This window comes from Vanessa atalanta, chromosome 16 (genome assembly GCF_905147765.1).
Source record: "Vanessa atalanta chromosome 16, ilVanAtal1.2, whole genome shotgun sequence".
NCBI classification, from domain to species: domain Eukaryota; kingdom Metazoa; phylum Arthropoda; class Insecta; order Lepidoptera; family Nymphalidae; genus Vanessa; species Vanessa atalanta.
The window spans coordinates 138,460-210,548 of record NC_061886.1 but is presented as its reverse complement, the minus strand read 5'-3'; the positions used below and the strand labels follow the sequence as shown (position 1 = coordinate 210,548).

Genomic DNA, 72,089 nt, shown 5'->3' with positions numbered 1-72,089 from the left:
AGGTCTTGCATTGTCAAGATTTAGTTCAATGTTGCTTAGTCACAGCCGCATTACCTATTTCCAGATATAATATAGCCGCGCTGGCCCGCGTCTTTACGTATACAAGACGTTTAATTTCAATCATTTTTAATTCGTTGCGGGAAGGCAACTGGACATGTTGAGGGCAACGACATCTGACATTTATACTCTAATAAACTATTCCTCGCTTCTCGTGATCTGTGTATGTTTCTTCTACCTGTGCTCGTCTAATTTTTATCTCCCAGTAGCCAACAATTTCATTCTTAGCGATAGAATTATTTATAAATGGTAATTGTTCTACATACTTGCGAATTGCCCTACCATAAGTGAAATTTGGCTGTGAAGATAAGTGTCTGTGTTCTAAGCTAGTGCGAAGTTAAGAAGTCCCATACAGAGCCTATAGCAATGACAAGTTAGGTATTGCGCCTCTTTCTTCTCTAATCGTGGCTACAAAGGATCATGATAAAACAACTATTTCGTAAAAACACTTGTAGTATAAAATCTTTTGCGCGGTGACTGGCTGACAGCCTGGCTACCGTAGCCTAAGTTCGATCAGAAGGGAATTATTATTACCTATTATTGTGGCCATAAATCTTCTCATAATACTTCAACTTCTTTTCACCTTTACAAAGTCGTTTTTTTCGCTCATTCATACGCCTACGTTCCTATTCAAGACTTACATCATTTAATGTCAAGTTTCGTTGCGATACGTCAGTGGTTCAGTCGTGATGTGTTAAGAAAGATACTTTCACATTTATTTAATACTATAAATCTGATATCCTTCGTAACATTTCCATCACGCAAATAGCTTTGTCGGACAAAGCAGTGTGGTACCGGAAAACACGCACAAATAACTATTCATAACTTTTTATAGATTAGCATTGAATGTTTTATAAAATCGTTTCGTTAAATAAACAAATGGTTTTTATACCTAAAAATATGATCAAGTTAATATTAAACAAGGCGTATTTATGAGGCCGCGTCATTATATATCATATATGTATAAATATAAATGTATATATTGACCTGTATTCGATGAACGTCTTCTTTAGTTTGGGATTCATTCTATTTTAATTGCGACGTTAAAAACGGCCACTTAATTAACTTTATTTTAATTAGTTTATTGATCTACGTTGTTTAATTGGTAGCTGTAAAGGGGCAGACCAGATCTTCTAAGTCATTGAAGAAAATGTTGATCGATCCCACATATATATATGGGACTGATTTTATTTTTGTATCGTCGTCGTAGGATGTACAGTTGCTCACTCGGCCTTTTTTTTTAAAAAAAAAACACTATATTTTTTTTTTCACAATACGAGATAAATTATAAATGAATAGGAGAATTTGCATGAGATTTAGTCATAATTGAGTGTGATGTTTTTATCGTGGGCTCTTAAAAATATGGTAAAAAGTCAAACAGGAAATAGTTGTCATGTTGTCGTATGTCAAACTTCGATAAAACTTCGCAAGTACCGTAAGATTGTAATCAATTAATTTTCGCCTGTGCTATCAATGTCGACGGCCCGATATTATCATCAAATTAATCATTTATTTCCTCTTTCGTGTGTAAAATATATCTGAGATAATTCGAGTACTTGTTTTTTTTTTCATTATTACCAGTTACCACATGTAGACACATGATCCATTCCCATCACGAAACAATTAAATGTGACAGCTCGATTTATTCGCAAACATTAAGCCTGTTCAAAGAATTGTATCCTTTATTATTGAGTATTTAAAGTTCCAAATTCTTTGCACTATTGTTAAAGATATTTATTTGAAAATAATACAGTTCAAACGAATTTGCTCCTTATGTCTTAACGTTAAGATTGTTTATACTGCTATTGGAATAATATTGTTGTTTTAATTTAAGACCACGTGTTGCATATATACATATATTATATTTCTTTTATTTAGTTTTACGAATTTTAAATAACACAGCTCTGTGTTAGTGATTACGTAAGAGACGCTACAGCGATCATAGCTCAGCGGTGAAAAGGTCTGGCTATCATAAAGTCGCAGATTCAAATAAAACCCTTGGACTTATAACCTGAGCCTAAGCATACGCATACCATTTAATATATATAAATAAGGTTTGGGGGTTTGATTCCCGTCCGCAATATATTCAAGTGGGGAGATTCAGGTTCCCTATTTCTACAGAATCATCTAGACCTCGACTCTCGACATTGAACATCCTATTGGTGCAGTTGAGTGTTAGGCATTTATTTATCTGGTACACTCTGCAATGAAAACATTTTATGTTAAAACACATTTGTTTCAAGTGTTAAAAGGCTACGAGTATTTTTCACTAGAAACAGACAGACTCTAGGATTGTTGTTCATAAATATTTCGGAGAGAGTCGTACTTTCGCTCAACACATTCACACTTTTCGTCTAAAATGGCTTACAACAACGATGTACTACGAAATATGGTGTAGTGCTCTCTTGAGACAGCCCTTTACCCGCATACACAGGACAGTGTAGTCCTTTTAAAATCTCCAAAGGTTAAATTCGAGCCCTTGAAAGGGAGCTGAAATGCAGTTGTCGACACAAAGGCCCTCGAGTCGAGAGCTCGCTTGCACCGAGATACGGGCCCTTGAAGGTCGAAAGTCTAGCCCACTCGGGCATTTTTGGATGACTCTACTTTATCCTGCTTTTGAGCCTAGATATTTCAAGGTGATTGATTTACGAGTTTATTTCTTTCTTTTTAAATAGGGATATACGCTTATCAAACAAAACACAAATCTGTTAGTAGATTTTATAAATGAGCGTAAACTGAGGCTGACGGGAGCTGTCTTGTTGTCAAACGTGAAAAGAAGGCTCACATTTTTTTAGGCAAGTTACATAAGATATAATTTGTTCCTGCTTTGGTATAATTTCAATACGACCAAGTCTTATAAAATATGCATTAAATATAATGTTGAACAGAATTATTATTACCGAGTCATAAAACGGTAAAGTACGGTATAATTAAATTACAGAGTTAAACAAAACCGGCAACATTAAACAGATAATTTGTTTGTATGAAAGCCGTGGAAAGTTACCGAATATAATTTGAGCTCTAATCGCAGCAGCGTGATGTAACGTAATCGTTCCACGGAACACCTAATTGGCTTGCGAATAAATCTACCGTGACTGCGCCAGTCTTAGCTGACCCGCTGAAAATGTAAAATGCTCTCTCGCACCACTTGTCTCCTGGCGACCAGCCCCCACTCGCAGGTCAGGCTAAGCTTGCGATGCCGTACGTTGAACCGACGAACTTGACATGCTCACAAGGCCACACAGTGACGTAAATCATTCATTGTGACTGACAGTCCGGTTAATTGAAGCCGACAATAGTTAAGGGAGTGTCTTCCATCATGAAGTCCATTGTTTGATTATCCATAGGCTAATGAACCGTGGAAATTGAAATCATTATGTGAATTCGTCGGCAGAGCTATTGTCTCGGCCTAACCATCGCCGGAATCGAATTAGATGGCAAGTTTTGATGGTATTGTTGCGACATGTACAGCTACTGTTGTAATTGATATTCGAAGTGACACGACGATCGAATTCATCCAATTGCTGTCAGCGAATGAGAAAAGTTTTCGCTCTTTGGATTTTCATCGTGAGTAATAATGACTGGAAATATCATGAATTTTCATTGTTGTTTTAAAGGTCAATGAACTATTTGCGGGCCATCTGTAAGAGGAGTCCGAAACATTTCAGTTTAAAACAGAATATATTTTCCAAGTTTGTCTTTTTATAAAAAACTAATCATTATTCTTCTCGAAATGTCAAAATGCTTCAGTAACCTTCGAGATCGAAACCCGGGTCAGTCACATCAAAAGGAATTGGGATTTTTCCATCGAGAAATTCTCAACAGCCTGGTATCTGGAAGTTATCCTGTGTAGTTGGCTAGTCTCTGTTGAGAATAGCCGTTTTGGCCGAATTTAGTCAGCCAGACAGCATTAGTTGTTCTATAGTGATAAATACCAAGATCGTGAATGAAAAAAATAAATAAAACAAATATTACTAACTGCTTTTTGAAATAATGTTTATAAATATTAATAGGCAGCAAAAATAACTTTAGAACAATCAATTAAAGTAACTAGTTTGATTATGGGAAGAAGGTCTTTGCACATACCCACCTGGACAGCAAAAAGTAATAATCTGTATCGGAGCGAAAGTAATGATAAATACATTTATCTGATGGTGTGACTGCAACAACATTTGATAATTATCTGTATTAGTGTCTCTTAATTCTTATTTCTCATAAAGGAAAACGTGAGGAAACCTATATAAGTTGTATGAAATTCTAAATCATGCGTATCCTCTAATCCAAATTGGAGAAGCGTGGTGAAGTGAAGCACGTGCCGTTTATTCGAGAGGAGAGGTCTTTGCCCAGCAGTGGGGTATAACAGAATGGAATGTTTTAACCACTACTTAAAAATCGCCAACGTAATTTCATAGAACCACACGTGTTACAAATACACTCAACGCTTCGAAGAACTAACAAAATATCGGCGCGTTGAATGTAAATAAATTCCTGCGTCCTAATCTTAAAACTATACGATCTCTTCAAACGAGGTGCCTTATTTGGTGGTTCGACATTAAATCATCGATAGAACGTGTCAGCTTTTTGAAATCATAATTAAAGTAACTATTCATAGGAGCGTGACTTTTTTCTTCTAAGTTTTTGCTTCGAGATGACATCACGGCGAAGCGACCGCTCGCCGGCTCGCTGACAATGGTACCACAAAAAACGCGATCTCTTCGATAGGAGCTTTTATTTTAGAGGCATAATGTAATGATGTTTTGTTGCTTTAAAATTTTAAACAGGTTTCTTAAGGTTTGTGAGAAGAGCTTTGTCGTGGTCAGACTGTAAGGTTTAAAATTACATAAGTGTACCAGCTGTGGCTCGCAGTTTTACCAACTTTATATTAGAATTATTCATGTCTGCTTGAGGTTTATATTGATTTCACTGATATGATTGCCAATAGTCAATTCAATGTAATAAATCGACCACAGCCCAATTTATCAAGTCTAGATTTGTAATTGTCTTTTTGGCACTAAACCAACCAATTATAATGTAAATATGAGTCAATGAAATATACAATTGGTAATAACTTGTAAGAGTGCTATGTGTCGTAATTTAACACAGATATAAATCATCTCAACTCTCTGATTCTCTAGAAAAAAATATATGTGTGATTTGACCTCAACCATTCAAAAAACTCAGAAGCTTCCCGATCATAAAACGGCATGTGATCATCATCAACAGCCCACGAATATAATTTAGAAAATATACTGTTTTTTTTTATTTTGTCACATGAAATAATTTCCAGAAGAAAGATAATATTGACATAAAATATTTTCTCTAAACCAGTTGTAGAAGCAATGCGTCATAAAGAATATGTTACATTCATAAATAAGCTCTCCTACCGGACTTGTCTTCAGATATTTTTGGCCATGACTCCACTTTAATGGTTTTTTAATCGTTCTGATAGTTATGTAATATTTTATTAACGTAGTTAAAAAACTGGCGCCAGCGCAGTCTGTCAAGGTTTTATTCTAACCTTGATATTGTCGGTTAACACCTGTAGCCTATATTTATTTTGCATAGATTTTAATTTGTATTTAAATTAACTATTTGTTTAAGTTTACAGATGAAAACATGTCGGTACGGATGCGACGAAGACGTTAAAATAAAACAGTACACGACCGCGGCGATTAACATTACAAGTTTAAATATGGCTAGAACCTACTGTCCATTATTTTCATATTAAATATCTTTACAAAATATTAAAATACTCTACCAAAAATCATTCAAGGAATCATAATTTGAATTAAAAACATTCAAAGCGAACTAAGAGCCATTTCAATAGTAATGCATTACACGAATTACAGAGTCATGTATCCAGTAAGTGTAAAACAATGAGCTATATATTGTTAGCAAAGTCATTAGTCTAGTTCCAAACAAGATAATTAGTATGATTTATAGGCCTAGGCTAACCTAGGTTCAATACAGGTAGCTAGTGTACACAGCAACTAGCAAACACGAGGCGTCGCTCAGTCTGTTTGTTCATTGTGACTCAACTCAAGGCTCTCTAGAAACTCGACACGCCATACACTTCACACATAACAGCAACAATATAATAATGCGACACCGGATTTTGTATTTTATGCCTAATAATTATAAGCTATAATATCACTCGCGTCCAATATTATTTTTTGCGTATATCGAACGACCAAACGAGGCGTTATGTTACAAATGCACACATACATCGTTTTATGGTTTAATTATGTTTACATGTAATAAAATGCGACATATATAATTTTAAATGTTTTCGTGATTACGTGCGCGTATGAACCACACATACCGACCTGACATAGCAGAGCCTTAGAGGTGCATCGTGCAGTCATCAGACATGCGATTAATGCTGGTCTCGTGTACATTATGGTATGATACTTTTAAGGGACTAAGAAATATTTACACCACCTATTATATTAACGTCCTTCTAAGTGATTTCGCCATGGCAGCGAAGCTCCAGACCTAGCCGAATGTGATACAACCGGAATTAGAACAAGTAACCTCGTGCGAGCTCGTAGGTGGTGGAAATTTAAGGATTGGTATAATTTTTTACAGTTTACGTGGTGAGCAATTACCATCATGGCCCCTTTTGCCCTTGTCGATGTATAATATAAAAAAACGATTCCAATTTCTTGACATGTGAGCCACAGAAGTATAAAACTGGCTGCTAGCTAAATCTGTTCTTGAACTGAAAATTGAGACAGAAAAACTCAATAACAGTTATTGTGTATCTACTGTTAAATAATAATAACTGAGCGTTAGTAAAAATAAATGTGATTTTATTATTTTTATTAATATTATTACAAAAATAATGATTATGATATTTTGTATCTGTCAAACATATAATAAAAATGGAACGAACTCATATTTGTACACAAAGAAGTACCTTAAAATAAAAACATCATTTAATTATTAAGTATCAAATTTCTGACACAATAGTTAAATTTATAATCATCGTCCAAGCGAGCGAGTCCGCGGGCACTAAACACCTATAAATCTAAAGCAATCAATCTACCTATAGAGCGGTTACAATCGTAAAATACAGTTGAAGGCAATTGCTAGTTCATTATCATAACAAGTGCAGCTGTTCAGGTCTCCTAGACGGCTGGGGTTACAGACAATTAACAAATACACAATCACACACCTTGTTCCAAAGTCTTAAGATTTAAAATTGCAAAATACCGCTTAGATTTGTGTTGGTACAACACCGCTGTGACATTATCGGCAATTACTAGTGCTGTTTGACCTTGGCCGGAGCGTTAGTGTGCGTTACGAGGGCTATGTGTGTGCACGTTACAAGCGTTGTTGGTTGTGACTAATGTACATGTAATATTGCTATAACAATATTGTATCGATATTGCCACTGAACGAAATAAAATGAATACAATCAAATCATACAAAAGGCGATTTTGATTATTATTTTATTATACAAATAAAGTAGGTGGTGGACGAATTAGCGGGCAATACGATGGTACGTGGTAAGTTCGCCAATAGGTACTCGAACAGAAAGAAATATAAAACAGCTTTAATCACAGTTCTAATGTTATTTTATTTGTCCTCCTCTCAATAAAAAATAGCCCATATATTTTAGTAGTTCGAATATGAAAGTAAAAACAAGTACACTCCATTTCAACAACAATCGTTGAATTGCTGAACGCCTGGAGAGAGCTTGTGCCTTTTAACTTTTATCGATTTATGGTGTGGAATATTGGGTGACGTAGAATAACTGCTGAGCAACCGATGCCGGGAATTGTAATTATGACAGATATGATATAAAGGAAGGTACAAATGGTCTGCCTAAACCATAAAAGGAAATTAAATTATAAAACAAGGGAACAAATGTTAAAAAACAACGTAACGTGAAAAGGGTAAAAACGAAAATCTGACAACGATATTTGAGTGTTAAGTTTATCGGATATAATTAATAACACTTAGTACGTGCCATTAACGAGGTGTAGCTGTGCGCACCGGCCACGCCCACTCCGTGTGCAAATATTAGACTTGCAAAACTGTTAATTTAAGCATTAGCATGCAACCATCACATTTATTTTTTTCTTCGCGAAACGTGACCGTTGTGAAAGAACATTTTACAAGTTACACTCTATTTAAGGCGCGGAGAAGGACGATGCGCGTGCGCACGCAACAAGACGCGACATGTTAAAATATTAACGTATTTATTTATTTTTGTATATTTGATTAAATATTCCATTAATTAGACTCCTAGTTTTATTACCTTATTTATATTTTAACGATACTTATAAGAATGATTAAAAAAATGAAAAATATAATTATCGTTTTACTTATACATCACAACGACTATACTACATGTACCGATGGTGTAGGTATAAGTATACCTGCTTTGAGCATTCACTAATACAGCCCTTACAGAGATACTTGCCAAGAAATCTTCCCTATAGCCATAACATTGTGTTGTAGAGTCACGCCTGTTATTTGTTTTAACTATAAATATATTATCTTCAAAAACATACTATAATTATAAATGACAGCTATATTATTAAGCATATTTATTGTTTGTATATTTTAAATCTGTTATATATTTGTATCCAGATACGTCTTGTCGTATGTTTGATAAAAATCAGATTTTGTCGTCGTTCGTATGCGCACGACTCGTACGTTTCAAGACAAAGGAAATAAAACATCTATTGACAGACGAGGCTTACAATTTTTATAGCTCTTAATACGAGCTTCGCACGTAATTATGCTGTTCAGTTACGTGCGTCTGGAGCTTAATAGCGCATTAATTCCTCAACACAGCTTTGAATTTAGGACTCATCACAAACGAGGACGCAATCAACAGACTGTTATAACTACACTCGCTCCTTATTGTGTGTGTAAATGTGTCTCGCCCTATATAAAACCCGCGAAGTGCTGTATGCCGTGTTTTGTCATATAAATTTCATTATATTTTTATTTTATTTTATTCAATCTTGAAGCAATACATTGGTTTATTGATATTCAAGGTAAAAACCATCAACGGTTCAGCATGAGGAGAGCCGGTGAAATAGATTCTGCGATCGTTTCGTAGATTAGTTTTGTAATTATTATTTACAATTATTATTTAAAGATAAGATCGTTTCATTCCATAGGTGTGTTATCATCTAAAAACTCACTAATTGTACATAATAGCTTTGTGGATAGGGGAGTGGACTCATGTTATGAGTATCACAATTTATCACAAATTCTTAAATATTTTTTCGAAGTTTCCGAACGTACATCGTATTCGATAATATGTATTGAGAAGCATCAGTCGATATTTTTCTTTATATTCCTTAATTACTTAAGCTCGCAAAAAATATAGATCTGTTTGGGGAGGGCAGTAGAAGTTTGGCACAATCAGTAATAAATCGAATTTATTTTAGTCGACCTGTCGCCTTGCCAACGTTTATCAGCTTTTACACTGTTGTATGTACATAGTGAGATAATTTTTACACTAAAACAATGTATTATATCAGAGATAGTATTGTTAAAATTGTCATACTTCACCTGTTTTCTTTTTATTTTAAAAATTATAGGGTATATATATATAAGCAAACAAACTTGTTTGTTCCCTACAAGATAAGGCAAGTCATTTATGCATATGATAAATAAAAATGGTCCAAAAATTGATTTTTTAGGGATCGCCAACTAACTAACTAAGACCAAATTTTTCCTAACAACTTAACATTCAGTAACTCCTCCCAGGCTCATAGATATTCTCAATGAGCTCTATTACCGCATCGGTTTTCGTCTGACCCATTGCGAATCTAAATTGTTTTCTATGAACTAAATGGTGTTTGGTGAAGTGAGGTAGTAATGACTTCAGGTAAAAAAGGGCTAGTGGTATTTAGACTAATCTAAAATTATTTGAATCTCAACAACCACTAGATTTAAATTTAAAACTACTCCACAGAAATATCCCACAAATCAGCATTAATGTGACCTAATACATACTATACCGACACAGGTACTGTATCAATGTTGCTTACAATGTTCAAATTATACTATGTCCCTGTTTCGTTATATCAAATTCATGTTATTGAAAAAAGCAATTTCGTTCGAGAAGAATCAATGAGAAACTCATTTGTTCACGTAGACACTTCTTTTCATGTAACAAATGGCACAATTAAATCTACGAGTATATACCTACCCTTGATGAAAATAAACGAATGCTTACGATTTTATCCAATTTAACGTTAACAAATGATACAAAAGTTATATCAATAGTACCAATGTTTTTTACTCTTTACGAAGTTTGGGAGCGTCCTAAACAGGTAATTACAATTGACGCAGCAGGCGAAATATGATGACCCTCAAATGGCTTCATTCGATCAGTGCCAGCATACCGAAACTATTCAATTGATTACATGGTGATTATTCTACTCGGTAGTGAGACTTTTAGCAAAACCATCGGGTTAGGTACCACTTAATTATGAGACATACCCGCCCCAAACAGCTCTCGGTAATGTTGTGTTAGTAAAGTACCAGGAGCTAACAGCGTAATAAAAGTAAAGAAATAATCTTTTATAGTAAGACCTCATTTAAAAAACTAATTGTTAAGTGCAGATAAATCAATAGAACGAGCAATTAAAGCCGTTTCAAATCTTAACAGCTCGATCAGCTTCTAATACTTTATTTTTATATTCGAGCACTCCGTGCGCTTCGTACACGTGTCTATATCCGAAACTTGTTTACGCTTAATCTAACATCTCGTTGCCTTGACTCGACCTGTTCTGTCCTGAGCACCACTGCTATAACACACGACTTCAGAGTCTAACTGTATTGCATTAAAGGTTGTTATTCCTTGGATATTACGTTCAGTTACAGCTCTTTGTTAACGGTCGGTGGCGGCAGTGTGTCTGTTTACCATGCCGGGCCGGGCACACCAATGTAACGTCAAGTGCGGCAGTTATGTTTTATTGCTCGCCTGTTTTGTTGGTACAATCAACAACAAAACTATTACAACATAAATATAATATTCCAATTGAAACAGAATCTTATTTCCATCCTATAAGGTTCCACTTTTATCGTATCCACTATCGTTTTGTAGAGCAACGGTGTCAGTGATGTACGTTCCGTGCAAAACAAATGAATAGAAGCTAAACTACATTCGTCTCTGTTCAGCAGATGGAAATAGACAGGGAGATGGCTTTCTAAATTTGTCTTGTAATTTTGTTTTATGGGACGCTAAAGAGTTGCATCCCGGAATGACGTCGCCACATTGTGGTTCCAAGTGACTCGGTTACATAGTACGTTTGCTCAGAACGACTTTGTCATCGTTATTACAGGACAGGTTTAATGTTTGTTCCTGCGGGTATTATATTTAAAAGGGTACACACATCCGTAAATGGATTGCGACAATGACGATTTAAAGACGAATAGAGTTATCGCCGTGTTTGAGGTGTTAAAATACAACCATTTATTTGTTTTGAAAGTTTTAACTGTGAACCCTCTTTTTCAATAATACGTGAACTGGCTCAAATAATTGCTTGAATGGTAACATTCAGCAGCGAATATTATGCCTAATACTATGATCATAAGAATCGAAATCTGCGTGTTTTAAATATGTTTGTGTGAATATTACATTCGATTGCTTAATTTTTCTTCAAGGACAACCTGTATTATATTATAGATGACTCAAAATATAATAAACCTTTATAATAATATAAATATATGTATTGATACTGTTAAACGATAAGTGAACTATTCAGTAACCATATCTATTTAATGGTCGTTTATGGCGTTTGTACTAAATGAGGCGTCAGTACGAATACTAATATTAGTGGTTATTGTGGATTCACTTACGTATCATTATCGTACATTGTGTATGTGATGGCCGACTTGTTCGCGAAAAATGCGGAGAGCTGAATTCTTCGACATAATTGTCGTATCTTTCTGTGTTTATAATATGTAACCACCTTCCATATTGATATAGTTCATACTATGTTTAGATCATTGAAATTTGAATATTAAAATACCAGAGATATGTCGGTTTTTTGTTCAAATCCTACAAATAATAATATACGTAAGCTAAATCAAAATATTTAAATGGTTATAATCTATTCAGTCATGAAGGCGCGCCCCTCTACGCTAAATTTAGCGTGCATGAGTACGACTGATGCTTGTGTTTATTGCTATTAGTACAAGATGTCTTAGTGTGCGTGAGATGATTAATATAAGAATAAAGACAAAATAAATACAAATTAGATTATATTTCTTAAGACACGCCGCGAGTTAACGTAATGGGGCGCGCCATTGTGAATGAACACATCCATAATATTATTTTATAAGTTAGTTTATAGTCGTTTCTATTATCAAAGTCCCAGCTATTATTTACGTGTTTAATTAGCGCGTGTGTCAGATCTAACAACTAAATTTAAACCTGTTTTTTCTCTTTCAATACTGCATATACTATTGTTCTGGTGACAACACAATACACTTTGCTTCAGTCAAGTTTTTATCGAGATGATTTAGCTTGTTTTTATAAATATTTTTCATTTCTTTTACTCTTTATAACGCAACGTAAATGAAGTCAGTATATTTTTTTAGGTTATATCAACTAGTAAACATTAATCGAATCTCTAAGCCTCCCACTAAACCAAGAGTCAGTTTTTTCACCTAACTGTTTACGGTTACAGCAAGTTCAAACCAGTATGATGTAATATTTCCGTCTTATATTTGTAATTTAAATTGCTAATTAAATTTATATTTTTTCCCAAACACTAACACACACACATACACACACAATATTTTGCTAAGTAACACATACTTACATTTTTATTATTTAAGATAAAATGGAACAAACAAGTCGCTAATTTAAATTCATACTCTGTGTTAGAACACGTCATTAAGATCTATTAAAAAATTTACATCCCGAAAAAAACAGCGAGCCACGCGCTTGAGAAAAATCGCTCGAATTTACTTAGCTGTGATATGGAGTTGATATCTAAATCATAATGTTGAGCGGCATAGGCGGCCAGAAAATTGCACATATTCGATGCTATGTCGATAGTTCAATGGTATTCCCGCCGCCCCAATGGGTCGCAGTTTCATTCCTGACACGTTAAGCTTTTGTCGTCGGTTAACTCACGCTCAACTGGAGGGAAAAATAGAAAAGATCGAATATTAGGAATTGTTTGCAATCTGGCATCTGTATTCTTACAGAAAATGTAAGTGAGGATGGATGATAAGATTTTTTCTGGTTCGATAGAATCTTACAAAGTTTAATGTTAGTTATGGCCATTAGGTGAGGAACTCATCTTCAAAATCATCATCAAATTTAATTTACTCTACTTTTAAAGCGCGAACACCTTATAATTTAAGTATTTCTTCTTTTTATGGTTGTTAGGTTGATGTTAAAACGATATCCACGAAGGCATCGCGTCGCTGTTATTGGGCGGTTGACTTATGAGACGCGAGCGTGCGCGGACACGTGAGCTCAAAATGTGCATTTAAATCTGCTTTATAGCCAATTCCACTTTATTCATAATGTATTTAATTATTTATTAATGTATTAAATTATTTTATTTATTCATACTCGTTGTTTTAAGTATTCTTATCTAAATTAACGCAAATATTCTAATAGATTTTTATCAACAGAGAATAGTTATTAAAATTATTTTTTACTAATATATAATGCTGAATATAATTTTGTGTATCTTTTATCTTAGATAGTTTGAACGCGTTAATCTCAGGCCTTGTTGCGTAAGATAGCCCGTTTATTGGAGTTGTAGTAGGAAATAACATCACGTCACCATGAGCGCACCATAACACACTTACCGACGGGTATAGATGGTCAAAATAAAAATTCTAATCGGTTTCGAAATGAAAATAATTGTTCACAAGATGAACGGTGGTAGAATAACTCATTATTTTTTGTATCGTCTTAGAACTGCTTCCAATTTACAATATTGCCATTTTACGTCAAACGTTCTACCTCAGTAGTTGTCCGAAACGACATTTGATTCCTTCACTTTGCGCCCCAACACAACATTATACATGGCGTTATCGTTCTTCAATATTACATTACTCGGTGCCTAATTTTCTCTGTTTTTTCCTGTTCAGATATAGGTATTGTTACATTTACAGCTTATAATATAGAAAACAATATTTTATCATGTCCTTCATCGTCAACGATATTTGATAATAAATCAAGAAAATATTTTTATGGCATAGGCCAACGGGCAAATTGGCCACCGGATGGTAAATGGTCACCACCGCCTTGACTTGGCTCGAGGGGCGCGTTTCTATACTTTAGCGTGGTGAGACGAAGAGGTTACTAGCTCCACCCAAACACTCAATAACATTGGCCTGATGCGGGGCCTTAACAAAGTCATTTACAATGTTGTTTCCATTAGCCAAGATGATCATGCGGTCATAACGGAGATGATTGCTCATTTTTCAGCACCTCATCCGATTGTATATAGCTTACAAAGTCAGAATATCAACAAATATACGTGGTCAATTCAAAATCAAGACCATACTTTCGAGTAGGCTCTTGAAAGCACTTCTGACTCCTCACTTTGTAAATCTACAGAATTTAATTTAATATTAAACATCGATAAGAAACAAAATCAACTGTATTATAAAAACGATTAAAGAACACCTCGTCTTAATGCCTCCGCTGATGACAGGAGGGCTGGTTTATTACTTTCGACTTGCAAATCAGAATCGCGAAGGGGAAATGCTGCTAACATTCTTTCCACAAATGCGGTCATGATTACATATACAACAACTATTTTAATTTTTATTTGTTATATATATTTAAGGCCTCAATGAGTATAGACTGTTTTTCGTGCATGTATTATCATATATTTATCTATGAATAGTTTTTATAATAAGAGTTGAATGTGTAAAGGAAACACTATCTTCCCTCAACAAGGACGTATTCCCTTTGCCGCGCCGGGAACTTGACGTTGGTAGTTTACTATCGGGGACTTCCCGTGTTTATGCAATAATCTCTAAGAGGTGCGAAGGACAGAGTATTATTATAATATTAATTCAAAATTAAATGAATTGTAATTGAGCTTGTTGCTACGCGGAGTTTTTGCGTGTCAAGTCTCACCGCCCGCGCCCGTCTTGCCAAGTTTTTTGCCGCATTATGTCAGACGTTGCTTCAAACCAAACATAATTATTAATAACCCATCTATTATATAAAACAGTTGCATTAAAGTATACTCTATGCTCATAACAATAAGGTCACACCTATCCGAACGATGAGCGTCATTCGACTTTACACTCTATTAAAAAGTTGTAAAATTTCTTTTTACGAGCTTAAGCGAATAAAAACTTAATGACGATCATCTTTAGAATTAGAATTGTATAAAGTAATTAGTCGTTGTAATTAAATCGTAGTATTATAATGGCGATGATTTAATGATCGCGACTTTTTGTCCACTAGCAACATTGTTTTTTATCGTGACATAGACAGTGTGACTACATAATCTGTGCTTAAAATAAAACAGCCGAGATAATAATTTCTTAGAAAGAGGACAGGAAACAACTTTTATGTAATATAAATAGGTACCGCAAATATATTTTTTAAGTTTATTTATCCAAGGCCATCTCCGATTTTACTTTTGAGGAGAAATGAAACTGATTCCCGAAAATCTGCTCCAACGCGGTGTATCATACTGGCTGGTTAATAGTTCAAGAATAGAATAAATATTATCTTCTTGATACCTTCCACCCAAGATGGCAACAGGTTTATTCATGAAAATTGTTACTACCATTAAGGAAAAAAACAAATAAATAATTATAGATTTGAGTATTTTAATAATAATCTGTGGTATTTATTATGAATTCCTAAATAAAAAAAGGCGTTTACAATGTCGGTGAAATATCGGAACTTAGGAAATAACATAAAAGTGAATAGGTATTAGTAGTTAAGTAGAACGACTACATTATAAACAAACACATGAAGCTCAAGCGTTTGCAGTGAATAGTATGGCTCTGCCATTAGCAAATCCCATGGAATATGTTAATCTAAGATTTGTTTACGTCTGTGTCTTCCACGATTGGAGTAGCGTATAAAATATTCATACAGCAAACCGAGCTATTGTTAATTTCGACTGAGCGTATTTTAGTCGAACTAATAATTCTAAGTTTGGGAATACAATACATGCGGTGGTTAAATCAAGTCCAAAACTCGACTAATATGCTAACTACCGAATGTGTAGTTAGTAGTCGCCTTGAACCGAGCGGAATACCAATGAATGTTTACATGTAGCGCTTACCGAGCGCGCATCCTAATGTTTGTTTTCGTACCTTTTATCGAGTTTAAAGTGACGTGACTACACGTGTGATATTTGAATAGCCTGTTGTTGCTCTGTGCGAGGCGACTTGGTGGGCGCCGCACGCTCACTGGAACCGCTGAGCAGCAGTACAAATTGTCATTATAATTATTATAGCGTATATTGATGTGTAGGTCCTGGCTTGAAAGGTAGGCAATGTTACGCAGACACATACCGTCTTAAGTCTCGCGTTGTTAGACGATGTTGGGCGATGGTTGTGACAATGATGAGATGTTACCATCGTGTGACTGATAGGAATGTGCATAGTAATTTTTTATTAGGATAAACAATTGTTTTTTTCCAAAAATCCAAATTAATTTCTCTAAATAACAATGAATTGACATCACAATAGTGTATAAAAATGTACATTCCCATACATTGTTAGATCTACAAATTATCACGTAGAGAGCATATATTTATAACAGACATTTTAAATCTGAGCGGGAGATTAGTAACATCCTGAAATAGAAAACTCTGTACTAAAATTATAAATAGTAAGTAACTCTCTTAGTTAGTTACATCATAACTGCGACCATTAGTAACGACTAAATGAGTAAATGATTGTGTTAAAGTTTCACCTTGATGCAACCAGGGTTCAGGGTGAGGACATAAGATCTTACGGGATCTAAGTGATAACAACAATAGGAGGAGCTGGAGGCGATGACTAGTCTTTTATAAATATATCAGATCAAATTTATATAATATTTACTAGCATAACCGTACGACGACGACAGTCATGTATTATATACTAGCTTCCGTCCGAATAAAGAGTAACTTATGTGCTATTGGAGACTATGATCTATGTTTGTGACCAATTTTATTCGTATCCATTCAACCGTTTTGGCTTGATTGAGTTACAAACATACTTTCATCCACGACACCTTTGTATCTTCCCCGCAAACCGCTTTGACTTCTGGTTAGTTTTATGTATATTGTTTCTGTTGTTTTCATAAGGCGTTTTTATAGGAACGCAATACAAAATATAGAAATAATAATAGGTACCTAATATTTTTTTTCATTAAAATTTTCATTTAATTCTCCGACTATAGTTATAATACACATACTATACTTGCTAAACCAGTGGGTCAACACAGATGTTAGAAATATAAATAAAATAACTACCACTGAAATATCTTTTATCCTTTTGATCCTGTAAGTCTTGTATTCAATAAACGTATCACTTAAGTTATACACACATACATACACAACGTATAACAGTTTTGAGCATTGACGTTGCTAAGATACTTTGTCAAAACCATACATAAAGAAATCTAAAACTTTTGTATTTTCTTTCTTGATATTACTGCCAGACTCATCTATATAGTGTTTTTACGATTATTTTTCAAAATATTTGGATTGTTTTTTTCAGACAAGTAATTTGAAGACCGTTAAGTTTTAATGTCAAAACCAAATCAACTACAAATGACAGTTTTATTGTTAAACAATATCGTTATTTCTTTAAATTTTCGTTACGAGATCATAAATAAAAATAGGTTTCGTAATTCTAAGTAAATCTAAAATAAATAGGTAACTCTTACAACAGTAGTTAATTAGTAACATTGATGATATTTCGTTGACGCAATGACAAAAATTATTCAGTACTTTAATTACAAACAAACAATTAATTTGGAATTAAACTTTAAAACCATTTAATATAAATGCAATTAAAACGAGGTAACGATAACACTCATAACAAATACAATAATCTTTAAATATTTGCCGCGCTATTCTTTAAGAACTCACTTCGTATTTCACTCGTGAAATATCGAAAACCGATGTTGATACTATTATGGTCCTTGAAACGGTACATTAAGCCAATGTCGCATATCACTTACTGACATCTCACGATCGTGTTCCGAATGGAGTTCCGAGGTTGCTCTTACAGAATAGCTGCACAGTGCGTAGTTTTTACGATAGCAAATTGCTATCATTATATTCGATGGATAACGTGATGTGAGATTTGATCAAAGCGTTCAGGCCGTCCGGTAAGAACGCGTCGCATCCCATCAGAAATTGCTCCATCGTTATAAAATTAGAATTGTCTTCCACGACATTCATCTGACTCCGATGGCTATCTTTTGCGTAGTCATTTCTTTGGTCGTTATGATAATAGTGCTGGTTTATAGGGAGCGCTGCCGGCGTTTCTGTTCCGGACACGACATAAAATACTTCATCATCCGTTTGCACGCCCTGGCTGGTGCACACCTGCAACGGTGCATAGTTATAATTCTCGGTTTGTGTGGAGCTGTCGCTGGTCAAAGTGGCGGGGAGGTTCAGCGTGGGTACTGCCGATTTTTTCAAAAGTTGCTTCCCGTACATACGCTGCTCAAAATGCAAGCTGCAAATATGCATGTGGCGAAGCTGTTCAGCGTCTTTACCTTTTAAATCGTCCCTCTTGCATGCTTGAATCCATATTAAGCACCTAAAACAATAATACTTATCTTAGGTATCAATACTTATTAGGAACTGATCGGTTAGTGTATCGGTACGCCTCAGTGTTTGTATTCCTTAATACATAAGTTCGATGCAGTCAGCCGACTGGCTGGGGACAGGTATACATATAATAAATACAAGATCACGTGTATATCTTTATTCGCGCAGAGAAAAACATATAATCAGTTAAAACGACTGCTGCTCGTAGAATACAATTCACGATCGACGTCCATCCCTTCCCTTATATTATATAAATAATACACAACTTTCAACAAAGGACCTACATAAAGCACGCGAGTCGCGACGTAAATTCGCGCTTAAAGCTTTGAAAGCTAGATATCTACACTCGATACATAGCTCGAAGCCACTCAATCGACAAAAACCTTTGATGTGAGGGGAATGCAACCCAATTAAAAGCATAAGGGCTCACCTTTCATCCCTCGGGAATTGATGGAACCTGACTCCTCTGTGCTTGTGCGATGTCGAGCCGCAGCGGAAGACCGCGCAGCTCGTGTTGACCATCGCGGCGCGTGACGCGCGCCGGCGGTCGCTCCCGGCCGACTGAGGCGGCGGCCGGGCGCGCCTCCCCACCCCACGCGCCCTCCCCACCACCCACCCGCTGCATCGCTTTCAGCTTTCAGCTCAAAATACACGTATGCAAATATGGAATAGGCTTTGCGGATTTTATGCACGTGAATTTTTAAATATTGTATATGCATAGAGCATTCGCTTAAAGTAAACCGTCCTTTGCTGAGATTTTTCACGAAACATTTTCCATAGTTTATTTCCTTTGTTTAGCGACGTACCAAATATCAATACATACTTATATAACGAGAGGAATCTCATTAAAGCGCGTTATTTAGCACAATGAGTAACAATGAGCACTTGTGCAGATGTATCTGCTCTTCTGACACCGGTGACCTCTGAACAGAAACGTGCCTATTCTATTGTCCGCTAACGAAGCGACTATCTCGTTTCGATCTCGTTACGTAACATCAGTCACGTGGCCACGTGAGCCGGCGCCGTCGCCCGTCGCCGCTCGGTTACAGGACGAAAACAATTTACTTCATTTGTATCGCGGCACTGATTGTGGCAAGCATTCTATATTTTGCTGTTCCCATTGATCGAATACATTTTCTCCTCTCATATTCAATATTATTAAACTCGATTATCTTTCAAATCTAATCAATGTTCATAACAATACTTTATAGTTCGTATTTATGACATTAAGATAACAGTGCAGTGACCTAATAGAATAAAATAAATAAGTAACCAAGTAGGTAAATTTTTCGCCAAATCCCCCGACGAGTAATGTAAAGTAAGTATTAGTGAAGTAAGTAAGCACATTCGTTCCGATCGAATGCCCAATCACCACTTATCACATTATGTAAGCGTACGTTTGTGAGTTGGCCTCGCTTCGACGAGCAGAAGAAATGCAACGACATCTCCAAGGTTAAGGTCAACGTTGGTGGAGTCAAAGACTAATCACGCCACAGCTACCGATGTAATTTCATATGGTGCCTAACTACCGTCGACCCGTCGAACATCGTTGTATTGACTCAAAAGGTTTAACGTTTCATTTGCGGTCGGAATGTCTGTACATTTGGAGAATATATCTTTTAGGTTAGGTTTCGTTTAAAATTACCATTACTGGAAATTTGTGAAATACCTTGTTGCCCTTGTGAATTTGATATTATATATGCAACAAAATAACTCTGTGACATATATTGCCAATTAGATTGTATGAAATCTAAATATTATTACCACTTTTTAATTCAAATTTAAGAAGCCTACATTCTGGACCAGTGGGGTCCAGAATGTAGGCTCTAATGAAGAAGAAAATTGCAAGAAGTTCATAATCAAAGCAATAGGCATATACTTCCATCATAGCAAACAGTGGAATAGTATATAGATTCCTCTCAAAAGGAGATGAGGCAAAGCCAGTGATGTGAAATTTACAGGTATGGTTTACCTATAGAGGTGATTGACTTGGTGTATACTCAGTGCAGTACTCGCGATGTATATAAAAATTATAAGCACCAATATATGCCACGTCTGTCCCCAAGGTGTGTCTGTGACGCAAACATCGTTGTAACTATGTTGAAGTTTGTTATCAGTAAATCGAATGGCGGGCAATCGATTACCGATGGCGTTGCGTTGTGTACCTAATTTGCGGTTCACATAGAAATTAGTGGAAAACAGTTTTTATAGAAATTTGCTCGGTGATCTCGACTTTATTTATGTTAACTTGTGGAAATTTTATAATGCATGTGTTGTATACATATTATAATGCATATATGTGTGTTCAAACACAACTGCACTGAGAGTGTAAGCACTGCCAAACTAAGGAATACTGGGTTATTAAGCATTTTTTGGGAGAACACTCCAATAACTTGTAGTTGACTCGAACCATAGCCTAATTCTCGGATCTTGGATCTCGGACCTCGGGGTATGCATCGTATAAGTTAGCCACTAAACCAACAACACTGAGATTGACAAATACAAAAATTAACCCTATTAAATGGACAACCGCACATTTTAAGAGTGAAAAATACTGGAAATTAGATATTAGAATAACATCAAGTCCAAAACACAGGCACTGCCAGAAAGACGAGGACGTCTGACAAATAGAAAAAACTAAATTTCATAAATGGCTGGCTTTGAATTTTCAGGTAGTGAGTCCAAAAATACAAGAAAAATCTAAACCAGATATGAAGCTATCAGAAGTAAAATAAACCATTCCACGACCAATAACACGCACCTCGCTTTAAATTATTCGTATAAATATTTTCGAAGAGTCCCTTCGCAGGTTAAATATATGTATATGCAAACAGGCTATTGGGCAATAGTTCAGTCCTGTGGTATCGATTTCGTTCTATTGTGCAATTTAAATCTAGCGAGACAAAGTATCTTGTAACTAAAGTTCCTACGATGCACTTTATAAAAAATTTAATAATATGAGCATAGTCACCTATTTTCATGTATAGAAAAGCTTCATGCTCTGGAAACCGGAGTCAGGATTTCTGTGATACTTTAAATCGTATATACAAAAATGTATGTCGGTGTATCATCGGCATACTGTAAAATTTCCTACATATAGCTGTAACTTTTTTTTATGAAAGAGGTTTTATTGCTATTCATTATGTTGTATCTCGCCGCAAGATGGCGTCGCTGCTCTTCTAATTTTGTACCGTGATCGCATTGATATTTAAGGAAATATATATATAGGCAAAACAAAGTCAACGATTTTGCTAGTAAATAAGGAATATCTAGAATAATTAATTTACAACAAATATCTTCCATTTATATAAATGACATAGAGTTTAACAAACAAAGACATAAATAAAAAACCTTCTCATTTTGCTAATTATTTTCCTGTCATTATACCAGAATCTTGTTTAATGTAAACCTGTTACTGTTAGTTTATATCTAAGCAGAATGATTCTCGTCCGACCTCGCAGCCGGTTAAGGCCGCCACTTGTCGATCGATTAGGACAATTTCAAACAACAATTGACGAGTTGTGATTATTACAGGGACTGATGGTTTGACCTGCGGGGCCTGTAACGAGACCCATAGTTACGCAGGCACAGTACACATGAAATATGGAAAACAATGATAAACAAAAAGACTATTTTTTAAGCATTTAGAACATTAAATGAATGTTACAAATGCAGCCATATCCCAAAAGGGATCTCTTGGGGAATTGGTGACATAAAGTATTAAATCTAATAACTCATAAATATTTTATTTTATATGAAATTACACTAATATGAAATAAGAAACAAATAATAAATATGTCGAAGATAGTCTCTCGTGGCTGATTTAAGAATACCAGGTGAAAGGCATTTCTGGATTCCGTTCGTGATATTACTACGAAGCCTCACCGATTATTTGAAAAAAAAAAATACAAGAAGCGCATTGTTGAAAAATTAAATTTTAAATTTCGATTCTCAGTATTTAGTCGATGATCTCACGTATGGAGCGAGAACTTGGTGATAAGAAGCCGTAGGAGTACAAATATTAAGAAGAAACAGAATATAGAGTGCAGTGATATTAATTTAATCTTTCTTCTTATAGTGACGTCACCTCGTACAATTATCGTAAAACAATAATAAAAGTATCTACTTCACAAATTACTCATCCATTATCTCGAAGGCCCCGGAAAAGGTCAAACTTATACTTTTGATAACAATTACCTTGCGTGTTGTTCGCCGGAAACATCATTATATAAATCTACTTGTACTGTTATCTATTTATAGCTGAGATGTTAGCTAAGATTTTATTAATACAATAAAAAATACTTCAAACCTTTTCTTACGTGTGGGAACTAAAAACTCCAAACATATATTTACAATTATTTATTTTATATCATATGAAGGCGAACTGGCAAATGGGCCACCTCATGGCTAGTGGTCACCACTGCAACACGTTAGTTTTGTACGAAATAATAACCATTCCTTATATCACCGATAGGCAATAAACCCTGGGAGCAAAGAGGTTATATCCCTTGTGCTTACAGTTACACTAACTCACCACCCTTCAAACCGAAACTCAACCGTACTAAGTATTGCTGTTTGGCACTAGAATATATGACGATTGGGTGGTATCCAGACTTGCACAAAGCCCCTCCAACGCGTACAATACCCATCTAATCATATTCCCCTTATCTTGATTTGACTACCAGGCTCGAGACACGACCTATAGAATCGGAAGAGAACCATCAATTAGCGAAACTATCGTACTTACATACAAAAAATCAATCTCAAGTCGAACCAATAATCTCCTTCTTATTTAAATTGGCTAATAAAAGTTATTACACTAATTTCGTTACCGCGCGATAACCATTCACTATCACGTTGCCATTATGATGGTTTCTCTGGTAATTTATTACTGAACCGATTATGATTAAAACATATAATCATTTACACGAGTGGAATAATTGGATGGACTCGATTTTATTTTATTATCCATCGTGAAACTCGACTGCCATAAAAGTGTCTGGTCTTTCTAATATCTCTGGTATTATGGCGGAACAAATGGTCAGTGCTGTTTCGAATGGGAAACGAATCAGACTTCCCACCGGATCAAACGTTACACCAAGAAATCACGTAAGTATTTTTGTAGGTGGAAATAGGGTCATTTGAGGGCAAACATGTGGTTTATTGTACAACTAGATAACTATACAATAGTAAAACGATTGGGTTTTAAAATAAACAATTTTTTTTCGGTGTATGCGGCAGAAACGCGTTCATTCAGCAACAAAAAAAATATCCCTGTATATCAAATTGATAATTATTAAAATCGAATAAATTAAAAAATAATCTATGCACCTCCATTTTGAACACATTAGTAATTGTTAGCATAAGCACATAACATCAATTCCTTAAATACCGTTTCCACAAAACAAAAGTCGATGTAAAAAAACTCCGTGACGTATACCATCGTTTCCAGATAAATATCTGCAACGATTATTATAAATAATAAACTTCATGTCAATAAGTAATCAATCATGCTAACTGCACGAATTAAATGAATCATGAGGTACGAGGAGCAAAAAACTAAAACTTTTCTGTAACTCAGCGGTGACTTGCATTACTGCAATCTATATAATCAAAATGCAATCACGGTACAGTCGCCCACTCGAACACACGTCGCTAAAAATGCACACTATTCTCAATCGTAATCCCAAACTGTAACGAGTGTTATTGCGCCGAACAATAATGTACATTAAAGTAAGCGTTTGTATTGTACACTGAATGGCATAGCGACTAAAAATTATGCGATATTGATCTTTATTTGTAGTCAGATAGAAACGACATCGCTGTGTTTGAATATGTTCAAGGTGACACAACTGTCCGATGGTATATTATGTCAGTTTACAATGAATAATGGTATTAATATTTTTATCACGGAATATTATTCAGCTGTGACTATTTGTCCGCCGATTAGTTGGGACGAACAAACTTACTTGTAATTTTTAATGTATATTTATTTTCTCGTGTACTTTCCTAAATTGAATATTTCGATTTTGATAAAGTAGAATTATAGAGTATGAAAGAGGGTATACTTACTTGTAGACCACTTGTTAAGGTCTGCAATTTTGTTAAGAATAACTATTATTCTATAAAATAATAGATTCCATAACTGAACACGCATACCCACACATTGTATTAACAATAATATTATTAGTAAAGATATGGTAAAGGTTAAACAATTATGAATGATAGCAAATCAGATGGCTTAAAATAATTATGATAACCGTTAGGTATGAGCTTCAGCTTTCAGGCGTTTAGGATTACACAATTCATTCAATCCTATTTTGTAACATAAAACTGTACTGTAGTCCAAATGCACATTGTCAAAAAAATCCATCTCTAGAGATTCAAAATTACAATCGCATTTTTTGGATTTGAACCAACGACTCTCTATTTTCTAAACTAATGTTAACATAAAAAATGTTGGAGAATTTATGTTTCACAAATTCCATTTATTTAATCTTTGATCAACGATTAATTTTAAAACGTCTTAATCTTAGCATGCTCTTGGAAAAAATACTTTTATCTCTAAAGACTTAACTGTGAAACAACTAGAGTGTCGAAACAGACAATATTAATGACTACATTCAATTACAAAAGCAGAGTTAAATACGAGATAGTTTAGAGTGACTAGCTTTTCGGTTCTTGCAAGACTTGTCCTGCTTACGTTATTGAGTTACATAGGAGATACCTTACATTTGCCTACTATCCGGCTCACAGCTGCTCGAATAGGGTTTAAGAATGAGAAATGATTAAATAGTCTCGACACTTTGAGATAATCTGAATTTTGCGTTGTTTTTAATTGATCTGAATAGTGATTTAAATTTGACGATTCTTACGAAAATTGCTGTTTCCAGTTCTTCGCCAACTTATGTTATCAATCGTGTTGTGTTGTTAACAAACGCCCCAGATTGTCTACCATCTTATCCTAGTTTAAACTTAAAGATGGCCACCATTAGCTACTTGCACTGGACGGAAAAAAAATTGATATATAGCGCTTTTTGTACGTGTCTCGTTAACGTCGCTTTGGAAACAAGAGGACAGTTTTAGACAATGTTGCGAGTACATCTCGTTAGTATGTTGTAATTAAGGAATTCGTTTAGTGGATTAATTAATTTTTAATATATACTTCATTCAGATCACTTTGGATAATCTATTGAATTGTTTTGTTTTCAAAAGACGCCATTTATTTTTTTAATAATAACCTAAGCCTGCCGTTGGAATTAATTCAAAAAAATATTACCTGACATAACATATCTGTCTACTCCCTCATCAGATGGGACGAAAAGTCCTATACAAATGTATCTTTGCAGTGCAAATGGCTTTACGTTCTTCTACCATGTTTTAACACCGTAGTGACTCACATTACACGATATGTAATATGCGTTTAATGCAGCGGAGCCGTAAAAAACAACAAAAAAAAGTATTAACATACCATTGGATAGTTACGGAGATATTATCGCCTGTTCTTCTTAGGTCTGAAATGTTTCTTTCCGAACCTGAAGTGGTGGTTGCTTTTGACAATTAATGGGCGTGTAACGCTTCGATGTTGAATAAAGATTTTGAACTTAGAAACAGCAAACAAAAAAGCTAAGCATTTTCGAACGAGCAATTTTTTCTCCAAAGACTGGCAGCAGTTGCCAATCACTAGGTAAACAAAGAATGATTGGATCGTGTTTTGCTTTGTGCAAAAATATTCCAAACCACAAAAGTTATAAAGGATTAAAAGAGAAATATATTGTATTTATGCATAATTTTTATTAGCGTTTGTGAGTGTAACATCTCTGCACATCACATTCAATACAATGTAATATGAGATGAAAGTCACGTGTGTAATCATCCTTAATCTTAAAAATACGTTTCGTAGCTGATTTATTATCATTCCTCTCGGACAGGAGAGATTTGCTCCGCTAGTTGTCAACTCTCTGCGTTATCTCCGACAGATATTAGACAGTGTTTGAGCGTGAGGAATTTCACGAGACACGACTTTAATGATAATTAAAACTACTTTTTAAACGTTTTCATATTTTCGTCTTAAAATGTTGCGATTTATAATTCGTAGTGACGTTGATATATAGAAACCCCAAGATGAACAGTCTCGAACAAAATTAACATTCGGAACTGTCACTTCTACATAAGTAGTTGGTTAGTTACTTATAATATGTATACTTTTATGTGACCATAAATAAGTTTCGGGAAGAACATGGGTAGAATGAATGTATTATGAATATGACTTTAATGACACTATCAGTAACAATATAATGAAATGGCTAAATTTGAATTATATAAGTGTAAATTTAACTAAGACAAAATATGTGCAATTAAATGTAAAAGCACGCAATGAAATAAAAATGAATGTAAATTATTACAATAAAATATCACGATACACACACGTGTAGAAATCAATTAAACAAATATTTACTGATAAAATTATATATTTAACTGCACGTGCACTGTATGCCTAAATTTGAGTCTAATTTTAATCTTTTCTTTAAAATTTTCACCGCATTCTTTAGTGATATGGTCTTTAAAACAAGTCTAGAATTTTTTTTCTTAAGTTGTCAATGACTTTATCTTTCCTAACTAATCTTTTGAAGCATTTGTGAAGTTCGCTTTATAAAATTTGGTTTCAGGTGTATCCAAAATTGAACCTCTACTTAGAGAAGTTCTAGGAGATTTAAATTCTTTTTTATTTTCTAAATCAGTAATCGAACTCGTACGACAAACTTCAGTATTAGCGGCATCATCTGGTGTTTCAATCTATAAGAAACGTCAAAGTTATAAATATATGTTAGCATACCAAATAATACTTTATATTATAATACAGCGGCACTAAGGTTCATCCATCTTCATCGTAGTAACTTACCTTGAGATCCAGTGGTGTGTCACATATTATCACATGCTGTAAAAAATATTGATTTCAATGAAGTTACGATACCGTTTCGAAAAATTTGTTTATCTGGCTTATGAAGGTTACTTACAGTAGGAATAGCTGTTTTAAGAAGACGTTTTATGCCCGTTGCAGAGACATACATATCTTTTTCCAAAAAATGCTCTGAACAAAAGACGCTTGATTTATTTGGATTGAAAAATTCTTTACGCCTTTGTTGGCTGACGATTGATGTCCATTCTCCCCATCGTATTGGGTCACGTGGAAACCTAAAATGTAAACATTTGAAATAAAATATGAAAATTAAGTTATAAAAACAACAAAAACAATTCAATAGACACCTTTACTTACCGTAAATATGATATCCCATCCTTTTTTAACGTTCTTGAAGTCATATTTTTACAATTTCTCAACGAACACTTCGGCATTTTGAGCGAGCATGCAGTGACGCCGACAGAATGAGACTATTTAAAATGCGCGCACAATTCAAAATTGTGCGCTCATTTTATACGGACGTTTTTAAGACGTTGAATTTTGACTTTATTCTTAAAAATATATATATTTTATATGATATAATGATAACAATCATTTATTATAACCATAACATACAATTTCAGCGATTGCGTGATACGGATTATTATCATATAAGTTATAGTACCTATATTATATCATAAAACTACGAGTCCCAATAACATCACTCCAGTCACTGGCAGTATGGCTACTGGCCCCGTAAGACATTCATTTCCCGTAGTGCAAGAAATTGACACTCCGATAGGACTCTAGAGTCGATCGTCATAATATTATTAAGTATAATTTTAATGGATATTATAACACGAGGCTGTCCCAAATACCATTAAAAGTATGGATCAATGCGTGAATATATTCCAGCGCGAGCAAAAAAGAACTGTAGATATATTTATGTGAAAGAGGAACCCAATAAAATGAACTGTTATCAATAATTACTGAAAACTAATAATATCTAGAGCTTGTTCTAGTCAAAGTGACGTCCCCTGAAAAGGCGGAGTGGGTTTTTTAGTAGGTATCGCGGTACCTACAGCGCCGGTGAAACCCAAATACCCCTCAACATCATGTAGGGGATAAACGTAAAGGCGTTTTCTAGCAAAGAAAAAATGTAAAATAATTTACTTTAAGATTTGCAAATTCGAAGCGATTTGATAACAACTACAGGTACCAAAAGATACCCTCAGCAAGAGCGAAGACGGGCACAGAGTCATAAAGTTGATGATGACTTCATTGTATTTAAAACAAGCCTTGTTATCAAAAGCGGAACACTCGTGTGTCAACATCGGCTATCATTGTTGTTGATAACATTCAGTACACTCCGTGATCCATTACAAGGACATCTGTTTGTTAACTGAAATCAATTTAATTTATAAAACCGGTTCAGAGTAATAAACGATAAAAACTTCATTATGATAAATAATAAGAATAAACGTAAATATTCTCGGAATATGATGTTACAAAAACTTACTAAATTTCCAAGTATTATTTTATTATCTAAGGCACACATCTTACACACAGCTCCATCAAGCTGCTTTTACCTCTGCAGAAGCGATAGATTTTTAGTTTCCTCATTTCATCCTTTCTTATTTTTAATCTACCATTTTAAGATCAGTTTTATACCTAATAATAATGTTATACATACTTATTATAAAAACCATTAATTACGACTATACAAGCATACCTTCTATTTATACACACAGACTGTTTTAATTCCATATTTCTTATACTTTTTAATTAATTTTATTTTTTCTGTCAGCTAATTTTATTACTAATATAGCTGCTCGTTTGTTATAAGGTGTGACAATATGCGTCACGGACCGCCGATCGTTGTGTGGCGTCGCACTGTCTAGCAACGCTGTTGTGGGAGCGAGATAGATATTTATGCTTATAAGATGAAGGAACGAGACAAAACATCGACATCCGAGAAAAATTACGTTCTTCTTACTCGCTCCGTTATTGGTGATTAGAACGGGACGAGCTAATTCTCCTCGCTCTAGGTCGTGTCGTCCTTCAAACGACTCTAGAGCCATTTTAAACTGAACAATTAATTAGCATGGAAAATGTAAAAGTTATAAAAGTATAGGATGAGGTCACGAAGCGGAGCTCGCACGTACTAATTAATGGAGTAATAGTCGTGTGTTTTGCAGTTGTTTTTGTTTTGTTGGCTTTTAATAACAAATGTATTGTTATGTGGATTTAAGGACTCATTTTCTATGAACTAGTGTTGGTACTTCACTGGAGTTATTTATTGTTGCGATATATCTACTCTAACTTGAAAACACTGTTTTTTTTCGTATTATTATTCGTAGTTGAAGTCAATTTTTAAAATATTAGATACTAGAACAAGATATTCACGCTTATCATTAAAATTATAAGCGCTCGAAACATTATAGTAAAGCAAAAATGGGAAGAAAAAATTAAAAGCGAATGAGATTTCTTGTGTGAGTAGTAATTAACAATTAGTTAATGCGTCAATAAATTAATTATTTATAAATATGATCCTCGGCTTTAAATGCCTAAATTGAAATTGTCGATTATTGCTATAAAAACTTCCCCGATAACTTAACCGGAAGGTTATTGGTTTAACTAATCGAGTTTGAGTGTAATGACTGTTTCAGAATTATTACTTAATTCATTGGATTAAGGTTATTAGAATTATAAACTAGTTACATGGAGCCGAGATGGCACAGTGGTTAGGATACGTGCGTCTTATTGTGTGTTCAAAACCGAGCAAGCACCACTGAATCCATGTCATTTAGTTCTGCGGTAACATGCATGTGTCTAATTTCAATGAAATTGCAAAACACACACAGCAGCCTGGTGGTATTTACTCCAAACCCAGCCCAGCAGTGGGGCTTTTATAGGATGTTATAGTAGAGGTTATTTTATTGTTATGAGAATACTCGTATTCACAAATAACAAATATTATTAATAATACTAAATATAATAATCAATCTTCTTTTAATAATTTATTCTTCGATGTGAATTTTGAAGTCTATCAGCCCTATTTTTTTTTATTTTCACACATCGAGCAATCAAGAAATATCATATGTGGTAATGTTACTGGTGTTCACTGCAATGTCGCGCTTGTTTCGCAAATAAAATTATAGAATAAATAAAACAAAGTTTCTCATCTTCGACTTTACTTGGCTGAGGTAAATCCATTTGAAAATTTAAATAAAATATTGTACTACTTTATAATCGCAAGAGTATCGTATTAAAAACATAAAATTATAAAAATGGGTAAATAACTTATTTGAAATATTATTTAATTATATTTACGCATAATCCAGGGCTGACATTAGCGATGTTATAAAAATCCCTTTCGATTTACATCTAATAAGTAAAAAAGCCTTTGGCACTAGATACTCTTTAGTCGAGCGAAAGAACAAACCATCTTCTGTCTCATATCTCGTATACTCTGATATGTCTCTTTCTCATCAGTCGCTGTCGCTCCGTCGAGACGCGAGGGAGGGTAAGCCGCTTCGTTACGTAACGCGTTACGGCGCCGTCTGTCCGCCGCCCTTTCTCTTACGCATTCAGTGTTCAGTGTGCGATAGACATACATGTGTTGACAGTGAGCATATAACTTAAAACTATCACCGTTTTTGAAAGTGGTTATAAAAAATATGATGAAACAAGCAGAAGATGATCCTCGAAACATAACAGAATCTCCCAACGAAAGGTAAGTTTCATGATACAATCTGATACGAGTAATCAATGTCAAGCATGCAACAACTCTACCGTCGCAGCGACTACATTTTGAATTCCTATATATCTTTGACGTCACTGCTTTGATATATCTATAGTGTTTATGATTATTATAAAAAATCTACCCAGCAAGCACCTTACTCTCTCTTTCTTACTTCTTTAAACGTAGAATATTTATTCCTAAAATCATTATTTTAGCGCTATTCCAGTAGAAGCCACAGATGTATATCAGCATCAGCAACAGACGCAGCGAGAGTCGCAACAAAATATACAAACACGACAAACACGACCCTATTCAAATGCTGAACGCCAAAAGAGATACAGGGAAAAGCGAAAAGCTGATAAAATGAATGCATGTAGTACAATCAGTCAATCTAGTGACGATCAGCCGCAGCGAGAACAACCACAAGATGGCGATCACACAAATAAACGTCGATCACAATCGAATGCCGAACGTCAAAGGAAATATAGAAAGCTATTGCGTGAAAAACGGCAGCAAAAACATTCCTCTAGTGTCCAGCAAGAGAAAAAGTAAAAATTTTATACTTTCCACATAATTAAATGCATGTTTTAACCGAACTACTAATATATCTTTTGTGATTTGTGTTACAATTTTAGGGTCGACGAAGCTGAGCTTGCACGAAAACGACATTTAAACAAACAACGACAAAGCAGGTTTAGAGCAAGGCAGAGATTTCAATGGCTTAGTACATCTTCGCACCAAGCACAGGCTGAAAGGTTTATTTTGTTTAATAATATAACATTTTTAATGACCTAAACTTCTCTCAAGGTAAACAATTTCAATATGAAATATTTCAACTTAAATTAGTTTTAGTAATCATTTCTGTCGGGTGTCCCGAGACGCAAAAGATTTTATTTTTTATCAAGGAAATCGGCCAAAGTGCTATGCGGGGGTTTTTGCGAACTTATTGATTTCTCGCCTTATTGATTTCGGCTCAAAAATAAATAGCTATTTTTCGTAATACGATTTCCTCGGACCCCGATCTTCGCGTGAACGTTACAATCAATGCTCACCGTGTGACCTTGAATAGTTCAACCATTATTTTATGCCGCAATTTTAATTATTTTATTATAAGATTAACTTTCGAGGTCATACTGATGGGCAATTTGATGACTGTAGGTATTTTTATGAATATGTGACAATGATTCCTAAGAAGCATGGTATAAGCGACGAGTACTAGATTAATCATATACACAAACTTGCTGAACCTGCGGCTTTACCCACGCAAAATTTATAAAACACAAATTTCGAACCCCCGTTTTACCCCCTTAGTGGTGGAGTTTCATAAATTCCGTTCTTAGCGGATATTGACACCCTATAAGGAACCTACCTGCTAAATTTCAACTTTGTATGTATTATTTCGCTTTTATACAAATAGATTAACCACATGTTAATTGCTTGTCCGGGATTGAAACCGCAATCATCATAATATGCACCCTTCCTAATCACTGGGCCCTCTCGACTTTTACAAATCTACATCCTAAAACACAGAATTTCGCCTACGCTTGAAAAAAAATACAAACAGAACTAATAGATTATTTGAGAAAGAATTATGCAAATGACCCTCTGTTTTGTTAGTAAATACCTTTTTACTCCTAAACTATAATTCACAAGATTTAATTATTGACATCAGCTTATTTCATAATACAGCACCAAGGGTACCTTCAGATTATTTTTTAGAAATATATTTCATAATATATCTTAGGTAATTGCTACCGCTAATCGCTATGCCACCCCTGTGTCGCTCAATAAATCAGTGCGGGGCGAGACATAGTGCTGAACAGACCTGTGACACTTTTATCGGAAAAAGTCGCATAGTATTATGTTTTTGCAAAAACCTTGCATATTTTGTAAATATTAGTAGCAGCTGCGTTCATTTGTGTTAGTAATTAGTTCCTCGCCTAAATATACCTTACCCAATATGGGAAATAAAAAAAATCGTCAAAGGTATAATTTGAAAATAAATTACAAGAGAAGAATACAAAGAATAAAATTGTAAGTACCTCCTAATATTCTATTACCAATAATCAATCATGATGGCCTTTTATAGTTAAACTTACACGACGTAGAGCTGGTACATGAGGTACTTAGACAAGTTATTTTAAGTCATTTTAGGCGGTTGTTGAGGTACTGAAGTAGTTATATGTAAACATTACTAATAGGTACTTACCTATAGTTTGTAGCAATTGAAGAAGGAATGAAGATAAACCAACCTTAGAATTACGTTTCAAGACATACGAATCGGCTATATTGCTCGCTAACAGTTCTAGATTAATATGTCTTTATTTTTAATGCAATACTATTGCACTTAACTACTTACATCCACTTTTATTTTACTTCCAAAGTTCCCATAACTCCTTACTGAATATCATAGATTACTCAAGGTCACGGCCAATGATATCGCGAGTTCTATGTTAAATGTTGTTTATTTGACTTTTTTCCTCTTGTGCTTGGAATAGACTATTTATTTGAGGTAAACTACCGTAACATATATATTTAATATCCAGAATATTGAAACTAAGTGAAAATATTTGCTATTATTATTAAGGGACATTCAGAATGAATTACCAAGGGAATAGGCTCGGTATTAGGTTGGAGAAAGTATATGTTTACGCCGCGGCGCGCCCTGGCTCCACTCTCCGATCGACTAATTTATCGACATCACTGAATTACTCACTATTCTCTGATATAACTTTTAAGCACTTCTTGATTTATAAAGGGATTATAATATAATTACGCCGAGTGTCTAATTGTAACAATTATTAAAACAATGTAAATTGTAATGTAATTTGCCAAAGAAGTGATAGGGACTACACGATTTTGTACCTTTTGTCATTTTTTATTAGTTCTCTAGGTCACTTTAGCGTTTGTTGTCCACTGATTGAACATATTTTGAAGATATTCATTTATATCACATTTTGAAGATATTCATCAGCGATAACTTAGACACTAGTTTGTAAATATTTTTATGTATTTTGTTCAGATGTCTTTTATTTAATAGGAAAAGTTCTGATTCAACAACATTGCTCCAACACGAAATGAATTATAAACACAAATAACGTTTCTAAAGTAATACTCGAAGATTCATTGAACCTTTTCCGACGCAGGCAAATAATTCAATATACTTTTACAAATGAAACTGTATGTTAACATGCTAAGCTAAGCGAATATAGCTTTACTGCCAGTGGACAATAAACCTGATAGCGTGATTATAAAATCTGATTTAGATCTGCCGTGGAAGCGGGAAAAACACGAATAATTTTTTTTAACGTTTCCTCTTCGTCGATCAACAAACTGTTGCGAGCTGTCCGTCCGCAGTTCGCACAAAAACATTCGTTTTTATTCGCGATTGTATTGAAATTATTACTCACGTGTTTAGTAAGAAGTTAGCAACAAATTTACATAATTATATATTAATATCTGGTAACCCGTCCGGTTAATTGCCAAATACCTAAAAAAAAGAAAAAAAAATTTTTTGTAAGTACAATGTATTTATTTTTATTGTATATGTACTTGTATATAACAGATTTGTTTCTTGTTAGGTATTTGGCAATTAACCGGACGGCTTACCAGATATTCTTTTGAAACGCTTTTCCAAAAAAAATGTTCACTTCATTTTTTTTTTCATTTATTCATCACCCTATACTCCTAGTCCTCGGGAAGGTTTGTACTTGTTTTTTTTTAAATAAATAAATATTGGACAACATCACATACATTACTCTGATCCCAATGTATGTAGCTAAAGTGTTATGGATAATCAGAAGTAACGACGGTACCACAAACAACCAGACACAAGACAACATAGAAAACTAATGAACTTGTTCTACATCGACTCGACCTCGGAGTGGCTTACCCATGAAAACAGGCGTACACATTACTCGACCATGGAGGTCGTCAAATGAATATTCATCATGAGTTTGGTTTAATATCAATTAAAAGGGCGAAGTATATCTTCCACACTTGCTCCTTAAGAGGACTACAGAAGCGAAACGTAAGTTTTATAATGCCTAAAAGTATATGATCCATTGCAGCAAACAAAATCAGAAAATACATATATGATAATCTTTAGGATATATGATAGTTATATAGTGTTATAAAAACGTGATATCATTGATTTGATGCTATCGAAGAATATCAGAAAGTTTCCACTAAAAAAATCTTTCAACAACTAAAAACTATACTTATACACATGCAATAATTCTGGTTTTTTGTCAGATTATTCTACAAGCAATATATTAACGTAATACTGTTTCAATATTTTAATTCGATCAATAGATTTTTTTTTAAACCAGACATTCTTATTTTCGAACAAAATACGTACGCATGTGTGCGTAAACGCTGTGTACGGACAGCAGTGCCGGCCGAGGCCTGATGCTATATAGACGTATCGATCTTTTCGCCGCATCATTCCGTCGAGATAATAATTGTTTTTGTAGTTTTAATTATAAATTAATTGTTTCATATTTTGTTATCGTTAATATTATTCTTTAATTTAAGTTAAAATAGCGTAGTAGTAATTAAGCACTTGTTTTGTTATTAATTTTCTTGTGTAAATATGGGAAATAAAGTAAAAATCGCGAGGAGGAGTAAAAAACGTGCATATAAAATAAGCGCCGAACATATGAACGCTATTAAAAGGTAAGAGTATTTCGTTAGTAAATATATATATTTTTTAATATACTATGCATATTGGATACGCCTGTTAGAAAAAAGTGCAATCAGTTCGCATACACTCAGATTTTTCGATCCCAAACTAAACGGCGTAACCGTTAAGTAGAGTACTTGGTCAAAATAAGGAATTGCATTGAAGGTGCCTAAATTCGATTCCCAGAATCCGAAGCAGTATTATATTTATCATTGAAAATGAAAATTCTACGGGGCATATTTAGATATATGTATATATTTATTAAATAATTTTATATTGACTAAATTATTAACATATATTATTTTTTTCAGAGCAAAGAAACTCGGAATCTATAAGACGGAAGCTATTTCTATTGCGTAAGAGTTTAATTTTATTGATTTTGTTTATAATTTTATTTATAAATTATAAACAATATATAAATATATATTTTGTTTATAAATATTACTTGGTGGTAGCTTGCACAAAGCAAGCTCGTCTGGGTAAATACCATTCATTCAACACATTCATCAGATAATCTACCGCCAAATAACACTACTCTGTATTGTTGTGTTCTGGTTAGAAGGGTGAGTGAGCCAGTGGAATCACAGGCACAAGGGACATAACAACTTAGTTCCCAAAGTTGGTGGCGCATAGGTAATGTAAGGAATAATAATGTAAGGAACGCCCTTGTCTATGGGCGGTGGTGACCACTTACCATCAGGGGTCCATATGCTCGTCCGCCAACCAATGCCATAAAAAAAATTAAAATTTGTAATTATTGTTATTTATGAATGAATTTTAATACTGAGAAAATTAAGTGCAATCGTTACATAAAATAAAAAATGCAATTACTTCGTGAACCAAAGAACTAGAATATTTAGAATTGTCATTTGTACGTAATTAAAAATTAGATTGGAAATTACGAAAAAGTAGCACTGCGAAAAAATCACGATGATTGTGAAGTTATTGTTAAAAGTACATATTCACATAAGTATGTACATACTAGATGAAGCCTCTAGTGCACAAGTATTATTCTTAACATGAGCCGCACGTCGCTGGGTAATATCACCTTGCCACAAACACACATAGAATTGGTTTTAAAAATAATAATGGAATTTTGTAATTCAAATTTATCATGTATTTGTCTAACTGCGTAATGTATATGAAAATAGAAAGGACTTGTGGTTACAATCAGAATTATTATAATAATAGTTACAATGCCACGCGACAGAGCCACATAAAACTGGCCGTGTGCACTGGAAATTGGACTTGCTTAAAAGTAAACCAAAAGTTTTTGAAATCAGAGGGAAAAACCATAAAATCATCTGCGCCGCACCAAAGCCCATGGAAGAATTGTAGTTTCGGCCTTACGTTCGGAGTATTCTGATGAAACTACTGCAGATACGCATTGAGTTGACGCGAAGTGTATGTAGGTAGTCGCCGTTCATAGAATCAGTATAGGAATAAGATTGTGTTGGGTTCCGGTTTGACAGGTGACTCAAAGTGAGTTTTTCGGTAGTCCACTTTGTCAATGGAATGTCTGTTTCTCGCTTATTCTGTGTTCTGGTTTGAAGGATGGGCCAGTGTCCTTAATAATACAAGACATATTTGATCCTGCTGATATAGTGCCTTAGTTTATAAGTTTTACTGTGTCAGTGTGTGGACACTCTCATAGTCACCGTCGGTTAAATGGTTATTATCAAGTCTAGTCTAGAGCTATATAGCAGGAGCATGAACGCTTTAATAATTACAGTTTTTATCAGTCTCGACTTCAATCATTTGATTGAACGCTTATTTTTTATCAAATGTCCAACTTTATTATCAATAGATATATATATATATCATGGTCCGTATCAAGTTATCATTAAGCTAACACGGCGTCCAAACATAAAGATTCTTAACACCAGTCAGGGTTGGAAGATAAAGGACCACTGAGCAAAGGAGACGAACAATATCCATATTCGTTCGTTAGAGCGGGATGGGGATGAGAGAGAGTGAAGATGCGCGCACGCATGTTTTTTTAGGTCAAAGGTGAGTGGTCGCGAAACGGTGCACATGTGTTGTACGATTCACGCTTGTGGTGAACAATGCCGAGTTTATTTTGTGTTGCTATGCGCGGCCGGTGAACTTGATGTACACCAACACTACAAGGTCATTAAAATCGTTCCCGGGGGCAAGATATACGTTTCTATAATAGAATTCCGCAGATATCTTTAACATTGCTAACTTTAAAGAACATGAAGATCTTATGTCAAAATTCAAGATTGAAAGCAGAGTAAATATTTGTCGATTTTTTTTATTTTATTATTATACCTATGTTATTTAATCAGTGTAATAAATTAGCTACTGAGTCTCTTGCCGGCTCTTCTCAGTAGAATCTACATTCTGAACCGGTGGTAGCTCTACATTTAATATTGTTTCGTGAGCTGACGATTCAAAGGGTATGTAAAAGCCGACTTGAATAAATTATGTTTTAATTTTCATCATTAGAAACTTGAGTACACATAGGTCGGTGCTTTATACGGATTTGAAAATCTTAGTCAACTTGGTCACGTGGGTTTTAGAAATTAAAAGGGTTAGTAGCAGTACATTAATATATAAATACCTGATACGTACATTAATATATAAAAACGATAGCTTCGGTCACAATAAAGAATCTACTTAATACATTTTCAAACGCAAGGACTGGCAGCCTGCTGGATGGACTGATGATTTGAGGTACCGGGATCCGACTGGATATCAAAGAAGAATCGGGAGTTGATTTGAGGAGATACCTTTGTCCAGCCGTGGGTTACGATTGGCTGATATTCGTCATGTAAATGAAATTAGAAGATAATTATAATTATTTTGAGTAATATTTAAAAAAAATGTCAATAAATGTATACAGCTAGCCCGTGTGTACGTCACGGGTTTTATATGTACAGCTGGACAAACGGCCATGGCGCAGCTTAGGGTTCGGGGGTAAAACACATGAAAGTAACATGTTACATTGCAAGATTTTCCCATAGATAAATTTTCGATAGCAACAGTCTACTATAATGAGTTGGTGGCCAACGTTTGTCAACCAACGTGTTTGTTTGAACAGATGTTAGCGCTATCTCGTTATATAAATTATCGAATGTTTGATAACAAATATTTGCTCTATTATTTACTGAAGCTTGACACTGAGATCTAGATACAAGTAAAAAAACAAGACAAGAGAAATAAAACCTTTTTTTATTATTGACAAGAGGCATGCGCTTGACAACAATCACACCCCGTAAGTACTGATACAGTCCCAAGATGGAAGGGCTTGCCTAGAAGCTGGCTATTCACTCTTCCCTTGATTGCTCGAGGACGCTATGTCCGTCTGTTGGAACAGAAATCTTGAGACCGAAGTGAGCTAAGCTAGCGAAAGGTAGAAACTAATAGTGGATTAACGTGAGTAGTACAAATTAAAACAAAAGTATAATATTTATTAGACGCCTTTCGGCCTGTAATGATTTATAAACAAATCTGTTAGTGTTTCATTTTAGAACTATTTTAAATCTCACATCATAAAAATAATTTCATTCTCTTATTGGACAAAAACCAAACGACGGAAGTAATACATTCTACAAAAACGATCAAATGACAGGAACAGGTTCTAGACGCTACCGTCGACCACGAACACGGTCACGAACGATGAAGTCATATAGTAACACTGTCCAAAACATTATTCAGATTAGAAGTGAAAAAAAAACATTTCTTACAACACTTTGAAATATCGTAAATATATAATATATATGTAAATAATATTACAAATAAGATCAATGATTAAATACGTGTTGAATGCGTGTTTCAACTACAGTAAATAGAGTATGGGCTATTAAATAATTCGTTTAGGCAATCATCCAATAGTCCGCCGATATAAGAGTCGGCTTGCAATGCGGAAGTTTTCCTGCCATTTGGATCATTGTAACCGATAACAATTGGATTATAAATACGTATCAAGTAACCCGTGAATGTATCTTTGAAAAAACAAATGCAAGTGCAAAAACTTAGAGGCCAAGGGTAAGACCGGTTGCCGGCTAAGACCCGACAAGCAACTGCAATACCAATACACAATAAAAAAACCTATTCTATTAATAGTACTATACCAAAAATATTCACCAAGTGTCAACCTGTTAGAGACTCCGCCGTTTTCGGTAAATAAATAATGACCAGAGAGGAAAAGCAAAGGACGGGTAAAGTGGTAAGCCTCTAAGCTCGTACCCGGACCGACTGCGCCCACTCACGAAGAGCCCCCACGTACGCAAGTGTCAACAACAGCACGAAGTTTCAACTCAATCGGTTTAGGACAAAACACAAACAAAAGTAACTAGAATTATTTATTACGGTAACAATAAAGAATGGAAGTACCAATTCACCTTTGTAAATACATTATTATTTTTATCTAAACATAACTTAATGTATATATATTTATAAGATATATTTAGACGGCCACAAACACGTTGGCTTCTATTAGTCTACATTAGTAGAAACGCCCTCGTGGAATAACCCGCGCATCAGTCAACACCAGCCCCACTCTATAGCGGTGCTCCTGACGATGTTGCTAGTGTAAATATTGTTAGTTGGATCTCAGAAATAGTATTACGTCTTGGGTAGAGAGAGCTTGGACAAACATTTGCCTTCGTGCTCACCTCAACTGTATTAAATCCAAGTATTTTAGGACACAGTACATATATATACTGTATTTTACATAAGTAAGTGGAGTAACAGCTGTCCCGCTGCTGAATTAACACTTCCACTTATTTGTGATGAGAAGGAAGTGGAGGTTTGAGCTTACACCACCACATTGCTCCGATACGGGTCGGTGAATACACGAACGCAAGAAGCATTTTAAACAAAAATAAGAAAATGAAAAATTAGTGCATGCCCGGTTTTGAACCCGGAATTTTCGTTTCACTTGTTCTACCCGCTGGGTCATCTCAATAAAGATAATTAAATTAAATTTCAATATTTCTGACTTTCCTTTTCAATCTATAATAGATCCAGATTAATTCGCTTTGCAAATTTTCAAAAACAGCACAGAAAAAGGAGCTATTTGTACTCGACTGCGAAACATAAAATGAGGTCAATTGAAAAACACAGAGTTAGAAAGATATCAAATCCTACATATTATTTATTCAATTACACTTTACGAGCAATTTGTAGTATCAATTAACGACCGGCTTCCAGTGTTGAGATATAAAGTTCATTGAGAGAAACCGACAAGCAACTCAATTATGAAATATCGTTCCAACTCACTTTGGCGAGTAGTAATATTAACAAATAACGTAAGTTTCATTAGCACAATTCTCAAAAAATAGGCCCGCATTGTGTTCTTTGAAAAACGTGACTACTAATATAGTATTATATTATTACACCTATTTTAATAAACTTGACTTTTATACACAGTTTATCGACACGATGCCTTACATGAAATGACAATTACATATTAAGAGGACAGTCCTCGCGGAACACCAAAATAGCGCTTATATCTTAAAACTGGAGCATTGATTATGGATAAAAGAATACATTCAGTATCTAAATAGATATATCTCAAGTTTCACGGCATTACATTTATAAATTATGTATCAATAACCCCTAGTAAACTTATCGTCAACATCACTCCAAACACTGAAATCGACCTTTTCTATTAACATTTTTAAGCTATTTATCTGCTACTTTATACATGTAGTTTTGGTTAAATGGGAACATAAAAGTGTAATTAAAAAGTTCACCATGTTCAATTTCTATTATATCACACAATATTGTAGTAATTTTTATTTAAATATTGCATTTAAATTTTGGCATTCGTCGTCCATTCTTTTTAGTATGGAGAAAATAATTTGACGGTTTTGACTTTTTATTCGACATCGCTGTCAATAAATCTTCAGTACCTCCCCAGAGCCCAAGGTGAGAGCACGTCAATTTTTATTTCGAGCTGAATTTTATAATTTAGCGAAACGTCTACGCACACACTGACAAGTTAGTATAAGGGTGGGGCGCGAGTGTCGTGAGACGCAATTGTTAATTTTTATTTTTCAAGAAACCAGGTGAACTAAGTAAGTATGATCACTAACCGATTATTGTTTTCCTTATCTTTACTTCTATCTATTTAATTTCTATCTATTTCAGACTGAAATGGGAAAACGTAAAGAACGTTATCGAACACCTAAAAAAAATAAAGGAAGATTTAAAAAAAAACAGTATGTATGTTTTTAACTCATAAAAGCAATTTTTATTTATTAAACCTGCAAGAGGTAATAAATATAGCAATGTCCCGTAATGGAGTGCAGTTAGCTTAATTAGCATCGGCTTTATTGACAACAACCAGCACAGAAGCCGCGAGCTCGGCCGCTCGGCCGCTCGGCCAATGATGGCTGCATCTGTGTAACCAACAGTTACTGCTGGCAGTACCGTTAAAGGCCGGCAATAGGATATCCTATTATTTGATTACTATTAAGTTTATACGATCATATGAGAAGTAAAATTACAGTCCTGAGAGCCAAGATACACCAAAATTGGCCGCAGTGTAACCATGAAAAAAACGTACGTCTACGAATCGGATTCAAGAAAAACTTTGTGTATACGCGTAAAAATAAAATATTATTAAAAATAGGCTCATTTCCACGGTCCTTTCATAAGCGATGCAAAAAAAAGATCGATTATTAATTTAAGCTTAATTATTGATCTTTCGTAATGATGAATTTTCGTAAAATATTCACAAACTTTCTGGTTTTTTTTGCCCGTAATCTCTATTGTCGTCATCGCCTCTTATCTTTGAAGTCTTTTAACTTTTTTTTCTTTTCTTTTTTTAACTCTGAGCTTATCAACTCAGTCCAACCCACGTCTAGGTACATGGTGAAGGCAGGTCAATTTTAAGATAATGCCTAAATACTTGAAAAGTGAAGGCACTTTGTACCACACACACTTTGTACACGATGGTAGTGAGTAAATACTAAACTTTACTTCTTGGATTGGTGTTCGTGAAGTTGTATAATATGTGCCTTATATAGTAATAACTATTTATGTAATACTTCTAAGTAGTATTCAAAGCGTTGTTTTTATACATAAAAAAGCAATTCGAAACGTAGTCCATATTGCGAGCAAGAAACGCGTGTATTGGGCAAAAAACAAACAAAGGTCACCTCAAATATCACCTAGCTACTCGTACATAGAGGCTGAAACGGTTTGTTTAACTACCAAAATAACTTTACTGCTTTGGATTAACATCGCTATAAAATGTTTGGCTCGTAGTAAGAACGCTTTGTATATTAAATATTAAGGTATTTAATTAAAAAGTAAACATCTATGTTAAACCTACAGTCCTCCCTGAGGTCGGACCGACAAGACGTGTGGGCGAAGTTGCATCTATCCCTCTCATTCCATTACTTTCGCTCTAACCTTAGTCAAGAACTACTGCGTATAGAAAGTTGCTCTACTTTGTTATTTTTTAAACAATGTTTACACGGCAAAATGAAAATTGAAATCAAACGTACCAATAACGAAAAGAAATCAAATTCAAAGGTCAATGCAATTGTATACTCTTGTAATAGTGTTTCTATGTACATAATTTAGAAGTTATTTTATTTGAAATGATGTATCGTATGATTGTATTTAATATAGTTTTAATTAAGATTTTTGTAACAAACTAATGATTCTTTAAAATAAGAAAAATATGTTCACAAATGTATGATGATAACTGCAGCGGCTAGGGAAGCTGTGTCCAAGAAACGTTTGATTTTAGTTTGGCAGAGTACAAGCACCGTGGCCGCCGCTCTGAAAGTAATATCCGTCATCATCAACATTGCTGACATGGCTTTTTAAAATTATAAGTTATTAATGATGTACTTGAGTTGACTGCTACTTTGTTAAAAAGTGGTTTAGAGTTAATTTTAAATATATGCTTATAAACTTTTTTCTCGTTTCCATATCCTAAGTCCAGTCCGTCTTATTTTACGGCTCGACGCCCGCATACAGCAAAGCGTCATTATAATGCTTAGTCGCAGTAGCTGAGCTACGCACGTACAAGAATTAGATTTTACTGAAACTAAAATAAATATATTTTATGGTATAAAAGAAAAAAGTTTGAGCAATTAGTTGCTCAATAGAGCAACTATCCTTTCGTTTAGGATAAGGTAATTTCTTCTTAGAAGATAAGCAGAAATCTCTTTACAAACATTAAAATAATGTACTTTGTATACTTAATATTAAATTTAATACATTTCAATTTTGAAGATTATTGTTACTGACAGTATTTTTTTGTTTTTAAGGAAATCGGAGCTTTCTACAATGCCCGTGCCAACATCATCAGAAACGGATTGCAACGAGTCGAGTAATTCGGAACCGGTCGTCGTGAAGCCGATCATCCACAATTCATGGTTGGCATTAAATATACCATCAAAAGCACTGGACTTGGTGAAAAAAGAGCCGAATGACGACAGCTCCATCTCAACGCTGGACTCAACGTCGGACGAAAACTCATCCTTTTTCCAATTCTTTCGTGGAATCCACAGCGATTACCTAGAATTGCCGGCAAGGAAACAAAGACTATTTAAGCGAAAATGTTTAAATTACTTACACGAGCTGCTGGATGAGGAAGAAAACGATAAGACAATGCCAGAATATACGCACCCAGTCAACGTGTTGAACCTGTCCAACGCAGGTCTTGACGACAGTGACGACGACGAAGACGTTAAACCCTTAGTGGTGGACGGATGCATCCTTCCCAATATCTGATAATGATTTAAGGCAATATATGGATACGATTCGACGGATGTTTCTGATGCTTACTTGTGTGAAACATCCATTAGCATACAAGTTCCAAGATACATGTTAGTCAGTAATTAAATATTATATTGTATGTATAGTACATAAGTTTTGTGTTATTTTTGTACCAGACACAGTTATAAATTGATGTATACTGCTTGCTAAACCTTCAATTATTACTTGACAAATGAGGTTTACTAACTTAACTTTAAACCTGAATTCTCGAACTTACTTTTATAGTTAAAATGTGTATAGGTATGCATTATAATTTAGATTTACGTTTTGTTTACTGGTAGTCGATCACTCAAAGCCAATGCTAATTTTTTCCAATCAGAAGAGAGTATGAGTCGATTTTATAGGCATAAGAGATATGAACTCCGATTTCACAAATTAAATAATTTGACTATATATTTACAACACCACTGACCTCGTATGTGTTAGTATGGTTATACATACAAGTGAACATTTAAGCCATAGAATTAAAAACTGTAAGTTATCTTTAAAATATTTGTTTTTATATTTGTATTTAATTTGATAAATTTTTAGGTATTTTAAATAAATATATACATGTATATGCTGCCCATCCCTACTGTAGGTATATAAGTAACATATAACTGACTCATCACAAGATCTCGAAACTATTGGTCTATTTGACTTGCAATAAAAAAATTTTTTTTATTATTTTTCCTTTCGCGACAAGACTCGTACGTAGTCGGGATGGGCAGCTAGCTCTTTGTTATGCTATTGTTGTATCACTACATATTGATATTTTTTTGTGCTGCTAGGCAGCATCACAATCTAAATTTTTGGATTGCAAATTGAGGACAAATGATGTTCTAGCTGCAAGGGATATACAATAACGTGCAGTTGTAGTTTTTCGTGGCACATTTGATGACCTTGACCGTCTCGTACTCTAGTCTAGGGCAGATAGTTCAATTATAATTGTATCGTTATCATGCTAGTCTCAGTAACATAAAGCAAAACAAACAAATTATTTAGTTAGTAACCTACAGTTCGCTCGCAGTGATTTTTTAGTACGAATAAATACAGAATGTCATAAGGGTTTTAATGGGTTTTATTACAATTGTCCACATTTTGATTGATCTGCCTAATGTTTTGGAGTCACATGTGCTATTTCTATAGTGGATTGATTACAATACAATAAGGACATACGACATTGTTATTTCACTTGAAGTTTAAAGTCTTAGAATTTTCACATTTCATAACTTTGCCAGTGAATATGGTGAATATGGTCAATATGAACTTATGTGTTTATTATATGAATACTTGTGCAATAAAATAACACCAATTTATTTTATCAAAGCGCTTACGTCTGTTCTATAAATAAATAATATATATAAATGTAAATATACATGATTGATAAATAATATTTCACCGTAGAAATACATTTCATAAGCCAATAAAATATCCTTCAATCACCGACATGTCGTCACGCTGCCAAGCAACAATCATAAGTTATTTATCTCAATAAATTGCCTGCACAGCATACATATATAATAGAAAACGTTTCCATCATCAGATCGCGTTCAATAACGTTGTTATTACAACGAAATGCCGCTTCGAGTCGTCAGGTATCGAAATATTTGTCATATCGAATGACCGAGTCTGACAGCGCTGTGAGCGCTCTTATAAAATAAGCACCGCTGTCACTCGAGCGAGGGATTGTGGATATAGAAGGGGTTTAAGCGCAGGCAGCGCTGTAGAGTGTCAGTGTCATTCAAGCGACATGCGACGTTGCTAGCGAGCAGGCGAGCTGCGGCCCGAGCGAGCGAGTTGGCAGCGCCGCGCCCCGCCCGTTCTGCGGCAATGAATTGAAATGTGGAACGGCCGACGTCGTATTTGGATAAAATCACAAATAACAATTCGTAGTTACGATAAATTATAAGTTTCCTGCTTATAGCATTAGCTACGAATTATTCCTATAGTAAACATGTACACTATCTTATTTGAGTATAATGAAAATTGGTCATTTAATTATAATTAAGTACACAATTAAATTATTTTTTAATAAATAAAAATTTTAAACTTTATTTTAAATATATCTTTTCAAGAACATAGTTTGAAGTCATGACTTAAAATCGATAAAGGGGAAAATGAAAAGCGATGCTACCTATATTTATTTGAATCGATAGTCTGAGGTATTTTTAAGATAAATATCTGTATAGATTTATTGTGGCACTTCTATTTATATTCACTCAATGGTAAACCACGCCGTACACCGAGTGCGATGAGCGATACGACCATCTATTACCATTCAAAGCGGCAACGCCGCGCATCGCTTTCCTTAGCGCAGTATAGCTAGCGCCTCGCATGGGGAGGACGCGTTCGCGCTCGAACGCATTTTATATCCGAAAAGGTTCTCTGTTGTGTTAAGATCACGCAATAATGAATGCGAGAGAATACAGAGAGAAATTAATTGATGAAGTGAAAAAGTACCCAGTGTTGTACGACACAAACCACGAGAACCATCGCGATATCGATGTCAGAGACCGTTGTTGGCAGGAAATATCCGAGCGTCTCGGGGCTAACTGTAAGTACCTACTCTATTCTCTTAATAATAAGGTCGATAATTGGATGTCGTAATAAGTTAAGCTATATTCCAGGCCATTATAAGATATAAGCGACTTTATGGCTTTGGTTTAAGTGTTGCGTTCGCGTAGCAAGTTTAATATGGAGTGTCTTCAGTGCCTCTATTCACGCATCACAGATAATAAACTCATGATTGTTTTCATTTTACGTTGATTATTGACGGCAATAGTTATGTTTTCGATCGTTTTGTTGTATAAAGTGTTTTTTGTTGTTGTAAATTCACAATAAATGCTTAAACTTCGTTTTTATATTTTATGAATAATAAATTTCTTTTACAATGAAACGATATTCGAAATTGTTTGAGACGCGTGATTTTAAACAATACTAAATATTTTTTCTGTCGTTTTGGCTTGAGAATATATAGAAGAAATATCTTTTATAATAATAGGGTCACATAAGTTTCAATAAAATCCACCGATAGCTATATTAATTAAAGTATTCTTTGGTATTCATTTTAAAAATATTATCAATTTATATTCGCTTACTCGAGAAGACAACAATCACCAATGTTCCCTTAATACATACATAGAAACAAATATTCGAAACACATACCTCTCTTATGGATATCTGGATCCATATGGATCGTATGGATAAAAATACAATTTAAAAATGTATTAATCACACCTTGAATTACCTTCAGTTAATATCACACATCCCATCAGTCAACTTGTAATTTATCTCTTATTGACCTTTTCTGAATGATAATGATGACGATATAGTTTCTCGATGAACTAAAAACTTATACTTTCGTTTTAAATTATTTCATTTATGATAGAATTACAAATTATCTCAATTTTTATTAATATATAATGAAATTTTTTAGTTAGCTATTAACGATGTGTCTGTACACAAAAAATCATTACCACTCTGACCGGTGCTGGGATTAAATAGTACAATTTTTCTTTATTCTTAACAAACCCAGGCCAACGTAGTCAGGTCTCAGACCGTAGTATGGTCATACAGAAATAGCTGAGCTATAAATAATAAGGTTTTTTATAGGAAATCTCTGAATATAATGTATGTAACATAAATCAACAGGCGAAGTATTAAAACGCGAATGGAAGATCCTCCGCGACTCTCTTCGACAATCCCTCAAGAAAAGCGACAAGGGCGTTACGACTAAAGCAGGACTGCCCTGCAAGAAATGGCGTTTCCAGAATAGGATGTCCTTTGTTCTACCGTACATGACGATGAGGCCGTAAGTATTTTGATTGATAATCGTACACCAGTAATAACAGAATTGTTTTAAATACTATTACTATGCATTTTTTTTTAAATTTATTAGTCATATAATATTTCACATTAGGGTGTAAGAACAGCGTTTATATCAATTAATTAAGGGATGCTTCCAGGAACCGTCGTTCGTTAAGGAGAGATATCAAATTGGACGACACTGAAGCCCAATCCGACCAGGACCAGGAGTCGGAAGTGTGGGACCCGGGCAATAGCGACCAAGACTCCTTGGACTTATACTTCGCCAGCGTCTGCCAAAGCACAAAGAGGCTACCAAAGAAATACCAGAATCTGATCAAGAAGCAAGTACTGGAGGTGTTGCTCAGGGTCGAAGAGCAAGTAGAAGCGGAGTCGGGGGAGTCCAAAATGACAGTGTACAAAAACTCTGAATAAAAAAACAGCCTTTCTTAACTTTAATTACTCCGCCGAGTGGAAATCTGATGAGACTCCCTGTTTATAGAAATTATTCCAATAATAAATGTTTAGTGTAATTTTAAATAGTGATGTGAGTCTTCTGAATAGTGACTGGTTTCTAATGTGCGGTAAAACTCGGTATCGAGGTTTATCAGATGGCATGTAGTTTCTGCGATGAAGGTTTTAGCTATATGACGTAAGTAATTGTATCCGTAATCATCTTAAAATCGGTAAGTAATCTGGAACGTAGAGTTTGTTGTCGAATATCAATATGTGATGGTTTGTTTGTTTCGATAGAATTTTTTAATAAATTATTATTTCCAGTAAAATATATGAACATTTTATTTTCTTTTTCAGATAAAATATATTAAGCTTCATATATATAAACTTATTATATTTTATTGCCTGTAAATAGATATTCGTTAATGGCTTCCCTGAGAATAATGACCATTACGCTGTGTTGAAATGCAAGCAAACAAGCTGATCTGGACAAATCATTCTTAATGTCCATGCTGAACAAGTCAACCCCCAAAAGCTGGAATGACAGCAGCTTATCTACTTTAACTTAAAATCAAACGCGATGATTCCACATTCAATAAAGCTTATCTTCAAACACAACCCATATATTTTTATAATTTCAATTTTCTTTCAGAAAATACTTAATGTTCACTTATCAATAAGCAGCGATCCATCAGCGTTATTACCTCTCAAAATTAGGTGTGAGCACTAAAAATTGTCGTCCTTGGTACTTTTATCAGTTCCAACATTCTCGTCCGCAGCCTACAGGATACACCTACAGCCTACGCGACTCCGCGACCCAATTCGCGCTCCATCGAGCGAGCGAACCAAATTGAAATATTTACAGGGCTAATATTATTTACCGAGATTTATTTACTCCTACCGAATTTTGGTAAGTAAATTGCTATTTCGGGGTAAACGACATACGTAATACGTATTTGTTTTGATATATTAATCTTAATGTCGAGATCTCAATATCCTCGCTGTATGTAGGCTGTTGTTTACCTGATCCATAAATTATATTGTAAAAGTCGTTTTTGCAGATTACGGGGAATCACATGAGTCCAATTATTGTTACTGTCATGTCCTTAATTTTTGTTTAAAGTTCATTTCGTGTTCGGCGGTGAGGGTAAAATTATGTGTTTTCCACACCCCGCAGGATTCTAAAATAATTTCCAAACTTTCTCCTTAACAGAAGACCCGTTAGGCATGGTTTCACTTTTACAGACCGTTACTTATATGTATATCTAATCGTCAGAATGGTTTAAATCAAACAAATGTACGTACACATTATCATGTCTTTCAACTATTTTGGCAACTAAAAAAGAAACGGCACCTTCAGTGAATTAACCTGGAGTTGAAAGTTTATTGTGTAAGACCTGTATGCATATAAAAAGACAGCTGGAGCGAGTGAGGATGTGTAACCTCCACGTATCGCCGGCATCAGGTCGTCTGTAGTCGGCTCGGAGCACATTATGCCGCGTCACGCGCGCTCGGCGCCGATTAACTAGATCCCAGTAATTTGTTCATTTTCCCGTCCCTCCTTGCGTTTCGTTGGTCTTTTACAGATTTGTTCTTTGTTATGTCCGTTTTACGGTCAATATTGTTATTAAATCGCGTTACTTCATGAGTTTTTTTATACTCTTCCAAAATTAAATTTGAAATTCGTGTTTATTAAAATATACGCATAAAGAAAACGTTTGCAAAATATTAGGTTGCTCTAAGTAAAAGATTACTTGAAGTTTTAATAAGTACCTATTTAGTAAAATCTATATTAAGAGCCGAGATAAATCAGTGGTCTGAATATACGAAGCTTAACCGATGATTGCGGGTTCAAGCACGGACATGTCTGGATTTTTCATGTACTTAATTGGTGTTCATGATCGCGTGCTCGGTAAAGAACAACATCGTGAGGAAACTTGCATGTGTCGGTTGAAATTCTTCGATCCGATTAGAGCACCGTGGTAGAATAATCTCCAAATTTTCTCAAGAGGAGAGGAGGCTTCATTGACTTTATTATCGGGTTTAAGAACTTTATTTAAAAGAATTTACATTCACTTAAAAAACAATAATACAATTATAAAAATTTTGTTGGGTAGTTCGACAATTCGTAAGGTACACTCGATGCATAGAAACAAAGAACTGTTGCAACTGGAAGTGTTAACATACCGAAATTTAGGAGTTTGATATAATGTTAAAAAATATTTGATATGTATTGTATTGTACAGTAATTTATTAACATAGGTTCTGTAAATATCTATATTAGTTTAAGGTTCATAAATATAATTTTGGACATATATTTTTATTTATTAAATAAACTTAGAATGTTATGATTACTAATAATGTAGGATATAAGTAATTTTTTGAAATTAGCCATATAAATTAATATATTATACAAATAATATATAATATATTATACAAATAAAATTTGCTGAAGTAAAGTTAACTAATTAGTTTATAAATAAGAGCTTAATTTGTGTTTATAAATTATCTCTTGCTCGGCGGTGGAGGAAAATATATTGAGGAAACTTGCATCTGTCAATTTTCAATGAAATGTTGTATGATGTACAGTATCCACTAACTTCGCATAGGAGCAGCATGGTGGAATAAGCTCCAAACCTTCTCCTTGAAGGGTGAGGAAGCCTTAGCCCAGCTGTGGGAAATTTAGAAGCTGTTACTTTATACAACATATATATCATAATATATATTTTCTTATGTAGTCTATATGAGAAAGATAGTAACAAATGAGTTGCTTGTGGGTTCTTATGGGGACTATATATGTATGTACATCGGTGCGGAGATAGCTTCACACTCAATTTAACGCCGTATCATGACGATTCAAAAAGGGTTTTAAGAGCCTATTCGAAAAAGAATATTATGATTTTTATTCGTTGTATCCGTGACAGGAAAGTAAGTATAAATTTTGCATCAAACATAACTGTTCCCAGAAACATTGACTTGCGTTTGCTAAATATAGGTGCTGAGTCGAGGTGGGTCGTGTTCTATGAGTGCTCATTACATTATATGTACTTATATTCTATGTTCATTTTTTATTTCTCTGCTTGAATGACTTTGTAAAAGTAATCCCAAGACACGTTCGAGGATATGTTAGGCAAATACAGAAGCTAAAGGAGAAACCTTTGTAAGCTATTTCGAGGAAGCGAGTGACGCTGTGGGTTGAACGCCCTGAAAATCGTATTTGCAAATTGACTGCTATTTGCGAAGGCGAGGGATTTCAAGTTACATAATACTCGATTTCCGCCCGGTTTGCCGTTTCCCAAAGCCAGAGTTCTCTGAAATAGGTTTCATTTGTATTGATTTCTGTAACACAAAGCGGGCGGACCCCGAGCTAACAAATTGCAACTGTCACTATGTGGTTATGGCCTCCTTGTACCCAGCCGCACGAAACCTTACGATACTTACCAAACCTGCACGCCATTCTCGCCCCTACGTCACGATCGTTGCGAACATAATCCCGTGTGGTAAATAAGCACCGAGTCAAACACGTTACGCGCGTAACGAACGGCAAAAACAAAGATATAAATATTATCAATCGCCAGTTTATTACTTATATATCGATATCGTAGGGAGACAACAATTGCACGATAAATAATCGGGCCGCGATGTCGTCATTATTGCTCGCTCGTATATCATCGGCAGTTTCCGGCGACGTCCGCGCCCTCTGGCCCGCTCTATCGCGTGGCCACACTACTGGGTTTCCTGAAGGGCGGACGCACACCCCATAAATTATATCGATAAACGCTTTACGAGAAGCACTCTTGCTTTTTGTTTAATGACGTTTAAACTATTGCGTTTCGGTATCGCTCAGGAAATTACACGCTGACATATACTTTTGTTATTTGAGTGAGGCACATATCTACTGTCCTGATTTAAATTTTTAAGTGCTTAATGTTTTTTCAATTATCTACAATAAGTAAAATAAAAATTTATTTCATATTTTTTAATCTTTCCAAAAAAATAACATTGTAAGCATGGACATATTTTTACCCTAAAAGGGTATTTGCTTTAAGTTTAAATTTATACAACATAACTACACAGGCCGGAATAATAAATTGCTTGTACGTTTCCGTGTATCCGTTACAGCGAGCACACGTGTAATAAAAGCACATTACCTCATAAACTTATTCCCGAAATAGTTTTAGTTCGTTCAGCTAGTTTCGATATGCAAAACAGGAAGTTCGATTCGAATCCGAGCCATTATCGTCACTTCGCGGAGAATACACGCGGGCATCAAACCTGTCATACCCACGTCATAACATTTATAGGCAATTAACGGAATATCTCGTTTCATGGGACAATTTGCGAGTTGTAAATCAATTGAAATGACTATCATTTAGGTGTCCGTTACAGAGATAGACGTGTAATTACGGACCAACAATGGTCGCTTCACGGGACTGTCCGCGCATATTTGAAATTGCAATATTGAACGAGCTTGTTTTCAAGTGAGTCTGGGTAGCTCAAACTACACACGGGCTAACTAGCGATGTGAAAATTGCAGTGTCCTGACACTCTTGTATTGTGACCTATAAGACTTGGTTTGCCAAGAAAATAGTAGTTGCTATTTATATTTTATATAATTTTTATTTTATATAATAGATAGGTGGACGGGCAAGTGAGCCGCCTGATTATACATTGACGCTGTAAGAAATAATAACCATTTGTCACCAACCTGTTGTCGTTCAGGGAGCCAAGCTGTTATGTCGCTTGTGCCTGTAGTTCACTGGCTCACTCACCCTACAAACCGGAGCACAACAATATTAAGTATTACTGTTTGGCGGTAGAATATATGATGAGTGGGTGGTACCTACCCAGACGGGCTTGCACAAAGCCCTACAACCAATAATAAAATTTGCTTACCTACTCGGCTCCATGTATGTTTACTCGCAACGATATTAATTCAGATGTAAGTATTGGGCGCTCATAGCCGAGTTGAGCTACATGATGTCGCCTCATTTAAACTAAAAAATCAATTAATTCAGCTACAGTAACTAACGCACACTATACGGACGGTGCGCGAACGGACTTGAACCTAACCTACATTAGATCGATTTTAAAGTATAATCTTCGCTCTACACAAAAGACTTCGTGTAGAGCGAAGTAACATCTATAAGAATTTATTAAATATAGGTTCAATGTTAACAAAACAATGTTAGGTGTGCCGTCACCGACTTTGTGTCGTTTATGGGGTTCGCGTTCTGTGTTATTGTAAATCGCATAAGAATGGACATGGCACACTATGAACAAATTTACATTTTTAACAAAATTCCTTCAAAATTAATAAAAGTTTTATTTAAATAAATAAATAGAAGTCTTTGAATCTTTTGTCCCGTTATCTTTGAATTTGTGTATATTCGTGTAAAGATGTATGAAAGTATATTCGAATGAATTTAGCTGCACACGCGTTTAACAATATTTTGGACAACATTATCAAACAAAGCAGAAATACTGACCACTCTCTAACCGATCTCCCAGCCTCTAGACAAACAAACATCAATCACCAAAACGGAACTTACATTCAGCAGACTTTTCCTTATTGAATTTTGGATGAAAAGTGAGTTTAATGCTTCTACGCATTCTGCCAAGTCAAAATTAATATCCACGAAAGTAGTAAGTAATACAAATCGGAAGTAAAACTAAGAATTAATCAAGAAGAATTCTGGACAGAACTGCAATAATCATTATATGAATAGAAACGAGACAAGGATTTACTCCAAGTTTATTCATGAATTATATTAAAAGATATAAAATTAACTTGCAGCTAGTAGTACCAAAACTTGCGATAGGTATGATACCTACTATGATTCCTATATTAATACAATTATACATAAAGTATTCATAGTGAGTACATTTAGTAGGTAACGTTACCGAGACGAGAGAAAATAAATCTTAATTTCACATTTTCGACTTTCATCCGTATCGTCGCGGATTAACGTCTACATTAGGTTGCCAGTCATGTAATGCATTGTTTACTGTAATTGTGGCATTGTTTTTCTATTAAGGTTATGTATTTGAAACCCAAATCATGTCTGACCTTTCGTATTGTAAAAATAGCCGAGGATAGCAATTTTTCAATCTGTCCTATTGACCTTTGTTTAATAAATAACCTTCGACGGTGCTTCATTTATTTGTACTTTGGACTAAATAAACTCGTTACAATAAAATTTAGTAATTTTAGGAAGATTATAGTTTTTTTTGTAACTCTTTACTGTAACTTATGAATAACTTTGTAGCTAACGTAGAGAAAAAAATGCTCGAATGTTAAATTTCTCTAAAGCTCAAATCCGAAAAGTACGCACTCTTTCACAATTTGATGAGTTTTTTTACAAAAAACTTCTGAATAATAATAAGAATTATCTTACAATATTATATCTAATGTAAAACTCTATCGTAAAGAACCGGCAAGAAACTCGGTAGTTATTCTTTTCCACCATAAAATTATATAATTTAACATAATTATATAATTTAATTATTATTTGTCCTGCATCAAAATCAACGAATAACTATAAACTTTAAGCTATTCGTTGATTTTAATTGATATTCATATTGTTTAATATCGTTAAAGAGCGCTTTATGAAATCAAACCAGAAAACTCATCTTATATAACTATTCTTTTTTAATACGTAAACTGGTGTTGCTAGCACAATACGTGGATATTTATCCCAGGAGTTCTAGATATTTAAAATGCGTATCAATCACATGCTCCACGATGTAGAGCACGTCGAAGAACTTATGGAGGCAGTGTGTGTACCATATCATTTGTTCGTGCACTCGCTTCCAGTAGCGCCTTTTGTAAGCGACGGTGAACACGCGTCTGCTGTCAATGACGATCTGTTCCAACCTATTTAAATATGTACATCCATTATAATAGAATTTTACCTCGATGAGGATACCTAAATAGCCCAGTAACTCGAGCAAGTATAATAAATAAATAACTATATCTTGACATCGGCGATGAAGAAAAACATTGTGAGGAAAAGGCATCATCTTCCGGATGAGATTCTACCAAATGATAAACAGAACGATGGATTAATCTCCAAAAGTTCTACTGAAGAGAAGAGGAGGTCATTGCCCAGCAGCTAGACCTTTAATTAATAATTTGAAAATATGGCAAGTTAATTTTACCTGTCAAATGTAAATGCCATTCTTAACGCGGGATCGTCTTTGTACTTTTTCAGTATTGGGTCCAAAGTTCTGATGTGATCCTGAGCATCATATAACGACTGCCTCATCAAATCTAAAATCTTGAGTTTCAAATCTATCACAGGCGGAGGATAAAATCTGGGTCGGGGAGTCCGAAGAACCTGTTTCTCGTCTTCCTCTCGCCTGAAGCCGTAGTCGTTGATGAAAGTACGTGGATCAACGAAGAGTTCATCGTCAGATATGTTTTTACCATTTTTTATTTTAGTTTCTAAAGATTTTTCTAAATTGGAAATGTCATATGCAGACACAAAATGATATATTTGTAAATCTGAAAAGAAAATGATGACAGCGACTTAAAAATATTTACATTTGGAAAATAATACTTCGACTGCAGTAAGGTGGACCTCGTCGTAATGGGTAAAGTGCTCAGTCTGTTAAGACGACAACTCGAGTGTATTTCGGTACGCTGATCCCCAGCGCGTTGGAGAGTGCAGAGTTTCACCCGATACATGCTGATGAAACTTTGAGCATTAAATTCATTATAAACACAAATTAGGTGATTTGCCTTAACAGATTAAACGCGATAATTGAAAACCGCAGGTCGTGGGTTTATCCTTAGGTACCGCTGGATTTTTAGATGCCTAATTTTTCATTTTCACTCATCGACCTTAAATGGACATTTTCAAGGCATCGTTCTGCAAACATAACCCAATTATGTTTTTAAAATGGTTGAGACGATTAACTGCATAAATGTTTCAATGTTTTATAACTCACAAGCTACGACAGCAAATATCATTTTGCAATGCTCTCCGGCTGCAAAATTTATCGCTTTGCTTAATTACGTGTTTTATGAAGCTATATAATTAACCGGTTGCTTGCGTCTTGCGTAATAGTTTTTATTTAATTCTTACATAATTTATTTACATTGTATATTGCTTTTAAAATATACACAAGATTAGAAGATATTATATTAATTATTTGTAAATAAATTATTTTAATTAAATTAAAGTAAGTGGATACTACCATCCATAAACATTTCGCGCTATAAGAATGATTAACCATTCCTTACATCGCCAATGCGCGGGCTGCCTTGATAACTAACACATTGCGTCCCTGGTGCCGGTACTACACACTACACCGCTTCACTCACCATTCAAACCGGCACACAACACCGTTGAGTTCTGTTGTTGGCGATATAATGTCTGATGTGTGTGTGTGTGTATAATGTGGGTGTGAACTACCACGGGAACTGATGTAAAAATATTAAAAGTCTAGTAAAAGCTTGTTAATGTCTTTGCCTCTCCAGACTCTCGAGAAGGAGTGGTGTATTTCATACGACACACGCTAGCGTTCTCGTGATGTTTTCCTTCATGATTCACAAATACACAAAGCTTATATAAATTCACTGGTGTCCTGGCTAGAACCCGCAATCATCCACTGGGCCAAGTCGATTGAAAAATAATATAATCTAACTTACGTTTAAGGTGTATTAAATATTTTCTTATACAATTTTCATTTCGGAATTTAAACGAAGAATCTCCCAATGTTAATATATTCCGCCGAGAGCCGCGAGGCATATCGGCCTCAATTCGATTTTTCGCAATTTGAGAGCGCCCAAAACTAAATTTCCGGTACTTCAGTATGAGGGCCTTTTTTCCTTTCCCTTTGAGAGATGAAATTACGAACCCTCGCTTGTAGAATAGCCCGCCCTTTCAAGTTCCACGATTTCAATTTTATCCCGGAAATGTGTTCTATTAATACAATAATAGTGCATCATTAAATATTCGCAATCAAAGTCATTATATTTTCAATGTCATTAACTTTACTTCCTATTTATTAAGGTTCTTCGCCATTTTAGATAATTTCTAATATCCCAATAAAGTCGTCGTACCACTCGCTGGTGTTGTATTCGATTGGGCTCTTAATGCAAAGGTCGTACAAATAAAATTAAAAATCAAACCGTTTACTGAATGCCTTTAATGCAATCTCCTTCTTTTTAAGTCAAAATATTAGGATGGCAGTTAATCTTTGAAAATAAGAATTGCTGGAAACAATTTTTCTTAAAAAAAATACCTCATTCAAATTCTGAGTCCTTAGACTCATAATAATAATTTGACAAAGCGGGATAGCGGCAAAGAACTTTAACAACTCAAAGAATTTATATATCAGATATAAATAATGACTGCATACCTAAATGTATACTTTTTTAATACTTATTATTTTAGCCAAGTACAAAATCAACGATTTAATTTGCTACAGCGAAATGGGTATTATAAATTGAAATTCGTTTTAAATAGTCGTGACGAACCTACTTAATGAGGTTAGACCTGGAATAATTAAAGCGCTTTCAGGAAGCAATTTTGACATCTCGCCTCGTTCAAGGGCTTTGTTAATATTCAAACTACATTTCGTAACTATTTATTTAATATTTAATCGTCATTTCGTTTTCATCCCTGTGGATTATTAACGGACACCGAAAGTTTATCATACTAATATTATATTTAAAATCGCTATGTTGTCATGATTAATAAATTATTATCGAAATAATAGAAGCTTTACTGTACTGCTCCATTATTTCTGTAATATGATCATTGTTAATAATTTGAGTGTCACACGGGAATAGTGTAATAATGCCCCCCTTCGCTGAGAAATCGAACCGCCATGCCTCGCTTGACCAATATCTATCACTGATCTGATGAGTTTTATTTATATAACAGATCCTTAATCTCCACTCTTTCCGGTTGCGTCAGATTACGGGTCCGTCGGACCGTGAGCCTCTTGGCGCAAATGGTACACCTACGTTTGCTCGCAGACATGTGCACAGACAATGTCTCATATTTCTGGCTCATGTGCAGCATTCATTCAATTTTCTCGCTATCGCTATCGCTCGCTATAATTCTATCGATGTACAATATATGACGCAAGAGAAGTATCCATTTTTTTTAAGAAAAAATATGTAGTCATTACAAGGCAAGCCGGGTTTTAATATAGTTATCTAGTAATGTCATGCGAGCAGGATGTCGCGTTCAATTAATAGTGAAATATAATCGTAAAACTCGTACTTTATTCATAAAATACTAGTTGAGGTAATTGTATTCGTTCGGCTTATTTATGAGCTGATTAAATAATGAACAATGCTCACAGTTTCCGCATTAACGAGAACATTATTTTTCTAAAGCGACTTGCGACGTGCTAGGATCGATCCGAGTTGGTAACTGACCTCGACAACACAGCGTCTGAAGTCATGCATATTATACACAAACCTTGAAACCGTTTTCTATGTCAAATACTATTATTAACTGTATCGGTAACACTTACGTCATTTAAATAGGAATGTTCGACATGTTCGGGATGTCAAAGGTTATCTCGTCATGGCGAACGCGGGTGTCCCTCGAATAATATAATCGCAACCTAATTAGTTTTTAACAATTATACCTATTCGAACACTGCTAATAGCGTTGAGTAGTTTGTTTATTATTTGGAAAATGGACCACGAGGGTTATGACACGATAATTTCCGGTTAAAAATACATTGCTGCTGTCCGTCGAGACCAAACACTATATCAAATATACTACTAAATATACATGAGAAAAGGTCTCTTTGTCTTCATTAAAAAAATTGATGTGTGAATATGTGTTATACTGGAGATGTATAATATAACTGTAACATATGACCCTCGTCACCGAAATGTTTCAGGATGGACTGCTGCGATGTTCCATGTCTTGTTATAGCGCTTATGCCACTCTTCGTCTATTGTCAAAAAATCGAAGTCAAAGTATTCTTCATGCCCGTATTATTCGTTTTTTTTATGATATAGGTAGACGGACAAAAAAAGTGGGACACCTAATAGTGAGCAGTCACCACTGCCCATAGAAATTAGTGCTGTATGAATAAAATGTGCCGCCAACGTTGGGAACTAAGATGTTATGTCCCTTTCGCCTGTAGTTACAATGGCTAATACTGAGTATCCCGGCTTAGTGGTAGTAAATGTGAGGAATGGGCGGTACGGTAAAATGTAAACCTTGCAAATTAAAAATAAGCAGGTGTGGTTTATCCACCATAGACCACTGTTCTGTCCGCGAACGAAGTCACGGGCACGACTAGTTGAAATAATACATAAAATAATAAAAATCTTCAAGCAGCTGTTTCAAAGGGAGAAAGTAATTAACTACCGAATATACAAGAGGGGCAGCTGGCGATTCCCAAGGTCGAAACTTTGACTACTCAGAGACAAACAGTCGTAACCGCCTAGCTCTCGAGCGCAAAGAAAAATTCATAATGCAATACCCGTATTAAAAAAGCTGTTAAAATTTCAGACGTAAGCGTTTAATTCTTAAAATATTTCCATTGTTATCCCAAAAATATCAACAATCTCGTAGTAATCACGAGAACACGTCGAGGAAGGGTGCTTTACACCCCTTACTTGTACCGAACAAACACCACATCACTACTTGCCTTAGACGGACCTAAATAGGGGCGAAAATGCAGTAACAGATATGCCGCGAGCCTCCTAAAATAAAACAGCTAGCACAAAGCCACTGCGACCCATTCTTGTAATGGGCTTTTATTATTATTTGTCAACTCTGCTCAAAAAGGCTTAATTTTCAAACGGAAATATCTTTGAACATTACTTTGCTTGAAATAATGTGTGTACGAGTATAAATAAATAGTTGTTAGATTGGTAATCAAATAAAATATGATCATAATTAATGACATGGAACGGGAATCATCAACCCAACTGGATAATTTGAAACATTCGTACGCAATTTTCGACAATTGATAGAAAGAACCGATAAACGAAAACATACAAAGAAAAATCACTTGACAACGGAAAAATCTATATTCTCCGTTTTAACAAAGCGCTATACCATTTATGGAATCACCTCGTCACATAAAGAAAATTAAAAAAAGAATCATTCGCGTCACATTCACACCCAGCTCACCCGCCCAGCTCCAGGTGGCGGGGCGGCGGGGCGGCGGAGCGGCGGGGCGGCGGGCCCGGGGGCGGACGATGAGGCGGCATCGATTCGCCCGCCTAGCAACTAACCGCTCTATCTGCGGGTACGGCCGTACGGCTTTCTGTAATACACCTTTGTCGATGTCGTACTCCGTACTACACACACTTCGATACTTACATAAAAGACATAATTATGACATTTATCATGAAATGTAATTAACAGCCGGTCAAAATACAATTAGCTTGAAGTTCGCCCGTTAAGCGAGATACTAAAAGTCTTGCAGCCCATGAGCAGACAGCTGTCACTATAAAAAACAATGTTTTTACCAATTTCGATGCTCCAACAGAGGGTTCTTTGTCACCAAACGTTCGTTATTAATTTTCTTTTTATGTATTATTGACTTTACAGCAATATGTGAACGAAAAAGTATTTCTTTGTTTAATTACTTGCCTTTCAACGTCATCTGATATTATAATGTCGTTATACGAACGGTTTGAGACGCGAAGACAAATTATTTTATGCTAGAATGAAGTGTCACCTAAAACGAACCTTTTTCCCCCAATTTCCCAACGCCCCGGTAACGTAATAATGTAAGTTAAACAATGCAAGCTGTCATGTTACATCACTAGTACTCCAACATATACATGTACGAGCACATCACGCAACTATCAATATGTAGACGGGTCGTATGTTCACAGTTATCTAATTATCTCGGCCGTGCGTGCGATGGCAGATGATTTCGATTACAACGTTAGTACGTAACTATATTATAATAAACTTATGTAAATCTGATAGCAAATGGGAATGAGACGCGTTAATATGTTAGCGATGGTAAAACCAATTACCGAATTTAAGCTACATACGTGCGGTATTGTAGGCTGTATCGAGGTATCCGTTTCTATATTAAATTCCGCAGATATTTTTAACGTTGCCGTCTCATAAATTGGAATCATTTGTAAAAAATACATTCGTATGGCAGGCCTATTATTCAATACAATATTATACAGATGATAAAAAAGCGTGGAATTAATTCTTGTTGACTTCTATTTAACTAAGAAGACTGTATTTTTAAATGTTGAAAAAGAGTAATTACTAGGTTTCTTGCCGATTCTTCTCGGTAGAATCTACATTCCGAACCGGTGCAGTGGCGTAGCTAGGTGGACAAGGGCCCCGGTGCATAGATAAAGAAACGGGCCCTCACCCCCTCTTTAACTTATATTGCGCTTCAAAATTATAGATAGGAATAAAAATAGGATAAAGTATACATTGGGACGAACATTAGTAGGCTAAATACATATGTCATATCTATTCAAAGCTTAGGTGAGAGGGCCCCCTGAGCTCCGGGGCCCTGGTGCACTGCACCACCTGACCCTACGATAGCTACGCCATTGAACCGGTGGTAGGTTCACTAAATATAGTTAGTTAAATGACGATTTAAAACCGCTTGTAAAAGCCTATTTGAATAAAGCATATTTTGTTTTTTGTCTCCCTGCGCAGTGGCTAGGTTATGACGTATATCAACTAGTCCAGGTTCAAGTCTCGACTTGGGGCATTGGTGTGATTACTCACTAGTTAGGTTAGCCCGTCTGAGTAGAAAGGTCAGATCCTCCTATACATATTATTTACTGTACAGAGTAATTAATTGTACTACTAACAATCTGCTCCGAGCCGGGCAATTAGAACGGTGGCGTTCTTTCAATCTCGTTCCTCGAAAAGCACGTCGTTGTGATTTCTTTTTGGCCACAGGAGATCGCCCTACAGTCTGACTACGATAGTGCACGAATAGAGGGTGCACCTGTATTTGCTTACACGCGCCTGCGCACAGATGACTAGCCTTCGTGATTGACCGCCGCGTCCGAAACTTCAGTAAGCAGGACATTATTTATCCTCGTAGGAAGAGAGTACTTGCTCAACAAATTAACTGTACGGGAAGATCTTTACGTATCTCAAGGTAATTTGATATAACAGCTGTGAGACTATCTCGGATGAAGGATCTTCCACTTTTTATTTGCAATTCACCTTGTTCAACATCTTTTAAACGGAACATTGCAAAACGCGGTGCGTTTGTGATCCTTCATACATGATTAGATTAGTTGGAATTATATTCATTTGATATTTTTATTTTTATGTACAATTATATATCTCTCGATCCCAAACGTTTATTTTATTTTTCTTATATGATAATATTACTTGTTTCTAAACGAGTGCTTATCTTTGTGTGTGCCTTTTTGATTAATTCTCCTCTCTGTATCTCAAAAGAGAGATCCCTTAATGGGATAAGACGGCTATTGTACACTTTTATTCTCCGTTTAAATAAGCTGACTACTTCTGTGATCACTTTGTGCGCAATAAAGAGTTTTAGTGCTAACAATTCGGATCGGTAGTTCTTGAGATAAGCATTCGACCACACAAATCTTTCTCACTACAAAGCTTTATAATATACATTTCCAGTAATTTGGCGAAACTTAAATATAGTATATCATAATATTTAGTTTTGGCTTTGAAGGATTATAATTTTGTTAGCGTTTGATCTGTTGTAGATTACCGCTCCACAGGAGGACGTCAGATTCAGGCGTTAGAATTAATTAAACCCCTATTAAATTATTTAACTAATAAATTCAATTACAGAGACTCGTCAATCTGTCGTACGAGTACGTGTCGTTGTCGTGAAATCATGCGACCGAACTGTCGTAATAATAAGTTCTTTACTTCGTGTAATTAATTAAACACTCTAATAATGAGGCCACTTTAAAAAAGCTTTAACCTTTTTATTGTGTATAATAATACTAAAGAACTTCTTCGTATGAAAAGGTTGTTTTATTATTTTTACAACAATAAAGTTCTTAAGAATTCAATATGAAAAATGTGTTACAAAGAAATCTTATCTCTACAAGAGCGTTCTTAGCGCCACACGAGGGTGCGCGCATTACGAGCTTGTAATTAAATTGTAATGTCGATGTAAAGGCAATATCATATTTTTTTGTCTTCTTTTTAGTATTCCGTACCCAAAGGTTAAAATGGGAGTCTATTACTAAAACTCCGCTGTTCGTCCGTCTGTCACCAGGCTGTATCTCGTGAACCGTGATAGTTAGACAGTTGAAATTTTCACAGATCATGTATTTCTGTAGCCGCTATAACAACTACTACATAGTACTAAGAAATAAAATAAAATAAATACTAAGGGGACTGCCATAAATCAAATAGTTTTTTTTTGCCTTTTTATAGATAATTGTACGGAACCCTTCGCACACGAGTCCGATTCGCACTGAGCCGGTTATTTAATATATTTCCGAAATGATGTTGTTTTTAACTCATTTCGTATCATGTATGTACAAATATATAAGTATATTTAGGGTTATATACAGATTAAATTTATCTTAACCAGTGTCCAGTCCGGTAATAATGCCATTTCGAACCATCACTACTCATAGTATCTCGATAAGCTGTACGATTACGATGTTAAATTTATTTATCTAAATAAAATGTTGAAGTAAAATAAAATATATTCAATTGAAACAAATTCAAAATGGCATCAACATCACATACAGTTACCAGAGAGTTAGATACGTACGTACAGATAATTAGAAGCAAAGCTGAATAAGGTGGTTTGAATGACTCACCCCCGGTGGGTCGTGCCGCGCTCCCCCCGCGGTATAAATAGCCGTCCTTGTTCACTGCCAAGGTTACCGCGGATCGATACGAGGGTGCCCACCAACGTCGGCCCTTCGGGACTTTACTTTTATTGATAGCAGGACGTTTGGTATTGTGTTTGAAAGTTTTAAAATATATTAAAAATGCATTCATATCTTTAAGAACACATATATTCTAAAAGTAAAGTATATTTTAAAGTTTCATACATATGAGATATCTCGTAATGATTAATTATATTGTGTTTCAATTTTCCAAAGTAAGTTTAATGACGCATCAGAGCTATTTTAACCGTAGCTAAGAATCAAGTGATGTTTACGAACGAGCATGAAAAACAGCAGGTACTATTTTTCTCAAATGAAATACATTATCAAATACAATTGAGTTAACATGTATACATCTTGTATCGAAATCAACGATAAGTAATCAACTCCAAACTCATAATTATTGCTAACTACGTTTATATTCTTAACAAAAGATTTCAAATGATAATAAGGTGGAAACAACATTCGGTGATTCTGTGAAACCATTCAGATTTTAGCAATATTAACGATATGCCTTGCAAGTAAAACTCTTATCATAATACAGAGAGCAGTGCTGAACAAAGTAGACCTCGTCTCCAATCTGTCAACAGAACATGTACTGGGCAAAGTTACAAAACGGATTAAAACGAAACTCGATATTGAGGAGTTCCCGGAGCCGCGATGACGTCACGGCCTGGTCGCGAGCCAACTTCTCATACAGTGAAAAGTGAAAAGTTGACACTTGAAGTAATGGAACCGGTCGTCTTAGTGCCAATAAACAAACAATATCGTATGAGCAATATGATGAGTTGTGTAACTTGTCCGAAATAAATTTAACAGTTTGTTTTAATAGAAAAATGTTGGCAATATTATCAGATAAATTATTGTCGTTTTAATAACACTTATGTATTAATAATATTTAATTATTTATACATTTTTATATTAATTAAGACAAAGAGTATATTTATGTTTCTCTCTCACTATTTAAGTAATGTCTTATATCATCAATTTAAATCGTAAGTAGTACTAAACCTAAATAATTAATGATATTATTAAAGTTAGTGTAATGGAGTAAAACTAAATATTTGGGGAAAAATGAATAAATATTTAAGTATAATCGATTGCCGCAGGGAATGCTAAGCCATACGCAACTATTAAAGCCGCTTGTACAAAAATAAAGAACCCTCTCCGCGGAGGTAATACTGTTTAACGCTTGTGTTGTTTCCACCCCCGTTGTAATTGAAGTGGCAGGTTTTGAGCTTTTATTAATAACAGCGAGAGCTACGGTACCCCTCGCCTAACCTTCACTGGGAATTTCATTCTTTTCTGATGATTGAAAGCAAAAAATGCAACAAATTAGCCTTTATTTACCTGATACATACGGAGGTAACTAACAGCCGTCGGCACAGAACATCTCGTAACAAGCTTTCAATGGAAATAATATATTTCAGATATTCCTTTGTTCTACGTCACTCACCCAATCGCAGCTGTTAAGAATGTATAATAATCAAAATAACAGCTTGACTTGCTGTATTCTGGTTGATGAGTGAGCCAGTGTAATAATAGCATCAAGGACTAACAATTTATTTAATATACTACGAAGGGCACTCTCGGTAAACGATTAGTTACCTATTATTTCGTACAATATCAAAATCTATGGGCGGTGGTACCACTTAATATCATGTGTTCCGTTTGCTGATCTGCCTTCGTATTATAAACTAGGGCTCGCGGTAATTTATTAATAAAGAAATTAATATGATATATATACATATAATGTATCTTTCTACTGGCGATTTTTTTTTCATTGGATCTGTATTTTCGGAAATAACCGTCTGCATACAGACAAACAAGATTAACATCTTTATAATATTAGTATTGATTTACATAAAAAATATTCATAAGATTATTTCTTAGAACAAAATAAACATAGATAACGTATACGTGTGATAGAATTTTATATTTATTATGTTAGAAATGTATGTCCAAGTTGATGTCACGATGCCAAAACTATGAAACTTGGAACAGAATGTATGTGCACTCTACTGACCTTCGGTTATGTAGTTGAAGGACAAATCCGTGCACTAGTCGTGCGACTGGTTGACGTTATCGTCGAAACGATTGACGAGTGTGTTACATATAAACTTTGTAACTCTAACATTTCGTAAGCCTAGGATTAATTCATTTTTCTCATTCTCGACATGAAAGCCCAACAAACCCCGTACGTTGTCATGCGGTTGGCTGAGACACATCTCTCGGAATTTATTCAAAAACATGCCGGTCTCCAGGCGATTTTTCACCGCAGAGCACGAGAGGAATTGTTAACAAAAATTTAAAAAAATCACATGATCTTTTCCGACTTGAACTCACGACCATTCATTACAAACCACGAGTACGATGTTCTTATAAATTCATTACCTACGTACAATTACATTAAAACTTACGTGTTCACTTTTCTTTGTTCTTTTACAAAATGATTATTATTCACTACTTTTAGATATTTTCTCTTCATTTTTATTAAGGCCTTTTTTTAAAGCCGGTAATCATACCAAATTCAATAAACGATTCGATTTCCTTATAACTGAACAAAAAGCGACAAGAAACTTAGCATTTACTCTTTTCCATAAGTACAGTTAAATTTATATACATCGCGCTTAGAACTTAACAACCGTTTTTTTCTTTAATATCATCTTTTATTAAGTAATATTCCTAATTATTAATTTAATTTTGGCATGAGCTTTAAATTTTGTAACAGGCCACGTTAAAAATAACTGTGGAATCTTATTATAGAAACGAACACCGTGCCCCAAGAAGGATGTATTAACTTTGTGATCCGACTTCTCAAAGTAGTGTTATTAGTTAAATAATGTAACTGGTTTTTATTACCATCTGTGCAAAGAGGAATTCATTAATATTGTGGTTAATGGTGGTGGTAATGGTGGGAAAATGTGGCTTATATGACAACGTTTGCTCGCCTAGATTGACAAGTATCTTTTGCAAGGCGATCGTTGTTGATGAAGTAATATGTCATCGTAATAATTTAATGATAATCGTTAAAGTTAACCAATGCTCATGATATCTTCTTTAACGTAGAGTTTAAACCTAAAATCGTATTAAAACTGTCAGTCAGTTTTATGCTAAATATTATGTTCTAATAAAAGTAGTTTGAAAACCACAGAACGCAGGATTACGTCATTATAAACGGAAAAGATTGTCCAGAAGTTAGATCACGTATATTTCAATCGAGGATTGCGTGTTCAAAGTTGAACTGAGTTTTCAAATAAGTATGTGTATCGGGTTATTAACTGAGATCGCTGGTGAAGATAAACATGTAAGGAGATACATCCTTACCTGTTTGTCTTATATATACAACTCTACCACGCGTGCCTTTACCATCTACCACATGAGACACCTTATGGTCAAAACCGCACATAGACAATGGCGCTGTAAAAAATGTTAAACATTCCTGACGTCGCCAATGCGCCAAGAACCTTAGGAGCCATTGTAACTATGTTTATAATGGTTTTTAACACAACACAACCAAACTAAGTATTGCTGTTTGATGGTAGACATATTTTACAGTATAAGTGGGTTATAACTACCCATTCAGACACGAAACCCTACCACCGAGCAAAATATGACCAATTTGTGTCAATAATTTAACCTTAACAAGCAAAGTCGAGTAGAAATGTGCTTTATATGTTTGTGATTCATTTCGTGCTCGGCGGAAAGAAAAACATCGCGAGGAGTGTGTCGGGTGTACTACTTGACGTGTGTATCGGTGGAATAAACTCCGAACCTCCTCGGTACGAGAGGAGGTCTTGAAAGCAAATCGCAATGAGACACTAACTATAAACAATGTGGCAAAATACAAATAATTTCTTGAAGAAAACAATAACACGAATTGATACAGTACGTACGTACGTATGTGTGTGTAAGTTGTCAATCAAATATAATTTCCGTTGTTGGTTCTGTTCGTCGCAGTTCGTGTGTATGAGGCGAGTTTATCGAGTTCACAGGTGTATTCGCTAATGGTTACCGATATATATCTCACCCCAGCCTCGAAGGGTGAATAATGCTCACCCTTTCACCCTTCCCGGCGAGGGGCGGACTATCTCGGGCCGCGATTCTTTGTCGTGTTTTTTTCCTTGTTGTTTTAACAATCCCTTCTCCCTTTGTGATGTTTTTTTCTTTCCTCTCCATATTTTGTTAATTCCAATTTTTTGCTCAACTAAAGTGAAATTTTTAACCCTAGCATTTAATTATATTTTACTTATAAATCTAACAGGCCCAACTTGAAATGCAATTAGTTTAACATACCTGTTCACAATAGATATTCTTTATGCGATAACGCATCGTAATTATTAATACGTTATTACAGCAACGATGTGAGACCATTTTACGATGTCTTGACAATAAACATAATGACAAAGAAAATAACACTCATCACGATATTATACTGAGCCAGCAACAGCATCGATCTCTACTCGAAAGAAGCGAAGAAAACATATATTTTAAACCAAATAATATAAATTGCCTTTTTTCATTTAACAACTTCTATTAATACTTACCTACTTTATTTATGCAACACATTGACAGAAGAATCAATACGACCCTCTCCTTTTGCCCCCCACCCCTCCTCGGCTCCATTGATATAAAATATATGCAATGAAAGTAAAAATAACAAGGCGTCTTCAATGGAAGGGACGAACAGCTGATTGTTGCTAGGGCGGTTTTCGAGCGATCGGGCCACTAGTTGTAAGATCAGTTGCCTTGTAGAGCGCATGTTCTGTATCGACTGCCAACACGACCGCATTAATCCCCAAGCGAAATTGTATCATATTACAACGCAGCAAGTGTCATTTTGAATTATTGCTATTTAATGGACAGGAGCTTCAGTATGCAGTGCATCCAAATTGAGCGAATACAGGTCTTACACCGTTTGAAATAAGGAATGGTTCTCATTTATCGACCGCTGCTGAGGCATCTTCGCAGTAATTAACGGAATCTGTATTATGTGAATAAGCTAGAAATATCAGCATTAACCAATACGTCGCGCAAACGAATGAGAACCTTTCACATCCCTTAATTTAATTAAGGCGTCGTCTTAATGTAATTTGCTTTTCAAAGTTACTTAATTAGTTTCGAGAAATTTCTTAGATATTTCATAACATTCGAAAAACTGTTACGTCAAAGTCAAACTCGTTAGAAAACAAAGAATAAAATATAATGCATAAATTGTGTTATAATTTAAATACAACAATATAAACATAAACGAATATTGTAAAGCTGTACGTAACGAGCCAAGTGATCTCTCTGTCTGTCCTGTGCTTATAAAAATACCACGACAAATAAGTATCGGTCGAAATTGCAAAGTGTTACTAGCTTTCTTAGAAACAGCCCTACGGAGAAATAATTTCGATAAGGATTGTTACTGTACGATAAGCAAGCTGAACTAAAGCTATCCCTTAATAAATTCGCATACCAAATATATATAATATACCGAATATACATATATAGCTAAGTGCATACTCAAAATGTAAACTAAACACTACGAAAGATCGTCAACAAAGGCTCCGGTGTGTTTGCGTGAATCCGGGTAAAACTAGTAAAACTAGCAAAACTATCCTGTTTGTTACATTAGTATGTTTTATTCTTTAAAATGATGCTAAGTTATATACTCTATAGTTTTTAATCCCGCAAGAAGCAACATGCTTGGCAATCGTCTTACTTTCAATATTATTATTAATAAAAACATTTTTTAATTACAAATAATTCGAAATAATTATTATCCATCCAGTATTTAATTACAATTAATCCAATATCAATAATTAATTATATTTAACGATAATTAATGTGATTAAACAATCGGATTTATCGTATTTGAGGTCGGGAAATGTTAATTAAAGATTCAATAGTTCAACGCCGTGCAATTCATAAATACTTATGAATTAAAACTCTCCGATGTGGAAGTCGCATGTCATCTCCAAATTAAAATTTAATGCATTATTTTCATTGAATGTAATTCATTCGTAAATAACAAATGTGCTGCGAAGCTACAGATTTCGTTTTAATGTCCTCGCTCCTCATTATGTTTGTTATAACGGAGTATCAGATAACAGTCACTGTGGAGGTACACTGTTTGTAGTTGAATGAGTTTTGTGGGAATAATGTTGACGGATCGGCCCTCCTCTATTAAACGTCCCGATCACGGCAAAAAACTTTTGGAGATCTTTATCTCAAAAGTATTTGCAAAACAATAAATGTTCTGATACTTTCAGGTACAATATCAAATGATCTTTGATATTGTATTTGAACGTATATAATTCATAAAGAAAAACCTAGTGAAATCTACTTACGATTAAGAGTGAGTTCATAATTAATAAAAAACCTTTAATTTTTATTTAATATTTCATAGACAATATAATTAAAAATTATTGAATCATATAGAATATCTGTAAAATGTTTGGTTTCAACAAAGAGAAAATATTTATTGCATCCAAGTTCTCTCTAATTATTTTACAAAATGCTGTTTAACATTAAGTACTAAGAGTGTGCAAAGGCGGTTTTATTGCTTCCAGCGGTCGCTTCCAGACAACCTAGAAAATAATTAAAAAAACAAAAATCAATTAGTTGGCAGGTCTGTAAAGATTTCATTACAGGCGGCGCAGTTGTCGCTTTGCCCAGGAAGGGCCAAGGTAGTGCATATTTATATATTGTTTTGAAAACTATTGTTTTCGATAGTGTGACAATCTTGCGGTCGATGTAGTTATGCTTTGAAAATATTTATTTTTATTTTCTTAAGGCCCTGCGCCTTAATTATAATTGTAGCTAAATTTCCTATTGTACAAATAAAAAGAAACGAAGTTAAGAAGGCCCAGATTTTTGCCGTCCCCTTTGTGTGTATTTCTTTTCCCATTGTGAATACATTTTTGTCACAATTTTTATGTTCTATTCAGTTATAAAAAGTGCGGACTACATTATACTGGTAATTTAAAAAAACGTCAAGGGGCACACTAAAACACACGAACCCACACATACAAATATTCCAAGTAATTTATATAATGTTATAATGGTCGGAGAAGTATGTACAATTTCAACACAAATTGAATTGCGGCAAATGGCCTGTAATA

At 34.9% G+C, this 72,089-nt stretch overlaps 3 protein-coding genes and 1 pseudogene across 4 annotated transcripts; 2 read left to right on the top strand and 2 right to left on the bottom strand.

Annotated features, from left to right (window-relative positions):
• Positions 1-17,543: 17,543 nt before the first annotated feature.
• Positions 17,544-19,385, bottom strand: LOC125070066 (THAP domain-containing protein 11-like). Its single transcript, XM_047679746.1, has 2 exons — positions 19,243-19,385; positions 17,544-18,801 (listed from the first exon to the last, which is right to left on the bottom strand). Exons 1-2 carry the CDS (start codon positions 19,332-19,334, stop codon positions 18,288-18,290), a joined length of 606 nt encoding a protein of 201 aa, XP_047535702.1. The 5' UTR covers positions 19,335-19,385; the 3' UTR covers positions 17,544-18,287.
• Positions 19,386-27,286: 7,901 nt separating this feature from the next.
• On the bottom strand, positions 27,287-28,166 carry LOC125070092 (annotated as a pseudogene).
• Positions 28,167-31,317: 3,151 nt separating this feature from the next.
• LOC125070065 lies at positions 31,318-45,144 on the top strand. Its single transcript, XM_047679745.1, has 4 exons — positions 31,318-31,447; positions 31,672-32,004; positions 32,092-32,211; positions 44,399-45,144. The coding sequence occupies exons 1-4, from the start codon at positions 31,392-31,394 to the stop codon at positions 44,862-44,864; spliced, it is 975 nt and encodes a 324-aa protein (XP_047535701.1). The 5' UTR covers positions 31,318-31,391; the 3' UTR covers positions 44,865-45,144.
• Positions 45,145-47,194: 2,050 nt separating this feature from the next.
• On the top strand, positions 47,195-49,498 carry LOC125069906. Of its 2 annotated transcripts, none has more exons than XM_047679516.1 (3): positions 47,195-47,445; positions 48,543-48,702; positions 48,857-49,498. In XM_047679516.1, exons 1-3 carry the CDS (start codon positions 47,301-47,303, stop codon positions 49,128-49,130), a joined length of 579 nt encoding a protein of 192 aa, XP_047535472.1. In that variant the 5' UTR covers positions 47,195-47,300; the 3' UTR covers positions 49,131-49,498. The 2 variants fall into 2 exon arrangements, with proteins under 2 accessions (XP_047535472.1, XP_047535471.1); XM_047679515.1 differs by having other exon boundaries at positions 48,845-49,496.
• The last annotated feature ends 22,591 nt before the right edge of the window (positions 49,499-72,089 follow it).

Excerpts from the sequence above, each read along its gene's own strand:
- LOC125070066 (XM_047679746.1), bottom strand. The coding sequence starts at position 19,334 with ATGGTCAACACGAGCTGCGCGGTCTTCCGCTGCGGCTCGACATCGCAC. Across the intron at positions 18,802-19,242 it reads CAATTCCCGAGGGATGAAAG|GTGCTTAATATGGATTCAAG; the intron begins GTGAGCCCTTAT and ends TTATTGTTTTAG.
- LOC125070065 (XM_047679745.1), top strand. The coding sequence starts at position 31,392 with ATGATGAAACAAGCAGAAGATGATCCTCGAAACATAACAGAATCTCCC. Across the intron at positions 31,448-31,671 it reads ACAGAATCTCCCAACGAAAG|CGCTATTCCAGTAGAAGCCA; the intron begins GTAAGTTTCATG and ends TCATTATTTTAG. Across the intron at positions 32,212-44,398 it reads CACCAAGCACAGGCTGAAAG|GAAATCGGAGCTTTCTACAA; the intron begins GTTTATTTTGTT and ends TTTGTTTTTAAG.
- LOC125069906 (XM_047679515.1), top strand. The coding sequence starts at position 47,301 with ATGAATGCGAGAGAATACAGAGAGAAATTAATTGATGAAGTGAAAAAG. Across the intron at positions 47,446-48,542 it reads CGAGCGTCTCGGGGCTAACT|GCGAAGTATTAAAACGCGAA; the intron begins GTAAGTACCTAC and ends ATAAATCAACAG. Across the intron at positions 48,703-48,844 it reads CCGTACATGACGATGAGGCC|GGATGCTTCCAGGAACCGTC; the intron begins GTAAGTATTTTG and ends CAATTAATTAAG.